This window comes from Salvelinus sp. IW2-2015, linkage group LG1, assembly GCF_002910315.2.
Source record: "Salvelinus sp. IW2-2015 linkage group LG1, ASM291031v2, whole genome shotgun sequence".
NCBI classification, from domain to species: domain Eukaryota; kingdom Metazoa; phylum Chordata; class Actinopteri; order Salmoniformes; family Salmonidae; genus Salvelinus; species Salvelinus sp. IW2-2015.
Window position 1 is genome coordinate 4,700,505 of NC_036838.1, and position 63,591 is coordinate 4,764,095.

At 42.8% G+C, this 63,591-nt stretch overlaps 3 protein-coding genes across 3 annotated transcripts; 1 reads left to right on the plus strand and 2 right to left on the minus strand.

Moving 5' to 3' along the window:
* Window positions 1-23,560: 23,560 nt before the first annotated feature.
* Window positions 23,561-25,286, plus strand: LOC111964461 (GTP-binding protein Rhes). The gene has a single exon (XM_023988382.2). It carries the CDS (start codon window positions 23,815-23,817, stop codon window positions 24,448-24,450), a length of 636 nt encoding a protein of 211 aa, XP_023844150.1. The 5' UTR covers window positions 23,561-23,814; the 3' UTR covers window positions 24,451-25,286.
* Window positions 25,287-28,605: 3,319 nt separating this feature from the next.
* Window positions 28,606-56,304, minus strand: LOC111951471 (phosphoribosyl pyrophosphate synthase-associated protein 1). Its single transcript, XM_023969627.2, has 10 exons — window positions 55,680-56,304; window positions 47,100-47,152; window positions 43,510-43,576; window positions 39,703-39,875; window positions 34,773-34,888; window positions 34,569-34,624; window positions 34,282-34,436; window positions 31,201-31,271; window positions 29,227-29,373; window positions 28,606-28,913 (listed from the first exon to the last, which is right to left on the minus strand). The coding sequence occupies exons 1-10, from the start codon at window positions 55,760-55,762 to the stop codon at window positions 28,755-28,757; spliced, it is 1,080 nt and encodes a 359-aa protein (XP_023825395.1). The 5' UTR covers window positions 55,763-56,304; the 3' UTR covers window positions 28,606-28,754.
* A 126-nt stretch (window positions 56,305-56,430) lies between these two features.
* On the minus strand, window positions 56,431-59,696 carry LOC111976595 (uncharacterized). Its single transcript, XM_024005959.2, has 4 exons — window positions 59,621-59,696; window positions 58,447-58,711; window positions 58,100-58,302; window positions 56,431-57,501 (listed from the first exon to the last, which is right to left on the minus strand). The coding sequence occupies exons 1-4, from the start codon at window positions 59,652-59,654 to the stop codon at window positions 57,284-57,286; spliced, it is 720 nt and encodes a 239-aa protein (XP_023861727.1). The 5' UTR covers window positions 59,655-59,696; the 3' UTR covers window positions 56,431-57,283.
* Between the last annotated feature and the right edge of the window lie 3,895 nt (window positions 59,697-63,591).

A 63,591-nucleotide genomic window follows, 5' to 3' on the forward strand; every position in this document is an offset into this window, starting at 1 on the left:
CGCCTGGTAACCCCAAAAAAATACCAGGTGCATGAAAAGTTTGGACTTAGAATATTTTTTGAAAACCTCCATAAATCACTCAGGCCCTTGATCGAGAAGAAAAAACATAAAATATTTTTTGAAAACTCCATAAATCCCTCAGGCCAGCACCCATTGATTTGGGGCGGTAGTATAGCGCTCCCAGAGTGGGTATGGAAGTCTGGATCCCCCCTAAAAGCATTTAAGGCTCTGTGTGTCTTTAAGCACCTACTTTTTCACTCCATCCTTGCTGTGTGTGTGTGTGTGTGTGTGTGTGTGTGTGTGTGTGTGTGTGTGTGTGTGTGTGTGTGTGTGTGTGTGTGTGTGTGTGTGTGTGTGTGTGTGTGTGTGTGTGTGTGTGTGTGTGTGTGTGTGTGTGTGTGTGTGTGTGTGGTGTGTGTGTGTGTGTGTGTGTGTGTGTGTGAGAGAGCTTTTCTTTGACATCTGTTTAGCGAAATTACTGATTTACAGTTCATGAGGGTTGCCACGATTCACACATTAAAGTTTTGGAAAGATCGACTTTTTTAAACTTCGAAACAGCACCTATGACCCCATTTTAAGGCACTTCCGGTTGGCACAGAAGCTTATAGAATACATATCTGATCGGGGTTGCTTTACAGAATCCTGGTTTTAAGTCTATAGTTAAGAACTGACTGATTTACACAGGGTTGAATGCACTATATATCACAAACTGCTGTTGGGTATGGCAAAACACTTTTAGGGTGATTTTATCACTTCCGTTGCTCCAGGAAGCTTAGCCTCACACAGGTAGACCTCATAGTGGCTTGATGGATTGTCATTGAAGACAGGTTCATAAGACATTCATAACCCACATAGGCTTCAGGTTGAATTTAGGGGTGCAGGCAATGTGTTCCTATGGGGTGAGATGTCATTGTAAACTGTTTGATGTAACACTATCTTTTAACTGTTAAGGGTTAATCCACACGGCCAATGTTAGGCTTGCACAGAGACCTTAGGAACGTTCCTGAGGTCAAATTGTGCTTCTAAACCTTAACAGTTCTCTCTCTGTCTCCCAAAAGCAGATCTTGAAATGTGGTCAAGGTCATCTTCTTGTCACTGTCGCTGCGCTCATCAGACCGAGCAAGCTACGGTCAAGCGGGCGCATCTCGTTGAACTCGGCACGGCTATGGTGATGTCATTTTTAGTGGTGATTTCAGAATGCTATTTGGTGGTTTTTCACTGTTGAAACATATTGCAAATGCACAAAAGTCAATACGCAAGTCAGTGTCCATCAGCCAATTAGATATTTTCAGACACCAAACTGATACATCTGCCTCCAAACTCACTTTTCCAACTCGTTTAGAAGCAAACTATCACATATTTCAGAGCAGGCCTAAAATTCACCAGCGCTTCCATTTAAACCATTAAAACAAATAATACGTAGTTTATGTTCTAGCTGCGGTCAGTTTTCACATTATGTTTACGCCTATGTGAGGCGACCTCGAATCCCAGTTTCGGCTCGATAGGTCATTCGGTGCCCGAGCAAAACCTTAATTGGTGCTGAATTCCACTTTTTTCCATGCCTTGCTACGGGGTCCTTGAATGAGCTATCGGACAGAAATGTCGGGGTCCGTCTCTATGGGCCGAGCCGGTTTCAATGCACCTAGTCTTGCAACTCTGGGACTTTTCTAAATGTCACCATTTTGTAATGCTCAAAATGAATTGAAGTCATGCAAATGCACCGAGGCTTTTTATCGGTCCGAGAACCTTCTAGAGCCACATAACTCACTGGCTTAATCGACCTGAGCTCTAGAACAGGTTTGTAAAGTTTCAGAACTCTAGGTCTGACGGTTCTTTAAAAGTTAAACAAAAGTAACTATTGCAGGCACTGTCTGCCTCTAAGCCCTCAGTGTGTCACTCCATCTTTTGTGTGGGTGTGTAATTTTTTTCCTTGAAATCTGATGGGATGAAATGACTGATTTACAGTTCATGATGGGTTGCCTATTCACATATATTAAGTTTTGGAAGATTTGTTTTTTAACCCTTCGAAACAGCCCTTTTGACACAATTATGGCACTTCGCGTTGGCACAGGAAGCTGAAAGTAAACATATCCTCATTGGAGTGGGCTTTTCCAGAATCCTGAGTTTTAAGTCTATACGTTAAGACTCACTGATTTACATAGGGTTGAATGCACTATTTCTTCAAACTGCAGGTTGGGTATGGCAACACTTTTTAGGGTGATTGAACCACTTCCGGTTGCTCCAGGAAGCTTAGAATCGACACAGGTAGACCTCATAGTGGCCTGATGGATTGTCATCGAGACAGGTTCATAGGCATTATTAACCCACATAGGCTTCAGGTTGAATTTAGGGGGCAGGCAATGTATTCCTATGGGGAAACATGTCATTGTAAACTGTTTGATGTAAACACCTTCTTTTAACTATTAAGGGTTAATGCCACACGGTCAATGTTAGGCTTGCACAGATCGGAGGGACCTTAGGAACGTTCCTGAGGTCAAATTGTGCTTACACCTTAACGGTTCTCTCTCTTCTCCCAAAAGCAAAAAATATGAAATTGAGGTCAAAGGGTCATTTGGGTCCTTCTTCTTGTCCTGTCGCTGCACTCAGACCGAGCTACTCTACGGTCAAGCGGGGCATCTCGTTGAACTCGGCACGGCCTGGAGATAATGCAATGCCATTGCAGGCTTTGTGTGTCTTTAAGCACCGTACTTTTTCACTCAATCCTTTTATCCCCTTTCTTCGTGGTATCCCAATCGTAGTAATCTACTATCTTGTTTCATGTACATCCCGACGGGCTCGGGAGAGACGAAGGTCGAAAGCCAGCGTCCTCGACAAGCACCCCCAACCAAGCCGCACTGCTTCTTTAACACAGCGCGCCTCCAACCCGGAAGCCAGCCGCACCAATGTGGTCGGAGGAAACACCGTGCCACATGGCCCTTGGCTAGCGCGCACTGCCCTGCCGTGCCCGCACAGGAGTCGCTGGAGGCCGATGAGACAAGGATATTACCCCCCCGCCAAACCTCCTACCGGCCGACGCTAGGCCAACGGACCTCCGGTCGGCCGGCTGCGGAGAGCCTGGGCGCGAACCAGAGACTCTGGTGGCCGCCAGCAACTGCGATGCAGTGGCAGAGCTTCGAGACCACTTAAAAATGTTCGTCTGAACACACTGCAATGGATCTGTAACTTTTTTTTTTTCTCCTTTTTGTGAACATGACGAATTTGTCAATGTATGATTTCTCTTACATTACGATAGATAAATGGCTGGTTTTTTTTTTCCTGACACGTATTGCTTATGTACTTTGACGTGAACGGTCAAATTAGCACCTACTTTACGTTTTTGACCTTTAAATCCAGAAAATGGCCATAACCAAAAGCGTTGAGCGCTCGACGCCATCTTGTTCGGGGCAACTGTCCTTACGTCTTCGAAATATTTTCCGTTTAGGAGAAAGGACATGGCATTTGCAATGTGCTCTGTGCATTTGCATATTTTTTATTTTCCCTCTGGTGGGAATTTCCTAGACTGCGGAAAAATGACCAAAATGTGTTTATTTTTATAAAACGGAAACCGAACATCCGAGAGATTTAGTTTGATGACTTCTGAAAGATCTCTCCCGCCACCGGCCCGACGCCGTCCGTGAATTTTTAGAAACATTGCAGGACGTCTAGTAAGGGACCTTACATTTGCAATGTGGCGTTTCTCACTAACCATATGGCGAGTGCTAAAATGTTCCCTTAAGGTATGGAAGGCCTTGGAAAGGCCATAAGTGTAAGCCAACATAATTCTATTTTAATTAACATGTATACATGCATTAGAAGAAAATGGTGTAATTTAGGCTCACGAACGATATATGAAATGGGTTATGAAGAAAATCGTGTATGGTTGCCTACATGCAAAAAAGGCGTTCTGATTACAAGTGCACCAGTATCCAAGTATTAGCGCATCAGCACAGAAAACAGCATTGGCATTAATAAACAATATTTCCCCACGAATTAAGTCGCAGGTAAATGTGCGTCTTTTCTCAAAAATTCTGTTCAGCAAGTCTAAAACAGTAACATATAGGCATACAACGACACATTTTAAAACATGGTTAAACAAAGACAACATTTCTGTATATTCATGACGTTGAATTGGCCATTAAGAAGAACAAAAATGAAATACAAATTATCGCGTCTACATGGTTGTTGCAACGGCTTGTGTGTCACCTACTGGTTAAATTTGTGTCTTTTCGCACGAATTAAGTAGCACAGAAATTCGTGTATTTTCAAACGAATTGAACCACCCCAAAACACCCCAAAAATGCACAAAAACGCACGAAATCTGATGAAATACATTTTGTACATATATGCGCGAATTGAATGTGAGACTGTGTTGAATCATGCCATACCCGTATCTGTCCAGGTACTGTCCACTCTTGGATTCCTCSCTACTGGGACATTCCAGAGGGAAATGAGTGACAGGTCGGGTATATTACAGCCATCATTCAGCCGCATCCTGCCATAAATGCTCGAGGCGATTCTACTTGTATTGTCCACGAGATACATTAGTTTCCCATTTACAGCCGACGAACAGACGCGTGTCAAAGCCGAGTTTGTCCGCTCATTTAATTTCCCAGGGGTCATAGGTGCAGTTGACTGCACGCATATTGCCTTACGCGCACCGTCTGTAGATGAACATGTATATGTTAACAGGAAGAATTTCCATTCATTGAATGTTCAGATCAGCTGCGATGCCCGTATGCGACTACTCAATGTATGCTCCAAGTGGCCAGGGTCTACACACCACTCATTCATTCTATGCCACAGCAGAGTAGGCCTGCGTCTAGAAGCTTCTCTGTGAGTTCTTTAAAAAAAAGTGTATAATAGCCTATTAACCATGCAAAATAATGTAACACAATGGTTTTACCCTATTAGGTGACCGGGGTTATCCACTGAAAACGTGGCTTTCACCCCCTTTGCYTGTCCCTTAACAGCAGAACAAGGTCGGTTGTGGAGCGCACCATCGGACTGCTGAAGGGCAGGTGCCGTCAGTTTAAAGTTAATTTGAGATTTATAGATGAAATGGGTTTTTTATGCTTAGTATCTTTTATGAATCGAATGTAAGCACACCGTCGGAAATAATCTTACGACTAAGTTCAAGTATAAATCTAAGAACAGTTTTATAAATGAGGCCCCTGGTTGTCTGCTTTCTACCAGACACTGGGAGACATATTCACCTTTTAGGATAATAACCTAAAACACAAGGCCAAATATACACTGGAGTTGCTTACCAAGACAACAATGAATGTTCCTGAGTGGCCTAGTTACAGTTTTGACTTAAATTGTCTTGAAAATCTATGGCAAGACTTGAAAATGGTTGTCTAGCAATGATCAACAACAAACCTGACAGAGCTTGAAGAATTGTAAAAATAATAATGTGCAAATATCGTACAATCCAGGTGTGCAAAGCTCTTAAAGACTTACCCAGAAATATTCACAGCTGTAATCGCTGCCAAAGGTGATTCCAACATGTATTGATTCAGGGGGTTGAATAATTATGTAACTAAGATACTGTATATTAGTGTTAATTTTTTTTAAATAAATGCGAATATGACATTAGACTATTTTGTGTAGATATTTGACCAAAAAAAGAACGATTAAATCCATTTTAATCCCACCTTGTAACACAACAAAATGTGGAAAAAGTCAAGGGGTGTGAATACTTTCTGAAGGCACTGTATATGAAAAGTCTGACCACACCTTGTCTAACTGACCCGTAATATAACATAACAGCAACACTGACCATATCTGACGTATCAATGCACAGTGTGCCCACACTATACAGTAGAATGCCCTAGATGCAGTTGTTTGCAGTAATGACAAAGTTAAATAGCAGTGCACCAATTTCTAACAATTCCACACACACTAGAATGATAACGGTTTAGTTCCACCACAAAGTGAACTGCGGTGAAGGTGACCCATCTGTCAAGCCCACTTAATAGGGAACATGTAATTATAATGCTGCACAGTGAGCCTGATAAGGGTTGGGTGACAAACACATTAGATGTGCGTTTCTGGGTAAGAGCCTACCTGTTCTTGTTGTTAATTGGGATCTTATTTAGGTCACTGAAACACTGGTGGAGAATGGAACAAGTTCTGTTACCTGAATCAGGGGACACGGCAGAAGAAGAGAAGGACTTCTGCCGAGGAATTGATCGTTGGGGTCTTGTGTCTGAGTTTGACTCTGAAAAATGATGTTTATTTAAGCTGGGTTACTGTAACAGTGGTTGAGATCTGCCCAAGATTCTGCTATCTGAGTCAGAGGGCACGGGCTGCAGAAATGGAGCAGCATTTTCAAGGAATTGAGTTGTTGCGTGTCTGGGTTTGAGTATGAACATATTTTGTAAAGGTAAGGCTGAACAGCAATGGTGTTCTTTTTGTTATTGGACTAGGTGGAATATGTGGGTCAGCAATGTGGGGTGAATTGCACAATATCACCTACACAGAGATGACTTACTACACTCACACCTACAAGAGGGCTCTTATGGCCATGCTGTAAGTGGGCTCTCCTACTGCTTGCATATAGATGATTTCACTGCATAATGGCCCTTACATGGATGTCCTGCTGCTTTTTAAACAAATCCTTTCCTGGTGTACAATAACACACACCGCCACATACTGTGATACTTATAGTAGCAAGTGGGGGGACTGTGTAATTATGGTTCAAACACAGACAAACAAATAATTCCGTTTATTTCAGCTAAGCACTGGCATAATGTCTGCGGTCATAGCCGGTTAACATTAAAGAGTGTGTCTATGGCATCTGCTTGCCTGGAGAGGAGAGCCCAACAACGTTTTCATTAGACTGATTTCATCTGAAACAACAAATTGAGGTCGCTCATCCTCGCTCGGTGATAAAGACGCTGTGACTAAACACAGTACCTGTGCATCGGGAGAATTTGGGCCGAGGCTGAGCAGTAGTGAGGAGGATAAACCTCTTGTTTCCGGAATGTTCTGGCTGTTTCCAAGCTAATCTCACATGGCAGCTCGTCATGCGTGCCCTTGGCAGAGATGTGACGGGCCCAATAACACAGTATGTGGCATAACGGATCTGTCCCTGTCACATACCATTAGGTCCAACGCAGACTGGCAGCCAGGCCATCTGACTACTGCTGTAGAGTCACACGCACGCATACACGCACACACACACACACACACACCACACACACACACCACACACACACACACACACACACCACACACACACACACACACACACACACAACACACACACACACACACACACACACACACACACAACACACACACACACACACACACACACATATAAGAAATAGGCACATGCATACACCAACCACTGACTCAAACACACAAACAAGAAAAAAACAGAAGTCACATGCATAGCACGCATCACCACCGACACTCACATGCAGACAAACTAAAGGCGTTCAGACACACACACGAACACTCCTGTCCTGTCTGTGGTGTAGTAGTGTGTGTGCCCAATGTCCACGCCCCACAGGCTCAGAGTGCCTTTGCCTCTGAGAGTCTTATGTCTGTAAATATCTTAGACTGTCTCCGTTCCAGAGCTAAATCGATTGTAAACAGCATACATTAATTGATCAGAACTTCATTTGAATTCCCTCCAACACCAGCATGAGTCATGAAGATTATCTGTCAGGGTGTAGAGAGTGTTGTTTTGCTTGCTGCTTATTTCCTGTTAGCACAGCGATTCACACAATCGAATGTATTTATAAAGCCCTTTTTACATCAGTAGATGGCACAAAGTGCTTATACAGAATCCCCCCCCCCAAAAAAGAATAATCTAGAATCATTGGCTTGTACGTAAGCATTTCACTCTAAGGTCTACACCTGTTGTATTCAGCACATGTGACAAATACAATTTGATTTGATCATGGTGGCCAGGAAAAACTCCCTAGAAAGGCAGGAACCTACGAAGAAACCTAGAGAGGAACCAGGCTCTGAGGGGTGGCCAGTCCTCTTCTGGCTGTGCCGGGTGGAGACTATAAGAGTACAGTCGTGGCCAAATGTTTTGAGAATGACACAAATATTAATTTTCACAAAGTCTGCTGCCTCAGTTTGTATGATGGCAATTTGCATATACTCCAGAATGTTATGAAGAGTGATCAGATGATTTGCAATTAATTGCAAAGTCCCTCTTTGCCATGCAAATTAACTGAATCCCCAAAAAACATTTCCACTGCATTTCAGCCCTGCCACAAAAGGACCAGCTGACATCATGTCAGTGGTTCGCTCGTTAACACAGGTGTGAGTGTTGACGAGGAGAAGGCTGGAGATCACTCTGTCATGCTGATTGAGTTTAAATAACAGACTGGAAGCTTCAAAAGGAGGGTGGTGCTTGGAATCATTGTTCTTCCTCTGTCAACCATGGTTACCTGCAAGGAAACACGTGCCGTCATCATTGCTTTGCACAAAAAGGGCTTCACAGGCAAGGATACTGCTGCCAGTAAGATTGCACCTAAATCAACCATTTACCGGATTGTCAAGAACTTCAAGGAGAGCGGTTCAATTGTTGTGAAGAAGGCTTCAGTGCGGCCAAGAAAGTCCAGCAAGCGCCAGGACCTTCTCCTAAAGTTGATTCAGCTGCGGGATCGGGTCACCACCAGTACAGAACTTGCTCAGGAATGGCAGCAGGCAGGTGTGAGCGCATCTGCACGCACAGTGAGGCGAAGACTTTTGGAGGATGGCCTGGTGTCAAGAAGGGCAGCAAAGAAGCCACTTCTCTCCAGGAAAAACATCAGTGACAGACTGATATTCTGCAAAAGGTACAGGGATTGGACTGCTGAGGACTGGGGTAAAGTCATTTTCTCTGATGAATCCCCTTTCCGATTGTTTTGGGGTATCCGGAAAAAAGCTTGTCCGGAGAAGACAAGGTGAGCGCTCCCATCAGTCCTGTGTCATGCCAACAGTAAAGCATCCTGAGACCATTCATGTGTGGGGTTGCTTCTCAGCCAAGGGAGTGGGCTCACTCACAATTTTGCTAAGAACACAGACATGAATAAAGAATGGTACCAACACATCTCCGAGAGCAACTTCTCCAACCATCCAGGAACAGTTTGGTGACGAACAATGCCTTTTCCAGCATGATGGAGCACCTTGCCATAAGGCAACAGTGCAGCACAACATTGCTTAGAATCAAGGGCAACGTGACTCATTGAGGACCTTTAAGGTTTGCAGTGACACATCCATAACCTGGGCGGAAACCAGGTTGCATACCAGAGAGAATACTATAGACATCAGAAAGCCAGTCAGTTGATTTTTGACAAGTTTTTCCAACGCTTTTGATAAACAGGGCAAAATAGAAATAGGCCTATAACAGTTAGGATCAGCTTGATCTCCCCTTTAAATAAAGGACGAACCGTGGCTGCCTTCCAAGCAATGGAACCTCCCCAGAAAGGAGAGACCGGTTAAAAAGGTTGGAGATAGGCTTGGTGATGATAGGGGCAGCAACCTTAAAGAAGAAAGGGTCTAAACCATCTGACCCAGATGGATTTTTGGGTCAAGTTTCAGGAGCTCCTCTACACCTGGACTCAGTGACTGCCTGCAGGGAGAAACTTTGTAGCGGGGCAGGGGAAAAAGAGGGAGAAGCATCGGGGATAGTCACATTAGAAGGGTGGAGAGAAATGTTGAACAGACAAGGAGGCATGGTGAGTCAAATAGGAATCCTGACTTAATTAATACCTTTTCTCAATACAGGGGGTGCTGTTTCCACTTTGGAAAATATCGTCTCTCCAAATTAAACTGCCCTATACTCAATTCTTGCTCGTACAATATGCATATTATTATTACTATTGGATAGAAAACAATCTCTAGTTTCTAAAACCGTTTGAATTATGTCTGTGGGTGAACCAGAACTCTTTCTACAGCGAAGATCATGACAGGACATGCGAAGGTCAGAAAAATAGTCTCTGTTCTCAGATCAGTTTAAAGCTCTGTGTGTGCCCTATGGATCGAAATGAACTGCACCCGCCTTCCCCTGGATGTCAGTAACCAATGAGAAGTGGAATGGAGTCTCTACGTATTTCTCAGAGTTTATAAACGCCATGGAGTGACATGTACGTTCTTTTGGACACTCGTCAAGGCGCAGGAGGACATCAGAATGGCATGCTCAAAAGCTCTCGTTATCGGGCTAAGATATATCCGTCTGTGATTTAATTCGATATAGGTGTTAGAAACATCATAACGAAGTTATTTTAAACCGATTTATATCAGTTTTTGCGAGTATATTGCTATTTTCGGAATTTTCGTAGTATTGCGCTTTGAGGATTTGGACATGTGTGTGCCACGTAGCTATTGTTACATTTACATTTACATTTAAGTCATTTGCAGACGCTCTTATCCAGAGCGACTTACAAATTGGTGCATTCACCTTATGATATCCAGTGGAACAACCACTTTACAATAGTGCATCTAACTCTTTTAGGGGGGGGGGGGGGTTAGAAGGATTACTTTATCCTATCCTAGGTATTCCTTAAAGAGGTGGGGTTTCAGGTGTCTCCGGAAGGTGGTGATTGACTCCGCTGACCTGGCGTCGTGAGGGAGTTTGTTCCACCATTGGGGTGCCAGAGCAGCGAACAGTTTTGACTGGGCTGAGCGGGAACTGTACTTCCTCAGAGGTAGGGAGGCGAGCAGGCCAGAGGTGGATGAACGCAGTGCCCTTGTTTGGGTGTAGGGCCTGATCAGAGCCTGAAGGTACGGAGGTGCCGTTCCCCTCACAGCTCCGTAGGCAAGCACATGGTCTTGTAGCGGATGCGAGCTTCAACTGGAAGCCAGTGGAGAGAGCGGAGGAGCGGGGTGACGTGAGAGAACTTGGGAAAGTTGAACACCAGACGGGCTGCGGCGTTCTGGATGAGTTGTAGGGGTTTAATGGCACAGGCAGGGAGCCCAGCCAACAGCGAGTTGCAGTAATCCAGACGGGAGATGACAAGTGCCTGGATTAGGACCTGCGCGCTTCCTGCGTGAGGCAGGGTCGTACTCTGCGAATGTTGTAGAGCATGAACCTACAGGAACGGGTCACCGCCTTGATGTTAGTTGAGAACGACAGGGTGTTGTCCAGGATCACGCCAAGGTTCTTAGCACTCTGGGAGGAGGACACAATGGAGTTGTCAACCGTGATGGCGAGATCATGGAACGGGCAGTCCTTCCCCGGGAGGAAGAGCAGCTCCGTCTTGCCGAGGTTCAGCTTGAGGTGGTGATCCGTCATCCACACTGATATTCTGCCAGACATGCAGAGATGCGATTCACCACCTGGTTATCAGAGGGGGGAAAGGAGAAGATTAATTGTGTGTCGTCTGCATAGCAATGATAGGAGAGACCATGTGAGGATATGACAGAGCCAAGTGACTTGGTGTATAGCGAGAATAGGAGAGGGCCTAGAACAGAGCCCTGGGGGACACCAGTGGTGAGAGCACGTGGTGCGAGACAGATTCTCGCACGCCGCACTGGTAGGAGCGACCTGTCAGGTAGGACGCAATCCAAGCGTGGGCCGCGCCGGAGATGCCCAGCTCGGAGAGGGTGGAGAGGAGGATCTGATGGTTCACAGTATCAAAGGCAGCCGATAGGTCTAGAAGGATGAAGCAGAGGAGAGAGAGTTAGCTTAGCAGTGCGGAGCGCCTCCGTGACACAGAGAAGAGCAGTCTCAGTTGAATGACTAGTCTTGAAACCTGACTGATTTGGATAAGAAGGTCATTCTGAGAGAGAGTAGCAGGAGAGCTGGCCAAGGACGGCACGTTCAAGAGTTTTGGAAGAAAAGAAAGAAGGGATACTGGTCTGTAGTTGTTGACATCGGAGGGATCGAGTGTAGGTTTTTTCAGAAGGGGTGCAACTCTCGCTCTCTTGAAGACGGAAGGGACGTAGCCAGCGGTCAAGGATGAGTTGATGAGCGAGGTGAGGTAAGGGAGAAGGTCTCCGGAAATGGTCTGGAGAAGAGAGGAGGGGATAGGGTCAAGCGGGCAGGTTGTTGGGCGGTCGGCCGTCACAAGACGCGAGATTTCATCTGGAGAGAGAGGGAGAAAGAGGTCAAAGCACATTGTTAGCTGCTAGTTCCGAAGTTGAAGAGGAGTTTTACAACAAAGCAACGATTATTTTGGACAAAGGACACCTTGCCCAAGATACTGATGGAAGCTCGTCCAAAAGTAAGAGCTATTTATGATTTATTTCGTATTTATGTGGAAAAAATGTAAACGCATTTGTCGGCCATTGTTGCGGCACTAGTCTGGCTGTAACGCACACTGTATGTCTAGTAACGTTAATTTTAAAAATCTAACTCAGCGGTTGCATTAATAACTAATGCATCTTTCATTAGCTGTCCAACCTATATTTTTTTTGTCAATCTAATCGATAAATAATCGTAAACTTAGGTGCCTTCCAGGGATGGCGCCGGCCAGAATGCATGCCATGTTTTGACAGATTACATTGCATAACCACGATTTGTGATGCTAAATATGCACATTTTCGAACAAACTCTATATGCATTGTGTAATATGATGTTACAGGACTGTCATCTGAAGAATTCTGAGAAGGTTAGTGAAAAATTAATATATTTTGGTGGTGATAACGTTATCGCGCTTTTTGCCTTGAATCAATGCTGGGGTGATGTTAGCTCATGTGGTATGCTAATATAACGATATATTGTGTTTTCGCTGTAAAACCCTTAGAAAATCTGAAATATTGTCTGGATTCACAAGATCTGTGTGTTTCAATTGCTGTACGCTGTGTATTTTTAAGAAATGTTTTATGATGATTAATTAGGTATACACGTTGCCTCTTGTAGTTATTCTAGTCGCTTTGGTGAGTTTTGTGATAGTGGCTGCAATGGTAAAACTATGATTTATACCTGAAAAATGCACATTTTTCTAAAAAAACATATGCTATACATAATATGTTATCAGACTGTCATCTTATGAAGTTGTTTCTTGGTTAGTGGCTATATATATCTTTATTTAGTCGAATTAGTGATAGCTACTGATGGATGAAAAAACTGGTGGAGTAAAATAAGTGGTGTCTTTTGCTAACGTGGTTAGCTAATAGATTTACATATTGTGTCTTCCCTGTAAAACATTTTAAAAATCAGAAATGATGGCTGGATTCACAAGATGTTGGTCTTTCATTTGCTGTATGCTGTGTATTTTCAGAAATGTTTTAGGATGAGTATTTTGGTAATTGACGTCGGTCTCTGTAATTATTCCGGCTGCTTCCAACGCTATTTCAGATTGCAGCTGCAATGTAGAACTGTGATTTATACCTGAAATATGCACATTTTTCTAAAAAAACATATGCTATACCATAAATATGTTATCAGACTGTCATCTTAATAGTTGTTTCTTGGTTAGTGGCTATATATATCTTTATTTAGTCGAATTGTGATAGCTGCCCATGCAGGAAAAAAATGGTGGAGAAAAAAAAGTTGTGTCTTTTGCTATCGTGGTTAGCTATAGATTTAATATATTGTGTCTTCCCTGTAAAACATTTTAAAAATCAGAAATGATGGCTGGATTCACAAGATCTGTATCTTTCATCTGGTGTCTTGGACTTGGTATTTAAATGATATTTAGATGCTAGTATTTACTTGTGACGCTATGCTAGGCTATGCTAGTCAGCTTTTTTACTGTGGGGGGTGCTCCCGGATCCGGGATTGGGAGGAACTAGAAGTTAAGTGATGATTAAAGAGCTCAGCCATACGCTCCTTGTCAGTAACAACCACATTATCCACATTAAGGGACATGGGCAGCTGTAAGGAGGAAGGTCTCCAGGTCTTTCACCATTTTCCAGAACTTCTTTGGGGTTAGACCCACAGAGAGAGAACCGCTCCTTAAAGTAACTAACTTTGGCCTTCCGGATAGCCTGAGTGCACTTATTTCTCATTTGCCTGAACGAGAGCCAGTCAGCCTGAGTATGCGTGTGSGGAGCCCTTCGCCAAATGCAATTCTTGAGGTGGAGTGACTCTGCAAGATCACAGTCGAACCAGGGGCTGAACCTGTTTTTATTCTCATATTCTTTATGGAGGCATGTTTGTTCACAATACCACTGAAAATATCAAAAAAGTAGGTCCAAGCTTCTTCCACAGACGATCACGTCAGTGACTCARCCCACTGAACTCGAGTATAGAGAAAAAAGCCTGAGACTCAGCCCACATAATAGGAGCATGTTTAAATAGTGATGGTGCCGCTGCAGCCCTGTTGTAGTTTTTCCTGATCTGGTAACCTAACCAGGTAAAACTCCAGGCCGTATACGGTATGACGTGATTAATCTGTTGTAAAAAGGTTTAATATGAGCTATGATGGGACCAGAGTTTTTGTAGGTCACAGGTCACATAAAAAAAATGTAAACTCCTGGAAAAACTCCTGGCCTTGGGGAGGATGAAAACCCCGTGAAACTGCAGCAACCTTGTACTTGTTCACATGAATTATATTTTAAAGAAGGGGGTCTCCTATACACAGACACAGGAAACAAAGCAACACGATTTCACAATAAAACATTTATTCACAGTCTACGTCAGCTATTGTGTTTATTGATTCATTCCAGTTAATAATTTGGGTTTGAAAAAGTCTAGTTAGCCCAAGTTTGAATATAAACCAAATTTGATCCCATTCATATTTTCTCACAAACAAATGGGCTATAAATACACAACATTACGGCTTTGTTTACCCTTGCCAGAGGGACAGGGCGCATAGTAGGCTAGACTACGCAGCTGCAGCTGCTGTTGTTAGTAGCCTACACTTGATCAGACTGAAAAAATTGTCTTGTTTCCATGCAAAGAGTTTTTGGAAGAGTTTTTGCTTGTGTCTGTCGGGAGTAAAGTGATGTGTTCTCACACATAAATAAAGGAGGAAAGTGTTAGAGCGCGTGTTGAGCGTAATGCACTGTACTTTGTGCCCGGCCTGTGAGACCTGCAATTTCCGTGAATCTGATTGGTCAAGACATGTAAGTGTCTGCAGCAGCACTCCGATGTGTAGGACAGAGAAATTGTGCACGTTTTGACAAATCATGATTCAAATTGGTCTAAAAAACAGCACATTGACCCTCTTTTGAAAGCTTTTCGTCAATTGATTTTATTCAATTAAATCAAAAGTGTTTGAAAGGTGCTGTGTAAAATCAGCCCTGATAAAGACATCTCATGCAGTGGGCAACCCGTCATTCAGGGCAGGTGGGGTAGCGACAAATAAAAAAGTACAAATATATATATAATATTTTTTTCATGTTTTTCATGTCATTTTGGCATAAATACTTGTCACATATCAGTTTGCAAACAATGTAAAAAAATATATAATAGTGCCGCATACAAACATGGTCTCTTTTTTGCTTTCTTGAGTAAGGCACCTCCAAAATGCGGGTATTTCAGCCTAGCTCAGTGCTGTCTGTGGTAGTAGGGAAGCCAGCGGAAAATACGGAGCGTAAAGGTTGGTAATGTCAAATCAAATCACATTTTATTGGTCATCTGATGTTATTGCGAGTGTAGCGAAATGCTTGTGCTTCCAGTTCCGACAGTGTTCTCTAGTTGCGCCGTGATTGGCTCAGTGTTCTGTCACTCATGGGGACACTACGTCGCCGCAAAATATACGGGGAGAGCTCAAAAATTCAAGCCCCTTGGGTGCTACCATAGAGTTACATTGGGAGTAAATGAGAAGGCTCAAGGTTATTGGCCACAGATAAAATTACGTCAAATCACGTTATATCTACCATAGCATTGATTGGACTGATCAAGTCAACATCATACTTTCAAAATATTAGCTAGCAAGCTAGAAGTCTACCTAATGAATCAAAATCAACTATCTTCTTTTCAACCCTTGTCATATGAAGAGAAATTATGAAGAGAAATTATAGATAAAACGTATCGGTGCACATTGGCCATTGGACATACACATTACACAACAAGTTAGAAATCACAATTTCAGCAGTGAGTGGTTTGGAAGGAATCAGTGGCTAACTGCAAGCATTGCAAAGCAATCACTAGCCTGCTATTCAGTGGTGGGTGTGTGGTCCAAGTCTGGGTTTAAGGGTCTCTTTTCCAAGCTTAAAAGGATAAACATTCAGCATTGGCCATGCTGTCAATCCAGCATGACTTCTGCCACATTCAAAACAATTGGAAACTCGGAACGGGGAAATATCAGACTTCATTGAGTTCAAGACAACTTGGAACTCTGAAAACGAAATTGCCCAACTGGGAAAATACGTTTTGAACGGTCATCCAACTCAGAGTTCCAAGTCGGGAACTCGGGCCTCTATCTAGAGCTCCGACTTGAAGATGACTGACATCATGATTCAAACTACTTTTTTTCAGAGTTCCCAGTTGTCTTGAAAGCACCACAAATCCAGAGAATGCCAGGCTTTGATGACAACATTTGCCAACGAAGGACCGCCGCGCCACCTTCCTGTTCAAGTGAGAACAGCACCACAAGGTGAGTCCAGACATGTCTTGCATGCTGCTGCATAAGTGATGTGATATGCCAGGGAGATATGTATACTGTAGCTAAGAAAGTAATACTAAGTGTATGTTGTGTAGTAAGCTGTTAGTAGCCCATGTGCCTCACCCTAATAATTTGGTCCCTTTTCCCCTCATAACTTAGCCTACTGTTCTGACTTGGTGGTGCACATGTAGCCTATAGCCTGTTTTAGAGAAATATCATAATCAAATATTGTAACAACTTTCATTGTCTGTTCATATGCCCCTTTATTTTGCCTACGGTTCTGACTTGGTGCGGAGGGAGAATACTGTAAGAACGACCCATTTTTTTTTTAAGCAGTAAATGAGTCTGAAAGAGCTGTTTCGCTGCCAGACAAGGCTCCACCAGGTGTAGCAGTGGTAAGATGTTGGCGTCACTCCTATCAAATCCCATTGAGAGCATACGTCATTGACAAAAAAACTTGAATTGTTGCATCTCATTGTGTTGTTGTCCTCCGGTGGGAAATTAGTCCTTTCCTAAATTAGCCATGAATGGAGATAGGGATTTGGACATGTGGTTTTACTTAATTCTCTGTACTGGCCAATGACTATAATGGCGATTCTGATCCAACTATTAATTCATACATTGTTGTGGCCCTGGCCTGAGAGGATGGAAGTTCAATATGTAGCTAGATGTAGAAGGCTAATGTTAACTAGCTAAAGTTGCCCATGTATGGAAGTTGGGCTACCAAGCAAGCATTTTAGCCAGGTAGCCTAGGACAACAAAAAATAAAAGTGTGTACTGTATGACAGTGACAGACCGTTTCGTCAACATGAAAGAGAGGAGGATGGCATTGGTTTTTCTACAAGTAGGATGAGTCAACATGTTTTCCTACTTGCACGAACGCACACACGCCACGCACACCACACACACACACACACCACACACACACACACACACAACACACACACACACACACACACACACACACACACACACACACACACCACACACACACACACAGAATCATGGACAGCCACATCATTTTAGCATACGTTGATTGGACTAAATTGTTTTTGGTATCTTTTCGTTTTCACTGTATTAGACTAACACAGGTGATTTGATGATGTTGTTGAAGTTGAAATGGTGCTGGAATAGTGGAGGCAGCTCCTGTTATCCTTGCGACTAAGCGGTAACTCTCCGTGGTTCTAAATCAATAGTTGTTTAGTGGTCCAAAAATGTCGGAAACATTAACTTGCTTGACCATGCTGTAGGTCATGTAACTGTCAGTTACTGTTGGCTTCCCCAGTGATTTTACCCATGCGCCGCTGCTGGTTGCTTGTTGAGTATGCACAACAGTGTCTCCCTCGCTGCTTTCTATTACAGCTGCCTTGGCCTGCACTGCCCTCCATGCATTTCTCTCTGTCACCTCGCAGGGGGTATTGGCCAAATAAGCCTGTGCATTAAACAGCACTTCAGCACGGCTTCTCACCTGCCTTGGTTGTGTTAGGAGAGGGGAAATGTTGTGCTGACATAACCTCTGGTTAACTAGTCTATTTACAACATGGGCCCATGAAAGACCCGACAGTGTGTCAATGCCAGGAGTCTGTCATTGTTTTACACCAATAAGACCTATTCRCCACACGCTGATAAAGGCTCTTTAGCCGAAACATTGGTCAAATAAATCCACAGCAAGGAGAGGAGCGTGGGACTTTGTTTGACCCTAAGACATCCATTGGACCAAACGCAAATACGAAAGGATGTGGGCTCAGGAGMAACTAYTTTAGCACAATGCTATTTCGACARGMSTAAATATGGAACMGAGAAAGTAGAGGGGACCTGGGTCCGGCAGCCTTCCRGACAAAACCTAATCCGTTTTAGAGAGCATCTTGGAAGAGGACAGGGACAGTCAACCCATATCACAAATCAAACACGAGTGACACTCGTGTTGAAGCCCAAAGAAAGGAGAAGTGGCTCAACCCAAACCAACCCCGCAGGACATGGATAAGATTTAGAAAATGCCCTTGTTTCTCTGTCTTGAGTCAGCCAAGGTCAAGAAGCTGCAGAGGATAACAAAGGGAAAGAATGCCATCAACACTGGCGTGTTGGTGTGGAACGAGCCAAAAGAGACCTACAGTGTTTATGGCGGAAGGCAACATTAGGTACAGTAGGATAGATAGGTGAACCCCTATGACTTACTGTACTACCCATCCTTGCAAACATCCGATGAGCCATGATAAGAATGCCATAATGTTGAGAAGATATGGGCCTGGCTAGAGTTGGATTACCGGATCAAATGATAGTGTTTGTTTTCTCAGGTAATTGTGCATTTGGTGCTGCTTTCTGGAATTCTAACATACGAGGAGGGGGAAAACTAAGACTGTACTTAGGGAAGTCATATGGTGTAAATGACAGGACTTTGGTCAACAACAGCACATGTGACACAAAAGACCAAAACATTGGTTTAATGACATTTCCATATCAACAGTTACCACTATACTACGATGAGGGAAGAGTGGAAACCACGGCGAGTACAAGTGAATACAATATAATAACAATTTGGAATCAGTCCAAAGCACTAAACCTAAAATGAAGCCCATAGAGAATGGATTCTTCCACCAATCTAGGTAGAATTGTCACACCCATCATAGCAGATGCGTGACTGATGAGTTGAAAAACTGGAAAGATGTTCACTGGAAGATGATGCTGTCTATCTGATCATGTTCCACTCCATGCATGCCTGGATCTTTGATTACAAAATCCTTTTTCATTGAGAATTAGAGTTATTTCCTGATCAGAAACATCGGGAAGATTGCGCAGTCAAGAGAATGTACTATTTTTTTAAAGGAGGGAATCCTTCATTGGTGGAACCACCGCATCCGTTTGATATATTACAACGACAAGTTACTGCAAACAACCAACACTTTTTCCCCTCAAACATCATTGCATGTGCGAAAGAACAGCAGAATATGTWAAAAAAAAAAWAAWAATAATAATAATTACCACGCTCATCCCATGGTCTGCATTTCATCAACAAAAACAATAACAAAAACGATGGCGTGAACATGGCGCTGTTTCCCCAAATGCGGATTCAATCTTTAACGGGTGCAGGCTAATTCAGTGCCTCACATACACAATATAATACAGGTCTATATATTTTCGGCCAAATATCACTGTTGTCATCTCCACCGTCTTCTTGCAGGGTTATGTTGTGTTCAGTGGAGGCTGCTGAGGGGAGGACGGCTCATAATAATGGCTGGAATGGAGCGAATGGAATAGCATCAAACACATGGAAACCGGGATGTATCTGATACCATTCCACTTATTCCGCTCTAGCCGTTATCACGAGCCCGTCCTCCCCAATTAAGGTGCCACCAACCTCCTGTGGTTGTGTTCCTCTCAGGGCTACAGACATAGACAGGGTCTTAGGGAATCATGGCACTGAACACGTCCACAGTACACAAGGGCTTTGAGCCAAGCGCCTGTCTATTTCTGATGCTGATAGTCAGCACTTTAATAATAGCACGCTAGTATTTCCCTGTATCAACCAAGCCGGGTGCTAGGATCAGTTTCAATTATACTGTTTCAGATAAACAAGGACAGCCCAAAATTTGCCCACAAAGTATTAACCAATTACATTGAAATGCATGTTCTTGTAATGATTGGAAAATGAAGGGTTTTTGTAATGCATGTTCCTGTAATGATTGAAGGGAATTTAAATGTTTTTTTTTGTGATGTTTCTAGCTAAGCAATAAGGCCCGAGGGGGTGTGGTATATGGCCAATATACCACGGCTTAGGGCTGTTTGTTACCATGGCGCAATGCGGAGTGCCTGGATACAGCACTTGGCCATATACCACAAACCCTCGAGGTGCTTTAGTGCTATTATAAACTGTTTACCAATGAAATTAGAACAGTAAACAAGTAATTTTGCATCATACCCGTGGTATATTGTGTGATTTACCACAGCTTTCAGCCAATCAGCATCCAGGAGTCAAACTACCCAGATTATAATGATTGTTAATTAATGTCCAAGTAATGCCTCTGGTGATTAAAAATTATTAGAAAGTCTGTCGAAGGTTTTGGGTGATTGCAAATGAATGTTGCTGTGATCTTGAAAATGATTGTAAATGAATGCTTGTGTAATTACCGTAGTAAATGGATGTCTGTCCGGCACTCGCACATGTAATGTTCGAGCTGAAGGAGTGATAGAGCTTGGCACACCTGGGTGCACGTGCACCCTAATTGGGGGTTACCCACAATGGTGGAGGGGATTTGTATTGGRAACATTAAATAGTCAAGGAGAAGAAGGACACGGGCAATTAGAGAAGAAGTGGACTGCATGAGTGCACATGATCGCCCCCCCTTCGCCCAAACATCTCCATCACTGCCGCCATGACAGCACAAAGACACCTGTTGTCATGCCTGCTCCCGCTCTTCCCCCCTGGAGCTCGAGGGTGCCAGGCTCCCCAACATTACGCACTCCTGCCACCATCATTACGCACACCTGCATTCCCCCGTCACGCGCATCAGCGATTATTGGACTCACCTGCACTCAATCACCTCTGTCATTACCTCCACTATATCTGTCTGTTCCCCCGCTCTGTTCCCCGCTTCAGCATTGATTGTCTTATGTCCTTGTATACCCGTGAGCTGACACTGTTCCTGTCTTGTTTCATGTCTGTTCCTGATTAAATGTTTGACTCCCTGTACCTGCTTCTCTACTCCGGCGTCGGTCCTTACACCTGTGGGTCCGGTCACGAAAGTCCAAATGGTTTGAGGTGGATGAGGGCTGAGGCACAATCAGAGGACTCATCTGTGATGGAGAGGAGCACAGGGATAGAACGTTCCCTGAGATTAACAGCAGGACAGGGAGAACCAGTGTCTTGCCTGGTGATGGGACATTGGCAGCTTTTGGACAGACTGTACTATAATATACTATCTACAGCACTACGAGGATTCCCCCCATTAGGCCCACGTCACATGGGAAGGAGGTGGTCCACTAATAAACGCAGTTGAAGATAGGCCTATTTACTGGGAATTGGTTGTTCTGGACACTTGACATGCTCCCCAATAAGCCCACTAATGTCTCAGGTCATGTCAGAGTGGACAGAACATCGTGAATGAATAAGAACGCTAGAACACTGATTAAAATTCCAGAGTCGTGAGTGCATACAGCCTTGCAGTATACCAGTGCATACAGCCTTGCAGTATACCAGTGCATGGCAGTCTTGGAACATAGATTGTATAGATGATATTTCCCAGGCTGCTCTGCTGCCTATCACACAGCCAGTGGTCCAGAGAAGATAACTGAGATCGGGTACACACCGTGGTGGGGAGGGAGTCCCTCCGTGGAGCTCCCGATGGTTCCACGCTGTCACTAGCCTGACGAGGCAGGGACAGGGACAGTCACAGTCCGTCAAACGCTGCAGATCTAGGGGAATTTTTAAGAAGGAAATGGCTCCCCTTTTTTAAAGATCTGGCTCTACACAGGAGCGACGTGATTCAGTCATATCACTCAAAAGCTATGAAATGCTTTAACTACACCTAATTGGACGCCGAGGAAAGAGAATGTATTAAAGATTCAGGCAATAAGGCCAAATGTGCCTCAAGACACGTTTAATTTGTGGAAGCATTAACACGAGTCGAAACCCAGATGTTCAACAAACAACACCTTTCTTTTTCTCAGTGAATTAAGATTGTGAGGACGATAATTGGATTTTTGCAGGATTTCTTAAAGAGGTGCCACTAATACATCATTTCATTGAGTCAGCGTGTTACAGCTGAATAACAATAACCACCTACTCCAATGTCTACCTGGCTGCACTCCTCGCGGAACACAAACACCACTTTTGTTGCCAACGATGGAGCCTCCTCATCAGGTACACGTTCCCTCCTGGTAATAACACAGTGGTGGCATCCTCCCTCAAGAATGCATTGAGGGCTTTTGAAATGTTGTCAAATGTCATCAGAGCGGACCCTAATGGCCATAGAGTTGTTTCACTGCATGCAGCAACACAGACACCTGGTGTGGAAAGGTCAACAGGAATTTAGTTCCTGTGAACACACACCTGTACATGTCATTTACACTGACTGTCCATAAAAATACATGAATAGGTGTTGTGATTAAGTTATCTGATATAATTGGGATTAGTTCATTGATATAATATTCAGGTGTTGTGATTAAGTTCATTTGAATAATATTCAGAGTGTTGTAATAAATTCATCTGATATAATATTCAGCGTGTTGTGATTAAGTTAATCTGATATAATATTCAGCGTGTTGTGATTAAATTCATCTGATATAATATTCAGCGTGTTGTGATTAAGTTAATCTGATATAATATTCAGCTCACTATTTGGCTTCTTAAATAATCAGACCAACACTGCCAAAGGGTATATTTATGTCACGCTAATCATCTATGTCATACATTATTAGCGTGACCTATATACATTACCATGACGGTCATGTGAGGTGAACGGTTTATTTAACCAGGAGGACCATAGCAAACCAGACAGGCTGTCCTTGCACTGGCAAAGAGTTGTTCAGGTAGAAGAAAATGACAAGCATGAGTCATAAAGTGGGACGTCATCATTTGATTCAAAATGTATTATCAATCAATTTAGATGTGGGCTGAGAGACTTTAACCATGAGGAAATACAGAACAAGCAGCAAGCAATAGTCTCCTTGATGGAATCTTTCGTTGTTGTAATCACTCTCAAACACATTCTATTGCATTGAAGTCCATACTGTAATCACTACTCAAGGTGGATTTACTATATTTCTAAAATATAGGTCGTTTTTATTGTGCATATAAACACAAAATAGGATATCAAGATGATCAGGCTGCTCTTTCATCTGTGAGCTAATGTTACGTGAGTCGGCGTTGAATGATAATCAGACTTCTGCTCCTACCAGTAGCTCGTTATACACTTTCAGATATCACTTAGTTTTCCCCTCTCCAATCTGTCTAGTACTCCCATTTGCATGCAGACCAGTGATTGGCCACTCATATCTTATGCCTCAATAGACAGCCGTGAACTGATTGGCTCCTGCCAGAAGAGGGCATGGAATCCCTGCGACCAAAAACACACATAAAAGGGAGCGTGGAAAACCACAGAGGCAGACAAGCACCTACCTACTACAAGAGAACTTTGAGCACTATCAGAGACCTTATGCTAGAATCTTTGGACAGAAATCTCTGACAATCTACACTCAGTGTGCAATTGCGCAGCTGTTTCTACCGACAGCAACTTCACCAGAATACAGAAGAGTTTGACTGGTCTTACGTTCTACTATTCTACCTGTCTACTGACAGAGACTGTCAGTGACGGAGCGGCCAGTTTAAAGACACTTTTAGAAGCACATCGTCATCCAAACAAAAAGCAGTATCATGTCTCTAGAGGTGAAGGAGAAGACGCAGGTGAGGTTGGTGTTCCTGGGGGCGGCCGGCGTGGGCAAGACGGCCCTGATCCGCCGCTTCCTCCAGGACACCTTCGAGCCCAAGCACCGGCGCACCGTGGAGGAGATGCACAGCAAGGAGTACGACATCGGTGGCTCTAAGGTCACCGTGGAGATCCTGGACACCAGCGGCAGCTACTCCTTCCCTGCCATGCGCAAGCTCTCCATCCAGAACAGCGACGCCTTYGCCCTGGTCTACGCGGTCGACGACGCAGAGTCGCTGGAGGCCGTCAAGAGCCTCCGMRACGAGATCCTGGAGGTCAAGGAGGACAAGTACACCCCGATCGTGGTGGTGGGYAACAAGKCAGAYCGAGCGGGAAGCGACCGGCAGGTGGCAGCTGACGACGTACTGTCAACAGTGGAGCTGGACTGGAACAACAGCTACGTGGAGACGTCGGCCAAGGAGAACAACAACGTGATGGAGGTGTTCAGGGAGCTGCTGCAGCAGACCAACCTGCCCTGCCGGCTGAGCCCTGCTCTGAGGCGCCGCAGGGAGACCTTCCCCAAAGGAGACCCCAAGGCCTCCCGGCCGCCCATGAACAAGACCAACTCCTGCATCATCTCYTAATAGGGCAGGTTGAAGGAGAAAGAGAGGGAAAGGGCGTRGGCTAGTACACCTGTTAAAGTGCTACTGGACAAGAGGGAGAGGGAAACTTTACTATGTATGGGCTGAAAAGGTTGAGGTGAGGGACTGCCAGTGTGCTGAAACAGAACTGAACTCCCAAACACTCTTGATTCCACGTCTGCTTCCCTTGTCCAAGCGATGTGGTTGATATGGGAAGAGAATGGGCGACAATGAATGGTTATGAAAGAGGACTTGGTCCAACTAATGTAAACATTGTAAGGTGGGGAGATAAGGGTGAAAAGGTGACAAAGATGTTCAACTGCTCAGTTGTTTACTTAATGTAATGTGATGCTGCTTATTTGGTTAACAGGCTTCTGCTGTTTCCGTTTAGATCAATGTATAGCTTTTGTATTCAATTKATGCTAATTTTGCAACGTGTGTTTGACATTCACTTGTAATAAGACATTTGACTATTGCAACCATACAAGAAGAGTATTTATTGACTCAAAGGAAAGATTTATATGCTGGGGTTTGTGCAAAGTTAATGGTTTGATGTAAAACACCATCTATTCAGTTGGAAATTCACGTGTAGCACAGCATTATTGTTTACAAAAGACTCGCTTGTATTCAAGTTTTTTTAATTGATTTGCTATTAAGCATGACTTGATTAATGTGTGTAAAAAGTGGTGACGTGCAAATGTCTACTACATGCAATTTTTATTTTAAACATGTTTTTATATTCTTGTGAATTCTTTTTTATTCATGATTTATACATGAAACCGCTTTACCAGTGTTCATTTTACAATGGAATGTTTACCCCATAAAGCTAAATAAATAGTACACAAAAAAAAAAGAAGCTATGATCTACTGTAACAACTAACTGCATTATGAATATGAGAGACACATGTTCATTCTCTATTGAGAATGCARAACGCAGACACAAACTGGAGGAGTGAAACGGATGTCACACACATCAGACATCGCACACGTCAATCAAATAGCAACGGTCTATCTATCATCATGGCCCCAATAGATGTGCAGGTGCATCATGACGTGGACACCATCTACTACCTGTAGTCTGGTTCAGGTATCAACAAATTTCCACAAACAAACTACAAAAACATACTATCAAATCCCACTACTAGTGAAAGTTTGCACTGTAGGATAAGGCTTAGGCCAGGGATGGGCAACTTTGATGGGGGTAGGGACTCATGAGGGGCCACTGTGGCTCACGGGTCTGCATACCCACATCCATACMYRSASWYRSAGYMRGMSCWRGCCTTTTGAGGGCCCTAAGCTAAAAAAMWAAWTKGGGGGTGGGGGAAATTGATYMGCGGGCCTACAAAAGAGCTGCCAGTTGCCCATCCCTGGCCTAGGGTATAACTTACAATTACACAAGGCACTTTCTGATAAAATGTTTAAAGATGACTATGCTGGCGTTATCAGGCTACCAGGAATACAATTGAATAACATTAAGCGTAAACCGTCATTTCTAACTGTAAAGAACAAGATAGGCTTATAAAAAWTGCAGATATAGCTTACTGTGATTCAGTTCACACAGCCCCACTTCTTGGTCCAGAAAAGGCGTCGAACTGAATTGTGCAGGCTGTATTACAGTCCAACGTCGCCCTCTAACCACAGTTGTCTTTCACTGCGCCCCCCTTCATAAAATATTGATCAACKTTATAAGCATAAATCTTTGTATTTCTTTAGAATTACTGTATTTAAATCAGTCTTCCTTTGAGACATTGACCGTTGCTCTCACAAACAAAATTTGGCTAAATTAGTTACACCTGCTGTGAGCAGTCTAGGCATGCGCCACAAGCCTCRGTGCTGTATGCAAATTAGCATCATTATGAGACAATAGGCAACCTTCCTCAACTGATATAAGGTATTTAGCACAATATACTGCACTTGAGTGAGCCCATCTTGGGACCTTTGTACTTTACAAGGCATATCCCGTACAAAGTATTGTATTTCTGTCTTGTTTCGATAGCCTTGCACCATAAATCAAATAGAAGCTCATTGTAATTGTGCATATTAGGAATGTTAAAAACACTGAAAGAAATATGTGTGCGGATTTTCCCTGAATGTCATTGACACAGACAACACGGTCACAGCTTCCAACATAGAAGTAAAGTACAAMACACTCTGTCTCCACCAATAGCTGTGGTTGGTCCATGTGCTTCCCCCTGTCCTCATCAGATGCATTGTTTCCCTTCTCATATGGGGAAGTGGCCTGTTGAACGTTAGGCCTGTAGTTCCTCTTTCTGTCCAGTTAAAACATTCTTCCGTACTCTCCCCCTATTCATTCACAGAATGGACGACTGGAGAAGAGATCTCTATATACACACACTGACGAACAGGTACGTAAAGGCCTTTGAGACACAATAGTGTTATTCAATGACATGACTGATGCGCTTTAATTGTTTTGCCTAAAATTGGTTCTCATATGCAATAATTGTCTGTGATGAGTGTTTACTGAATGTAGTACTACAGCCTACTGTATTGAAATGACTTAACTTATTTCGATTCTCTACAAAAATAAACCAAAAGGTACATATCGTGTCCCCAGTTCAGATGGATTGTCCAGTGTCTATGGTTGTCTCTGCCCCTAGACTTGGTCAAAGCTCCTCAGCAGTTGTTTCAGAGAATCCTGAGGCGTTTAGAACAAGTTCAGGGTCCTGGACTCTTTTTGACGACTACAATGCATCTCAAGTTCAAACATTTGCTATGAAATGTGATGTGTTCTGTGAAGACAGATCAACAAGTTGGTTGAGACAATATACAAATTCTCTTAATATGCTGCTTGCACGACATAGGTGCCATTTGACTCCACATTCTATCCCATAATGAACTGTGGTCTTTCTACTTTTAGCGATATACCGTAGTTGCTATTAATGCTGTATCCTCAGACAAGCAGAAGTGAAATKATGTGATATCACTTGCACACGTGGGAAAAAATTAATAAAACTACAAAATATACATGTCCTCACTTCTTTAACAGACTCGTTGCCTAGTCCATCCATGCACTTGCCTCATTCTTTTAAGCCAGTGCCACTTGCTTTCATGACACGGTTCACATGGAAATCAGACAGGCTTCATTTGAATTTATAGAGGAACCCAGATGTTACACACGCAACCGAAACCACCGTCAACATTGAGAGACAATGTTTCCATTGAGTCATTGARTGTGTGGTAGATCAGAAAAGATGAGAGAAGTAGGCGTATTGAATAAGCTSGCAGAAAGAGACAACTGACAGAGCTATTCAGCTTGACCCTTCAACATCAGCGCAACAGGTTTATTCAGTCCACTGATGGTAAACACTTAGCTGTGTGAGGGAGACGAGAGGCACGCAATATCTAGAAACAGAAAAGGCCAACTCAATGCACCTCTGCAGAACAGAGCCAGTGTTTCACCATTCAGACTGTTGTTTGCTCATGACAGACTTCAACAGAACACAAAGCTTCAAGGGAACGAGAGAGAAGAGATTATCGCTACACATGAAAGTATGTAAGAGCAGATTTAGGCATTTGTTCTCTTCAAAGGCTTAGCCTTGTCTACTTCCGTGTGGTTAATGGGTTCAGTAAATACCTTGATATGCATATTCCCTGTTTAAATCTATGAGCAAATGGAGATCAAATCCCCATGAAAACAGAGTAGCTGATAGACTGAGGTCCTCGTGATTTGTCTATCATAATTTGAAAAGTGACAGATGAAATAACCTAGTCATGATGTTTTTTGTGTGCAGAAAACAGACTGTGCAAGTGTCTATTCTTGTCCGATATCAGTTAGAGAGGTATCAGTGACTAAAATAGGCATTGACACTTGTTACAATACTGTGCTCTAGCTCAATGGCTGCGAAGGGCTTTGGGCMATGGGCATGTAACTACAAGCTAATTCAGTAACCCTTCGAAAAGACTAACCATGTACCAGTCTTGCTAAAATATTGGAGTTCAATTGATCGCAAATACATATTAATCAAAAAGGCTTAATTAACCAAATGCTATGCTGTAMAAGTTGCATACAACACACACAACATGGGATTAAATGAAATGAATCCAAGATATCAGTGCACTTTGTGCTTCATGAGAGTCTGCATGGGTGATGTATTTACCATGCGCATAGTATAGCAGAGTACAGTAAAGGACTATTGGTATGCATGAACAGTAGACATTTATTGAGAATGCAAGATATTTTGTTTTACATAGGAAGTCAATTAGAATGAAAAGAAACAAGTTCCTATGTAACGGAATTGAAAATCCTTGGTCTCACAGTGTGAACACAACGTGTTYGTGCGTGTAGCTCAGTCATCTACTGTGATGTTACGGAACAGGTAAGCCATGGACTCTCCATTGTGGATGCGTCGGATGGCCTCGGCCAGGATCATACTGACGTCCACCGTCTTGATCTTGGGACACTGGAGCTTCTGGACCTCATGAGGGACTGTATTGGTCACCACCACCTGGGGAGGGGGGGGGACAAGAACACAAAATGGAGAGCTAGGTTACAGCAGTGACTATGTTAAAGAAGGCAAAGTTTTTTTTTTTGTGTATGCATTGCATATTACTGTATTTGGGTATCGGTTTGTGTACTTGTCTTTTTAAGAAAGCATAGATTAGTTTGATTTATCCAGCAAAGAGACATAATTCCGACCTTGAGCAGCTTCAAGTATGGGAGCAGCACAGACTACGTACAATAATTGTCAGCTGTGTGGATGTTAGAAAAAAACAGCCATTTCAGGCTTAATAAAAGCCTGCCCGTGTCCTTCGTCTTACCTCGTCGATGGCGGATTCCTCTATGAGTCGCGGGGCCTCTGCTGAGAGCAGGCCGTGTGTCGCCATGATATAGATCTTATAGGCCCCCCTCTCTTTCAGAATCTCAGCCGCCGCCACAAAGTCCTCCACGTCATCTATGATGTCATCCTGAGAGAGGGAAACAGTTATTAGCGTCTACATGACACACGAGCTCTGTCATACAGTATGTCCAAATATATCTTACATGAGGACTTCCTCAGAACAGTGAGTGTTAAACATAAATAGTTTATATACAGTTGAAGGCAGAAGTATGCATACATTTAGGTTGGAGTCATTGAAACTCGTTTTTCAACCACTCCACAAATTTCTTGTTAACAAACTATAGTTTTGGCAAGTCGGTTAGGACATCTACTTTGTGCATGACACAAGTCATTTTTCCAACAATTGTTTACAGACAGATTATTTCACTGTATCACAATTCCAGTGGGTCAGAATTTTACATACACTAAGTTGCCTGTGCCTTTAAACAGCTTGGAAAATTCCAGAAAATGATGTCATGGCTTTAGAAGCCTCTGATAGGCTAATTTAAATCATTTGAGTCAATTGGAGGTGTACCTGTGGATGTATTTCAAGGCCTACCTTCAAACTCAGTGCCTCTTTGCTTGACATCATGATAAAATCAAAAGAAATCAGCCAAGACCTCAGAAACAAAATTGTAGACCTCCACAAATCTGGTTTATCCTTGGAAGCAATTTCCAAACGCCTGAAGGCATCACGTTCATCTGTACAAACAATAGCACGCAAGTATAAACACCATGGGACCACGCAGCCGTCATACCGCTCAGGAAGGAGACGCATTCGGTCTCCTAGAGATGAACGTACTTTGGTGCGAAAAGTGCAAATCAATCCCAGAACAGGAGCAAAGGACATTGTGAAGATGATGGAGGAAACAGGTACAAAAGTATCTTTATCCACAGTAAAACGAGTCCTGTATATCGACATAACCTGAAAGGCCGCACAGCAAGCACTGCTCCAAAACCCCCATAAAAAGCCAGACTACGGTTTGCAACTGCACATGGGGACAAAGATCATACTTTTTGGAGAAATGTCCTCTGGTCTGATGAAACAAAAATAGAACTGTTTGGCCATAATGACTATCGTTACGTTTGGAGGAAAAAGAGGGAGGCTCGCAAGCCGAAGAACACCATCCCAACCGTGAAGCACGGGGGTGGCAGCATCATGTTGGAGTGCTTGGGGTGCTTTGCTGCAGGAGGGACTGGTGCACTTCACAAAATAGATGGCATCATGAGGAGGAAAATTATGTGGATATATTGAAGCAACATCAAGACATCAGTCAGGAAGTCAAAGCTTGGTCACAAATGGGTCTTCCAAATGGACAATGACCACAAGCATATTTCCAAAGTTGTGGCAAAATGACTTAAGGGCAACAAAGTCAAGGTATTAGAGTGGCCATCACAAAGCCCTGACCTCAATCCCATAGAAAATTTGTTGGCAGAACTGAAAAAGCATGTGCGAGCATGGAGGCCTATAAACCTGACTCAGTTACACCAGCTCTGTCAGGAGGAATGGGCCAAAATTCACCCAATTTATTGTGGGAAGCTCGTGGAAGGCTACCCGACACATTTGACCCAAGTTAAACAATTTAAAGGCAATGCTACCAAATACTAATTGAGTGTATGTAAACTTCTGACCCACTGGGAATGTGATCAAAGAAATAAAAGCTGAAATAAATCACTATTATTCTGACATTTCTCATTTCTCATAAAGTGGTGATCCTAACTGACCTAAAACAGGGATTAAATGTCAGGAATTGTGAAAAACTGAGTTTAAATGTATTTGGCTAAGGTGCATGTAAACTTCCGACTTCAACTGTAACACTTTAACTCTTGCTTATTAGCAATAGCTTGGACAATGCAGTTTTTTTTGTCCCATAGGGATCAAAGTTAAACAGAAGAGAGACGATATAATTCTTACAACAATGATAGCGATGCGACCTCCCACATCTCCCACTACAGTGATAGGCGGTTTCTCCTTGGCCATCATTACTGTAAGAGAAAAGGAGAGAGATTGATCATTACTTTCAAACCAGTGGTGCAGAGGAAATGAGGGGGGAAAAAATGACATTCAAATGATTGGGTTGAGGAGAATGAGTAAGAAGGGATCAAGTTCAACACCTGCAAAGACCATCCATGCACGACAGCTCTACCTCAACGTCCACAGACAGCTACAACCCGCTACAGAATAATCCTGAAAACGCTCATTTTGACAGACGGGACAACAACTAGGTGAAATGATTTTGGCCACTGTAAGTATAGGGCAGCTTCAGACATATTGTGATGGTAGCAACACATGGCTCATGAGTATAGAGCTGTCTTCCTTCCCACAAATAAAACATCCGGTTTGGGATTTAGGGATCCACACAGCAACCCCATGCCATGCCAAATCACAACCGACTTCAAAGCAGTGTCCTCATCGTCAGCCCGGAGGCGTCCAACCAGATGTCTGCGTATTTAAAAACTCTCAGGGTTGAATCATGAGGCTCTACTTGGAACTCTGAGGTGTTGACATTAGCAACAAAATAATTTTGTTAAAATATTTTTTTTTAAGGCTTCAGGGAGAGGGGTGAGTTTTTAAATAAACAAGAATCATACCGTTGCTGAAACAGCAAGTYAGCTCGAAAAATTCTAAACTAGGAATTGATCAAGAGAAAGGATGCAGGGGAACAACCAAGCTTGCCATCATGCCTCATTCGGCCTCTGAGGTGCTTGCAATGTTTCCTTCATCTCCATTTGGAGTTATAGACGTAGTTAAATTGCCCAAATGGCATAATGTTTATGGGGAAATGATTGGCTCCATAAAATGTATGCCAATCACCAACCTGGCAGTGGAATACAGTAGGTGCCCTCTGGTAAGCCATATGCATTAGCAGCCCTTTTGTTGGTTGCTTTGAAGGGGTCAAAGGTCAGATAAATGCTACATTTGAGRATGAGAGGCATGTTGAAGGGAATGTTGACAAGCCACACGGTTTCAAACGGGTATTAATTGTAGTGCAACTCCAAAGTATACATGGGAAGAGCCATGTATTTTTCTAATGATGCTTGCATGAATGCATCCATCAGATCCGTATTGCTATCGGTAGGGTTGAATGTGATGATTTTATTCGAATTTTGGAAGTTCACAGTTAATTGTGTATTAGACAAAAGGCATGTAAAATGTCAAAAATGCATCAAGTGAGGAATACCGTACCCTGTAAACTTGGGATGATCTCAAAGACCTTGACACCAATTTGGAGGTGACGAAATCTGCTGTTTTACAGATATCTTGTTTCAATAATCATACCAGATTTGGTGACAGCCAACAGTCGAAACCAGGGGGGGGGGGTCTTCACTGAGGTCCGGGGGCCGCACTTAAAATTGACTACATCTCCTCACCGTCCAATTTAAAAAAAAATTGTCCTCTATCCATCGCTTTTGGAATTTCCAATGCTCCCACGACTGTCTGGCTTTCGTTTCGATGACTGCTAGCAGGCTGAGTAAAAAATGAAAAGACTATAATTGTAGGACCATTATCATTTCTACACAGTTCAGATGTGGTTTTAGTCATTTCAATGTCGACTGAGCTTATCCCCTGAATGTTTATTTATTTTTTACTCAAACACCCAGGTATGTTTGAACCCCTGCCCCCGGTCTAAACACTTAACTGAACTGAGATCTTCACAAAGGGGAATTTAGAAGGTCAGTGCTGCTAGTAATGGAAACTCCCTCGGTAGACATCAACATTACATGCAGGCAGGTATAAGCGATCACAAATAGTATTACAGGATGGGGGTCAGAGGAAGAGAGAGTTGAGCATTACGGTCGTACTTGGGAGCTCTATGCCTGGGAATGAAGCCTGGTGCCTCCCTGTGTCTTCAAAAGATAAACGGTATATGTTAACACTATCATATACAGAGAATATATTTAAAGAAACATACAGACAAACAACTCCGGAACTGAAGACAGGCCTTCTGGTCCTATTTATCCAAGGAACGCAATAAAATAAAGTTTAATAGAAAGAATAACACAGGGGGGAAAAATTTTCTTATTTTCTCAAAGATTAAACGTGTCACTTCGCTCCGTATCTGAATTTAGCTGCTGTTTTGATCATGTCCGTACCCTGTTCCTGTATAAAGGAGGGAGGAAATGGAGAGAAGTACGAGAGAAAATAAATACAGTCGCCGTATAAAAAGGAGGAGAAAAAAGAAAAAGAGGGAGAGAAGAGAAATCCAGAGGCTGTGTGGAGGAGAGGAACGAGGAGGGTAGAGGGGAACGGACGCCTGTTATTGCCTGCAGTATCTCACAGGCATCTGCAGTAGTGTCAGGCTGCTGAGAAGGAGTGCTTTGTTGCTGAACCAACACATACTACAGCCCTGACTGGCTGAACACTCCAGTTGTACACTGTCAGCATGAGGACAATGTGTGGAGGTCCTCTTTGCTACTGGTGCCTTAGGKAATTCAGGGCTAGATATTTTTACAGCATTTCTGTGACAATTGGATTTGTAAAAAATAACTTTCTCTGGGCTATGGGTTGTTATTCGGGCAGATTACCACTTTCCCAGTCCATAAATGTAAAATAGTTTGTTCTCTTTTCTGTAAATACTGTTCCATTCGATCTCTGTAAAGCCGCACTTTGACCCAAATGCCATGTTTTACAGTGGCTCTACAATGGATAGGATCAGAGTCTGGGTGTACGTCCGTTCACAAGTGTATGCATGCTACATGGGAGGCCCATCCCAGTGCCGTCTACTCCCCATAAGCAGTGGGGGTTTAACCCTGCTGTTCAGACTCATTACCTCTCTATGGATTCCTCAGATAGACAGCAGTCAGGGCTCAACTCATCCTGTCCTGACACTAGTGGTTACATAAACCAGCACTGTCTGCTGATTAGGCAGATTATATACATGAGAACAACGCAACAGTGATTTTTGTGTGTTAGGATCAAAGGCAGGAGTATTTTCTAGTGTGTGTGKGTGTGCACACGCAKGKGSGKGKSGGGGGGGGGGGGGGGGTATCTTACATGGCAGCTCCAGACCAGGGTGACCAGAGGTGGTGCGTCCTGAAGACATTGGAGGGGGAGAGTGTCTTCCGTCGGCCATATCAGACTCTGAACACTGGGCCTCCCCGTGCATCACCGCCAGGCCCAGCCGCAGCCTCTCAGCATAGGATTGAGCTCTGGAACACACACACACAAAGGATTTAAATACATACAGAGCAAACACAATCAGCCACAAATCTGCAGCCACAAAACACACTTCACATCATTCACTATCCATCTTGCTGGAAAACTCCCAACCTTTATGTTACCTCTTGGCCGCCGAAGGAGACTTTGCAACGATAATGGCATTTCTGTAGTCTGGAATCTAGAAACAAATAAACAGTAACAAATAAACATTATCCAACATGATTTCACAGTTCAACGCCAGATTAAAACTAAACTTTAGTCAACAAATACATGATATAATGATTGAAATGATACAAGTGACTGGAGAGGATTCTGGGTCGTCTTACTTCCTCCTGGATGTACTGTAGCAGGAAGGGCGAGGCACGCAGGTTATCAACAGGGAAACTGAAGAAGCCCTGGATCTCCTTCTGGTGTAGGTCCATGGTGATGATATGAGTCAGCCCTGTGATAACACCAGAGGGTCAAGCCAGTGGTGTAAAATACTACTTAAGTAGTTTTACTTCACTACATTCCTAAATAAAATGATGTATATTTTACTTCATACATTTCCCTGACACTCAAAAGTACTCGTTACATTTTGAATGCTTAGCAGGACAGGAAAATGGTCCAATTCACGCAAATTTCAAGATAACATCCCTACTGCCTCTGATCTGGCAGACTGACTAAACATAAATGCTTCGCTTGTAAATTATGCCTGCATGTTGTAGTGTGACCCTGGTTATCCTTACATTAAAAAAAAAGAATTGTGCCGTCTGGTTTGCTTAATAAGCAATTTGAAACGATTTATAATTTTACTTTTGATACATAAGTATATTTTTGAAATTACATTTACTTTTGATAGCTAAGTATATTTATAACCAAATACTTTAAAACTTTTACTCAAGTAGTATTTTACTGGGTGTCTTTCACTTGAGTAATTTCCTATTAAGGTATCTTAACCTTTACTCAAGTATGACAATTGGGTACTTTATCCACCACTGGGTCAAGCAACACCCCGGCTAGACTGGCTTGCGCATGTTATAATTTTGTCCATTACCACCAGACACGTGTGTGAAAACCAAGTGTGAATCAATTCTATTAATTTCGGGGCAGATCGAAACAAAAACATTCACAGGCATTTTTCGGTTTGCCTGGGAGATGAACATTGGATTGTAATTTAACCTGACATGCATATGGTCCTCTTTTTAGATGTTAGACCCCGGTAATACAAAATGGTGTTTCTCTACTCTGACGATTAATCCACAGATCAAAGATAACTGTTTCCCTTTTATTATTCTCTCCTCGTTAGACTTTCAAGCACCCACGTGGGTTTGTATCCTTGCGAAAACCAAAACAAGTTCTATTTTAGCGTTCGGCAACACAGACGCTCGTTAACGCACAAGAGCAATGTGGATAAAATGATTGAATAACATTCGTGTACATTTTTTTTGTACACATGCTTGCGCATGCAATGTGCCCGGTCTAGTCAGGGTGTTAGCTTTTACAGGGTGATGCAATAAGTGTTTCCCTACTAAAATACCATAATATGACCGTTAGCTTTTCTGCTAGCTGTATGTGGTGACAGAGTTTACTTGCTATGGTGTAACGTTACCCGGTCTCAGAGCATTTCGTATTATTCTGTTCGTAAATCCAAGACACTCCATCTAATATGTTATGTTTCGTATGGTATTTATTAATTTGTGGTATTTATTAATTTGTGGATGTACATCACCCATTTCATATGATATGGTATGAATTACAATTTGTATTATAAATTCAGGGGGAAAAATAAACATCCCTTTTTCAGGACACTGTCTTCCAAAGTTATTTGGATTTTTACGAATTAACTTCACAGATTTTCATTGTAAAGGGTTTAAACAATGTTTCCCATGCTGGTTCAATGAACCACAAACAATTAATGAACATGCACCTAATGAACGGTCGTTAAGACAATAACAGCTTACAGACGGTAGGCAATTAAGTTCACAGATATGAAAACTTAGGACACTAAAGAGGCCTTTCTACTGACTCTGAAAAACACCAAAAGAAAGATGCCCAGGGTCCCTGCTCATCTATGTGAACGTGCCTAAGACGCCTAAGACAGCGCTACAGGGAGACAGGACGGACAGCTGATCGTCCTCGCAGTGGGAGACCACGTGTAACAACACCTGCACAGGATCGGTACATTCGAACATTACACCTGCAGGACAGGTACAGGATGGCAACAACAACTGCMCGATGCACTGCAGTACTTAGTGTAGCTGGTGGCCACACCAGATACTGACTGTTACTTTTGATTTGATTTTGACCCCCCCTTTGTTCAGGGACACATTATTCCATTTCTGTTAGTTACATGTCTGTGGAACTTGTTCAGTTTATGTCTGTTGTTGATTCTTATGTTCATACAAATATTTACACGTTAGTTGGCAGTGAGAGGACGTTTCTTTTTTTGCTGAGTTTATATGTCAACATAGCTCAAGCAACAGGAAGCGCTCTCATCCATTTATATGCAGACAATACAGTCTTATTCTCAGCTGGCCCTTCCCCGGATTGTGTGTTAAATGCTCTACAACAAAGCTTTCTTAGTGTCCAACAAGCTTTCACCGCCCTTAACCTTGTTCTGAACACCTCCAAAACAAAACGTAATGTGGTTTCGTAATAAGAATGCCCCGCTCCCCACACAGTGTGATTGCTACCTCATACAAGTACTTAGGAGTATAGGTAGATGGTACACATCAAAGCTGCAGGCTAAGGTTAAATCTAGACTTGGTTTCCTCTATCGCAATCACTCCTCTTTCACCCCAGCTGCCAAACTAACCCTGATTCAGATGACCATTCTACCCATGCTAGACTACGGAGATGTAATTTATAGATCGGCAGGTAAGGGTGCTCTCGAGCGGCTAGATGTTCTTTACCATTCGGCCATCAGATTTGCCACCAATGTTCCTTATAGGACACATCACTGCACTCTATACTCCTCTATAAACTGGCCATCTCTGTATACCCGTCACAAGACCCACTGGTTGAGGYTTATTTCTAAAACCCTCTTAGGCTTCACTSCCCCCTATCTGAGATGYCTACTGCAGCCCTCATCCTCCACATACAACACCCGTTCTGCCAGTCACATTCTGCTAAAGGCCCCCATGCAAACACATCCCTGGGTCGCTCCTCTTTTCAGTTCGCTGCAGCTGGCGACTGGAACGAGCTGCAAAAAACACTCAAACTGGACCGTTTTCTCTCCAGCTCTTCATTCAAAGACTCAATCATGGACACTCTTACTGACAGTTGTGGCTGCTTCGTGTGATGTATTGTTGTCTCTACCTTCTTGCCCTCTGTGCCCAATAATGTTTGTACTGTTTTGTGCTGCTACCATGTTGCTTTGCTGCTATGTTGTTGTCATGATGTGTTGCTGCCATGCTGTGTTTTGTCCTACATTTTATTTTACAATCCCAGCCCCCGTAGGAGGCCTTTTGGTAGGCCGTCATAGTAAATAAGAATTTGTTCTTAAGTGACTTGCCTAGTTAAATTAAAGGTTGAATAAAAATAAACTACGAATTTTCAAAACGTACAATATGTTCAGAATTTCCAAAACGTACTATAAAGTTACAAAACGTATGATGCGGTTAAGGTTAGCTAAAAGGGTTAGGGTTAGCTAACATGCTAGTAGTTGAGTAGTTGAAAAGTAGCTTAAATGCTGAAGTTATCCGTGATGAAATTCGAACTCGCAACCTTTGGGTTGCTAGACATTCGCCTTATAACATGCTGACCCGACCGGAAACGTTGTGTGCACGAGCCTCGCAAAATAAATGTAGAAATCCATGTTATACAATTATTGCACCCACACTGCTCACGCGTGCCAACGAGCGTCTGCGACGCCAAGGGCTAAAATAGAAGTAATTCCTATTTCTGACGCAGATCGCGCTGAAAGTCCTGCCTCTCCCATCTCCTCATTGGTTTATAGAAGCAGCTACCCACGTGCCATCTTCTCATTGGTTATACCCACGTGGGTGATTGAAAGACAAACTTTGTTGCCGGTTGTCGTGGTAATACAATGAAAGTTTAGATGCGATCACCATATAAGTTCAAAGATGAAAAAGCCTGGAAGGAGGAGAGATGACTAGAAACGATTCAGTTGGCCATTTTATGTGTGGATTCATTGTCGGAGTAGAGGTCCTTGTGCATTTCAGGTAAAATAACAACTCAATGTTAATACCCAGGACAAATTAGCTAGCAACAGCAAGCTAGCTAAATAGGACAAATTAACGTAAGCTAGCAAGTGCAAGCTAACTAGCTAAATTGCCATACATGTTTAATGCTTTTCGACCTGTCCCCAAATTAATGTCATTGGTTCAGAGTTTGTTTTGATATTTTAACCTGCGTGTCGTGATCGCGTTTGGTGTGGGGGGGGGCAAAATACATTTATGCACGATGGCGCACGCGCGCAGCCGGTTTGGGTTCCGTGTAAGCCCGCCCACCCACCCAACTTCAAATTTTTGCCTTAGACCATCTGTCTTATGTAACCATACGTAACATATCATACAACTTCTGTGTCCGGGATTTACATTTCCTATGTTACGTCTAGTAGATCATCAAGGACAACAACCACCCGAGCCACTGCCTGTTCACCCCGCTATCATCCAGAAGGCGAGGTCAGTACAGGTGCATCAAAGCTGGGACCGAGAGACTGAAAAACAGCTTCTATCTCAAGGCCATCAGACTGTTAAATAGCCATCACTAGCACATTAGAGACTGCTGCCTAAATACATATACTTGAAATCATTGGGCACTAGTAATTGGAACATTAGTTACTTTAATAATGTTTACATATTTTGCATTACTCTTCTCATATGTATATACTGTATCTTAAGTCTATGCCACTGACATTGTTCGTCCATATATTTATATATTCTTAATTCCATTCCTTTACTTATTTGTGTGTATTGTGAAATTGTTAATATTTACGTGTTAGATATTACTGCACTGCTGGAGCTAGAAACACAAGTATTTTGCTACACCCGCAAATAACATCTGCTAAACACGTGTATGTGACTAATAAAAGTTGATTTGAGACCAGGCTGCGTTACCTCACAGTACGTGGTAAAGCATTTTTTTTCATAATAACTACGTGTATAACTCCTACCAAATGATTCATTTGTGTACAACTTATCTTAGCAGTGTTTTAACCATCTTCCTAAAACATTGTAACCATTTATGCAACCATTTTTTTTTATATTGGTATCACAACAAGAAAACCACAGTAGCCATATAGTATCATACCGGCTTTGGCGAGCATGGAGGCCAGCAGCTTGCAGACAATGGAGCCCCTCTTCCTCATCTTGCACTGCTTGCTGTAAGGGAAGTAGGGGATGACCCCAATGATGTTCTTGGCACAGTTAGTCTTGAGAGCGTAGGCCATGACCAGCAGCTCCATGATGGCCGTGTTCACATCTCTGGGCAGGACAAAAGAACCGTTCAAAAGGCAATGGAGACAGACGGACAGAGATAAGATAATGTAATAAGATAAGAAAGAGTGAGATAAAGAGTAGTATGTGTAGATATTTGGATAGAGATAAGATAAGTAAGATAGAGTCAAGAGTAGTTATTGTAGATATTTCAGTAAACTGTTGAATAAAACTGGCTGCTGTGTTATGGTTTTAAAATTTGCATGTCGTAGTAACTGACGTGGTATAGAATTCAAGATGTCGGCGCGTCTCAAGACCACATTGGCCCCACAGAATGTTCATGCTCACAGAGTGAACACTCGTCTTTGTTGAAACACATCCACTACGCATTTGAGTGAGTCTATGACGCTAGTCAGTATCCTACAATGTTAACTTACTTGAGCGCCACACTAATAGTCGTTCCCTAAACCCTGAAGTATAACCTTGAAAGCTTTTGGGGCATTTCTAAATAATTAAACCTCTCAAGATCGTATCGAAGAACGACTCCATTGTTGTAGGGGACTCAGCCAGTTCATGAGAGAACCAGAGGCAAACTTTGTTGGGGACTTGATGCACTCTTACAAACACTATAATTAGTAGCTTAACTCATACAAAGAGTGCAATGAGGTAGTGCCAGAGTAGATTTGGCCTAGGCAGCATCCTGAAACAGCAGAGCCAACCACAATCATTAAAGAGTAACTCAACCCCAATTTCACCCTTTGCCCAACCCTTCATATGTTCTAAAAATGCATTCAGGCGAGAAGTTGTGGTTGGGGGGAATTACTCATAAATATTCATTTCGGGGGTGGGTAAACAGTTATACCTGCTCCCAACACTTTCTCACTAAAGCATCATCTAATAAAGTGATGTGCATTGTGAGCAAATACATCTCTGGACAGTCAGCTCACAGTGGTTAGTCACCAAGTTCCTGACATCTATTGCCACTTGCGGTTTAAGATCGAATCCCCCTTGGGATGCAAACAAATATATATTTTAAATGTGGACACACATTTATTGCAGTATGGCGTTGGGGGAAAAATGCAATCGTCACCTTGAAAATGAAGATTAGGGGCTGAATTCAATCCAACCTGTATTACATTATTTACACAGTAGCTCTTTTTCCAATTGTCAAATTAACTCACAGATTAGTCTTGGGCACCAGGGCCGGCCCGCTCATTAGGTAGGATTAGGTGACCACCTATGGTGTCAGATTGGCGCTATTTTCTGAGCTAAATTGACCAAGATTCACCTCCAACAATACATCACAGAATTCTGCCCAAAAACAATGACAACTTCTCTCAACCTGTGGCATATGGGCTTTTAAAGTGAGCGCTGATGCTGCCCTATGATAAGCAGTGCAAACTTTGTCAAAGGCAGGGACGCAAAATATTTATCTTGTCCATTCCAAGCGCACCTCTCCAGGGCGCTGTTGGAGAGAGACAGCGCTGCGGCGTTCCACCAACATACCATCAAAAGAAATGACATAAATCATGTAGCATATGGTAGAAAGAGTATGTGGCCTTTTCTGTAGCCTACAGGCTGGAGATAAAATGTATGACAATGTAATGAGACGGACACTTTTTACATCATACAGGTTTTTCCCAAATCAAATAGCCTAACCTAAACAGCATTCCAATCAAATAAAGAATGCACTGACATTAACAAACATATCCTAAAAACAGGACAGGTCAAAATAAAATAGACAAATAGGCTACTCAGAATTGCTGTCCAGGACATTCATCCCATGGGCTAAATTTCATGATCAGTGGTTTCAAAGTTTGTATGCGTACATTTTTTACAAGCTGATATTAGTGAAAAATAAAATTCTGTATTTCTCGCTGTGTAAACACATTGCAAATAGGCTCAGGATAACTCCTACTGATAAAATTGGATAGGTGATACAGCTTAAATTGCAAAATGTATAAGTCACAGGAATCAGGACTAATAACGCCAATGCAACGGCCTGTTTCACAAATGATGGGCCTACACCATTGTGGGCTGACATGGTAGGCTACACCCCAGCAAGCACGGACCGACACCGTCTTTTGGACGTCTTTTTTTGGTCCGGTCGTCTTTTTTTGTGTTTTACCAATGGTAGGCCTACCACACAGATGGGCATTCATAAAATTACATTTTAGACAACACTGTAGGCCAGGGATGATTCGTGTCACACTTTTGCCCTAGATAACACATCTGACACCAATAATCAACTAATCATTATCTTCAGTTTAGAATGGAATTAGTTTCAGCAGCTGTGTTGACTAGGGATGTGGAAAAAGTTTGACTCCCCTCCCACCCCCAAGGACTGGAGTTCCCCATCCCTGCGTAGGCTATACCTCAGTAAGCACAGACCGATGCTGACGCCTTTTGGACTTATTTTTTTGTCCGGTCTGGACCAGCCTTTATTTGGAACAAACAGACATCTATGAATTACATCTTGTCAACTTTCATTCAGAACCGAAAACGAACATTATTTCAACGTCCGGAATAGATGTCTTTTTACCTTTCATTCAGTCTGGAAAAATTTATTTTAGACGTCTTTCCAACATTTTTGCTTACTTGGGACTATTCTTGAAGGGGCAGCTATTTTTTTGTCTCGCCTAGGGGTGCAGAACAGGCGAGTAAAACCCTACAACTACTACCAGGGATAAATAAAAATGTATATCTTGCTCATGTGGGATTAGAACTCCCAACCATTGAACTATGAGCCACCAATTAGTCATAGCAGTTGGGAGAAAATATGAGTTGACATGGCCACCATTGTCACCCATTTCTCGTTATGATGGATATACCTACGAATATAAAACGTAAAATCCTCATAGCCCACGTTTTTATTCTTCGTAAAAGCACATAAATGTATGAAACGGTAATCAAAAACATTGAATTTGGTCATATGTGGAAATGTGCCTTACTGCCTTTTGAGTTGTGTACCGTCAGTAGTTTAGTCAAGGAAGCCTCATGCAAAATATATTGGCACACTCCACTTACCAAGACCATTGCAAATAAGGCGTGCTGTCACTTGCTTTAAGTGAGCCTTGAGGTGGTACCAGCCAGCCCATCTAGAAGGGAGTGGATTTCATACCAAACCCCACCCTTGAGATGCTGAAGAGGCACTATATTAAGGTGCCTCCTTTACATTATGATTTCAAATGGTTGAATTTAACCGCTAGATACAAAAAGAGCTAGATTTACTACTAAAATACCTAAATATATCACTTTTGCAATGAACTGTCAAAATGAAGACCGGAATTGATGCGTTTCATTATAAATAAGCCAAAAACATCTGGTTTTCGATTAAAATACATAAGAAATTCAGGAAAGTTACTCTTCACAGGTCAGTGCCCCCTAGCTGGCTGTTAATATTGCTCTCTCACTTCACCAGGCAGCTCCTGCCAACCAATGAATGACATAACCACTGGATGAAAAGATGTTGGTGGAGACAGAGACCCACGGGGGTCAATTCTGACTGATCAGCGATGGATCAACAACGTCTGCCTAATTTCACAAGGGAATACATTTACTTTCCTCTCACCTAGTTTCTAATGATCCATTTGGTGCTGTGGCGATACGGCATATCCAACCAACTAGAATAGACACACTCATTTCAGATGGTGTAGAAGAAAAGACACCCGGATCCTCTCACCTTGGAATGGTCTGGATGATAAAGATGTCTTGACCACGAACAGACTCCTTCACGTCCACCCTGGTTTCTGTAAATAAAAAAAAAGAAGCAAATCAGTTTCAGGAGCAAGTAACCCAACATACAGTATGCCGACCATCATCTACGGTGCATTCGGAAGGTATTCAGACCCCTTGATTTTCTTCATGTTAAAGCCTTATTCTAAAATGTATTAAATGAAGCCTTTATGGTAGAGTGGCCAGATGGAAGCCACTCCTCAGTAAAATGCACGTTGACAGCCTGCTTGGAGTTTGCCAAAAGGCACCTAAAGACGTTCAGACTATGTGAAAGAAGAGTCTTTGGTGTGATGAAACCAAGATTGATCTTTGGYCAGAATGCCAAGCATCTCGTCTGGAGGAAACCTGGCACCATACCTACAGTGAAGCATGGTGGTGGCAGTATCATGCTGTGGGGATGTTTTTCAGCGGCAGGGACAGGATTGAGGGAAAGCTGAACTGACCAAAGTAGAGAAAAATCATTGATGAAAACCTGCTCCAGAGTGCTCAGGACATCAACCCTAAGCACACAGCCAAGACAACGCAAGAGTGGCTTTGGGACAAGCCTCTGAATATCATTGAGTGGCCCAGCCAGAGCCCGGACTTAAACCTGATTGAACTTCTCTGGAGACCTGAAAATAACTGTGCAGCGACGCTCCCCATCCAATCTGACAGAGCTATAGCCGATCTGCAGAGAAAAATGGAAGAAACTCCCCAAATACTGGTGTGCCAAGCTTGTAGCGTCATACCTAAGAATACTTGAGGCTGTAATCGCTGCCAAAGGTGCTTCAAACTACTGAGTAAAGGGTCTGAATACTTATGTAAATGTAATACATTTGCAAAAATGTCTAAACCTGTTTTTGCTTTGTCATTGTGGTATTGTGTATTGATTGATGAAAGAAAACKATTTAATCAATTTTAGAATAGGGCTGTAATGTAACAAAAAGTGGAAAAAGTCAAAGGGTCTGAATACTTTCCGAATGCACTGTATACCAGGGACATTTAACTCTTACACTACGAGGTCCAGAGCCTGCTGGTTTTCTGTTCTACCTGATAATTACTTGCACACCTGGTGTCCCAGGTCTAAATCAGTCCCTGATTAATGGGGAACAATGAAAAGATGCAGTGGAACTGGCTTCAAGGTCCAGATTTGAGTTTAAGGGATCTATACTATAGTTCTATAGTAAGCCTGTAGACTTTATATACACTGAGTGTACAAAACATTAAAGGACATCTGCTCTTTCCATGACAGACTGACCAGATGAAAACTATGATCCCTTATTGATGTCAGTTGTTAAAYCCACTTCAAAATCAGTGTAGATGAAGGGGAAGAGACAAGGCTTAAAAACCCTTCTTTACCTAAGACAATTGAGACATGGATTGTGTATGTGCGCCATTCAGAGGGTGAATGAGCAAAACAAAATATTTAAGTGCCTTTGAACGAGGTATGGTAGCAGGTGCCAGGTGCACTGGTTTGTGTCAAGAACTACAACGTTGCTGGGTTTTTCACACTCAAGAGTTTCCCTGTGTGTGTCAAGAATGGTCCACCACCCAAAGAACATCCAGCCAACTTGACATCTCTGGGAAGCATTGGAATCAACATGGGCCAGCATCCCTGTGGAACGCTTTCGACCCCTTGTAGAGTCCATGCCCCACGAATTGAAGCTGTTCTGAGGGCAAAAGTGTGGGGGGGGTGCAACTCAATATGTGACTCGTTTCCAGAAAAATCCTGTCGCGTCACTACTTCACATGAGGTATTTGAATGTAAAGATTTTTCAAAATGCTTATTTCTGTAATGTGAACTCTCAAGTGCCTTAATAACAAAATTGTATGCCATCTGTAAATACAAATAAAATAGTTAAATTACGAGCCTTGTTGGTTAAGCTATGGAAAAAGACAGGAACCTTTCTGCTAGCCATGATTAGCTGAGATAATGGATGGGCTGGACACGCTTGTTTCTATAACATGAGCTGCTCRGTATGTGTAGGTAATCCTTTCAAACGCTCCTTTTTTGAAAGACTGCAAAGGTGTTGCTAATGTTTTCCACTTTCGTGGGGACAGTTTTGAAATCGGTGGAATGCCCGGTGGAAGCAGWGTATGATAGCTAAGGAAATGGAGAAAATTCTGTCGTTTGATTGCAAATATGCAGAGGGAGTCAAAAAGAGAACGCACAGAAGGCTGTTGTACAAAACACCTGTCTCCGGATTACATCTTCAAAATAAGGTGAACCATGGCATCCGTGAGGGAGAAATGTTAATCTATGAATATGGGTAAGAGAGCCTAGCTAGCTACCTTTTCCAATATTATCMGTTTCTAATTGGCAGAAAATAATTTTCATTGGAAGTTAAAGCGTACTGTTAGCTAGCTAGCTAACGTTAGCTGGCTGGCTGTCTCGCTAGCTAACATTACGTGTATGATCTGTGTAGTAATATTATTCACATCTCAGAGCCATTCGCATTGCTAGCTATAGCCTAATGTTAGCTAGCTAAGTAACATTGAAACTAGTTGGTTAGCTTTAGCTACCTGTAGATTCATAAAGGACAGTAACGTTATGAGTTGGGATTATGGTTCGTTGTCTAAAAAACAATTAAAAGAATTTAAAAAAGGACTCCACTTTGCAAGTAACCTTTCACTGTCGTGTTGACACCTTTGTATCCTATGCATGTGACAAATAAACATTTATTATTTGATATAGTGCGTGGATACCAGAGACAGTAATGTGAACATGACCTGCACCAAAGACAAATTAGGATATAACATTAGRCCAACGAGACAGTGTCCAAGTTATAAAACTATAACCATAAGATATTCTCTAATTAGCTTGCCATTAACTTGTAAATATAGAAACGTTTCTAACAAGCTAGAAACGACCAAAAACATTGTTTAGAAATTTGCTTTTAGTTGCCTGGTTTGCATGAACTAAATTCATTTTTAAACGGATGGGATTATTGGTGTTAAAATACACCAGTTATGCTATTTTGAACCACCAGGGTGCTGATGTCATACAGCCTGTCGTTTTTGTGTTTATACTTTTTCATAACGACAACGATAAGTTTGATGTTGGACGACAATAGAATGTTCATGGTGTCACTGCGACAACTGTATACAGACATGTCAATAGACATAGTATAAACCTTTAGTCTTAATCTTTGTTTAGTACACTACTGTACTCACTCGGTTTAGCACATGGCCTCACGTGAATCCGTAAAGAGATGGGTGGGGCTAAGGCTTAAGAGGGTGTGAACGATAATGAACGGGTGTAGACAAAGAGCTCTCCAATAGGTGTAACAAAACATTTAAGGGCCATTTTATCAAAAGTGGGGTTACATGTTTATCAACTTTCAAAGAAGAAGTACTTTCCCAATTGTTCCTCAACTGTAGTGTATGATACCATTTTCTAGCTCCAAGTTTACTTTTATCCAATGTAAAAAAATATTTTTAAAAATAAAATTTTGCCACATAAGACCGAATCGAGCTGGTCGTTCACATAAGGTGTCCTTAATGTTTTGAACACTGTGTATACTGTATGAAGCTGAAAMGGATAACCTGGCATCTCACCTCTGTTGGACTCTTGGTAAACAACTGACTTTCCCAAGTCTACGCCAAGCCGTCTGCAAGGAGAAGGAAGATGTTAGACAGTAAAAGAACAGGAGGAATGCCCACCTTGTAAGCAACATGCCCAACTGTCATCAATTAYTATTATTAATAAGAATAATGATTATTATTGTGGGTGCTTATATTTGTCCTATTTCATAGAAGTACAATTGTATTATGCACGTGTGAATTGAAAATGTTTTTTTTTTTTGCATATTCAAACTCAACGAGAGAGACAATCAGAGAGTGGGGTCACACCCAGGGTCTGCCATTATCAACGGTGACCCTGGAGCATTTAGGGTTAAGGGTCTTGCTCATGGGCACACCGGCAGATTTTTCACCTCGTCGGCTTGGGGATTCGAACTAGCGACATGTGTTACTGGCCCAACACTAACTGATAGGCTACTTAACTAGTCCACTCATTTCTCATATGCCCTGACCGTACAAAAACATTGAGTGAGAACAGTGAGAATGGCAAAGTGAGTTGTTTATGACATGGCTACTCGCCATCCGCTGAAGTGAAAGCACTGATGTTGGGCGACGAGGCCTGGCTCGCAGTCGGCGTTCCAATTCATCCCAAAGGTGTTCGATTGGGTTGAGGTAAAGGGTTCTGTGCAGGCCAGTCAAGTTCTTCCACACCGATCTCAACAAACCATTTCTGTATGGACCTTGATTTGTGCATGGGGGCATTGTCATGCTGAAACAGGAAAGCTGTAGCGTTAAGATTATCCTTCATTGGAACTAAGGGGCCGAGCCCAAACCATGACAAACAGCCCCAGACCATTATTCCTCCACCAAACATTAAAGTTTGCACTATGCAGTAGGGCAGGTAGTGTTCTCCTGGCATCAGCCAAACCCAGATTCGTCTGTCGKACTGCCAGATGGTGAAACATGATTCATCACTGCAGAGACCGCGATTCCACTGCTCCAGAGTCCAAAGGCGGTGAGCTTCACACCACCCCAGTCGATGCTTGGCATTGCGCATGGTGATCTTAGGCTTGTGAGGGGTTGGGTTAAATGCAGAAGACACATTTCAGTTGTAGAACTGACTAGATATCCCCCTTTTCCTTGTGATACAGCCTGGATTCGAAACAGGGTGTCTKTGGTGACACCTCTAGAACTGAGATGCAGTGCCTTAGATGGGGCTCCCGAGTGGTGCAGCGGTCTRTGTGCTGTTGAAAATATTTTTACCGGAATAAAAGTAATCTACCAGAGACAACTCATTTTTAATTTTATCKAACTAGGCAAGTCAGATAAGAACAAATTCTTATTTACAATGACTGCCTGCCCCGGCCAAACCCTCCCCTAACCCGGACGACGCTGGGCCAACTGTGCGCCGTTATTGGGACTCCCGATCACGGCTGGTTGTGATACACCCCGGGATCGAACCTGGGTCTGAAGTGACGCCTCTAGCACTGCCTTAGACCGCTGCGCCACTCAGGATCCCAAACGGACTCATCTGGCTATAACTGCTGAACATGCCTTACAATAGATATTATTTTGATTGTTTAGGTTCACGATCAGCAACAGTTTTGGTCATTTTGCATTAAACAATTAGTGTATATGCTCATTTTTAGATATACAGGGTAAAGTTGATAATTTCATAATAAGGACAGCAATCACTTGTGAGGCRCACTACATGGCCAAAGCGAGAAGAGAAGATCTCTCTGGTAGAAACCATTCGACTTTGAGATGGGTGGAATCCAGTTGTGCCATACACGAAGTGTACAAAACATTATGAACACCTGCTCTTTCCATGACAGACTGACCAGGTGAATCCAGGTGAAGCTTATTGATGTCACTTGTTAAATATACTTTAATCAGTGTTGATAAAGTGGAGGAGACTGGTTAAAGAATGATTTTTAAGCCTCGAGACAATTGAGACATGGATTGTGTGTGTGCCATTTAGAGGGTGAATGGGAAAGACAAATATTAACAAACCATTGCTCTTAATGTTTTGTACATTCAGTATATATTCATTGACTCATAATTTGTAAACAATAAATATTGAAACATTCCTAGCCCGGACACTTAATCTGCAAAAATGACAAGTTTAATTAGTGGGTGATGGTGATTTCAGAACCAAAGTGGGGGGGGGGGACAAATAGACTACAATGTCCCCCCTAATCTGATAGGTAATGCCTAGTCTCCCTTATGGGTCAGATCAGGTGCCTACATAGTACATACATCATAGACATACATCATTTACACACACAGTCAGCTCATATAGATAGTTACACTTAACTACACAATTTCCCCAAGAGATTGCCCTTCCTTTTAACKTACATTCTGACATCAGAAGCCCTCAAAGATAAGATGCAGTCTTTGTGAGCCAGCAGTGTCTGCCTTCACGGCCCATTCYTCCTTGCTACACTTGCTGACTATTGACCCGTTGCTAAGCCCAGACCCCCTTGGTTACTGTTGTGGACAACATTTTCCCGGGAAGCCCAATTTCCCCCTTCTAACCACTGGCGAAATCTCACAATTATCTCACTGTGTTTTTAATACGCAATGAAATTAAACACACACCGCCCCTTGCTAATCGAGAAACTCTTGGGTATGTTTTGGTGGCYTGTTATTATAATTGCTTCTTGGGAACCTGGTAAAAGTATGTTTGTAGTGTGGCTARCCACTGAATGGCTCTGAATTCATTGTCAACATGCTGTCAAAGCTACAACCACTTGGCGCAAACCAGWTCTCTCAAATTGTATCCTATTGTCGACAGCAGATGCGAGTTGTATTAATAACATGGCGAACTTACCTAGTTAATAAACATCGCAAGAACAAGTTAAGTGGCTAGCGTTAGCAACGTTTGGTGGTCAATGAGACAGAGCTAGCTAACCAGCTGAGCTAGCAAACAATAATAATAATAAGTATAATTTCGTATTCAAAAAAATACTCCCAACAGGCTCTGCATTTGAGGAATCACAGTAGCAAGTACCCCTGGTACACTGTTAAATGATTTAGCCATTCTARCAATTCATTTTTTGAAGAAAGCAAAAATTTTCCCCAATGCCCTGACTGGCTTTCATTGGTTTCAAACAGACTCGACAACGTACAACAAACTTTTGCATATATCGTTTTGGTACGTTTCATTGAAAGTGGCTAATATCGCATTGATTTGATCACAATTGCCACAGTGAAGGGAAACGTTGATTGTGTTAACTAATGGATATATATGCGCTAAACTACAGTCATGTTTGACAAATATGATGTAGGATAATTAATATTAACGTCTAAAGGCTTGATTCTGTCATACTCGAGGCACTGTTCGCAAAGGCCAATGCCTGTTGCCCATTCCAACATCACCCACCTTGCAATCTGAGCAGAGGCAGTGAACCTTTTAAAATTATTTTATTTCTTTAGAAATTATTTTAATTATTCAAAATGTTATCCCCAATTTCATGATATCCAATTTGCGATCTCGTCTCATCGCTGCAACTCCCCAACATGCTCGATAGAGATGGTTGAGTCATGCATCCTCCAAAASATGACCCGCCAAACCGCGCTTCTTAACACCCGTCCGCTTAACCCAGAAGCCAGCTGCAGCAACGTGTAGGAGGAAACACAGCTCAACTGACGACCGAAGTCAGCCTGCAGGCGCCCGGCCCGCAACAAGGAGTCACTAGAGCGCAATGAGCCAAGTAAAGCCCCCCGCTGGCTAAACCCTCCCCTAACCACGCTGGACGCTGCCTTATGGGACTCCCGGTAACGGCCGGTTGTGACACAGCCTGGGATCGAACACAGGTCTGTAGTGACGCCGCAACAACTGTGATGAGGTATCTTAGACCGCTGCGCCACTCGGGAGGCCATGGCAGTGTACATTTAACTCTAAAACCTGGACTTTTTGACATTTTATGAGGCATGTCTTCCCGCGTTCTGACCATAAGAATGTTAAGGGGATTCTTTCATAAACACTTCCTCATATGCCATTGAAACCAGTATTTCTTTCATGTTCTCAACACAATCCTAGTCAGAGTAACAACCCATGCAGTGTGCTTTGGAGAGCGGGGTTTYCCCGCTAATTGCATTTTTGGAACATTCATGCTTATAGCATACTGCCCTGTGTGCATTGCTGCGCTTATAATGTGAAGAAATGGACGAATAGTTTATCAACATTTTAAGCTAAACGTTCTGATCTGTTGCATCAGCCTCATTGCTTTTWAAAGTATTTTTTAACGTACACTGGCTGTATTAACTTGAGATCCTTTGTCCAACAACTGTCCCAGAGTCTCTCCTTGGAATATTTATTTATAGCACCGAATGACAAGCCGTCCAATGGAATAARTAAACCTTTGTAATGTGGGGATAGTAGATTGACATAGGTTAGTGCTTTTGCTGTTTTACTCATCTTGGCTGACGAAAAGTAAATGTGGACGGTTCTTCTAACATCTTCAATATGCACCTCGGAATTTGATAAGAAAGACGTTCACCGTTGCATCCCCGATGTGTCWGTCTTCACTAGTAGCCTACTTCAGAGCTGCGATGCCTGTGAGGACACGATCACGTGACGGGCATTTGGCTAATAAGAATTGAGATATCTGAGAGAACCGTGTGAGTGAGAGGTGYTTCGGAGCACTTTGGCTGCMRGGCATGGATTTTTTTTAAGGGGCATTACGGCCACACAAGGGCCGTCAATGCCGCYGGGAAATTTTAGGCCTGGTCAGCAGGGCTCTAAATTAACATTTTGCTGTTAGGAGCACTACGAAAAGTAAGGCCCACCACATTCAATTTTAAGAGCACTAGAWTAAAAATAAAATAAATCTTGATTGAGATACAGGTTATATTGGGCCTATAGGTACTTTTGAACACTAAAGTGGTGGTGTAAAGACATTTCTTTATTATAAAAGCTCAAATGTTTATATGAATACCTGTTATTTGTGGAATATTAGGCATCTACATTGTGTAAACACAATTGTGCTATTGAGATGCATTACATTGAAAATTGTCCACCATCTCTAAAAATGTCAGGTGCAAGAGATGTCATTCATTCTTTGCTATGATCATTGATATCCTGAAGAAGCTATCCCTTCTCTCTCTTTGCCCCAAAATGTTTGGATATACTGGTAAAGTTACATTATTAGCTAGCTAGTCAATGATGTAACATGACTGAAAAAAGTGTAAACAAACGGTGAGTAGTTTTATAAGGCCCACAACATGGTTAATGAATGATCCACAATGGGAAGATAACGTTGCACCGGTGTGGTGAGAGAATTCGAGCCGATGGAATACGACTATACGAGTGCTTATTTCAAAGAGCGCTCCGTAGTGCAGAGCAGGCATGTTGGACTTGGATATTTTTAATATGGGAAGAACAGCCTCTCATTTTACAATGGGTCAGTGTGGTTCTGTGGTTGCCTAGTTATTGCGAATATACTTTTGTGTATACAGTTGAAGTCAGAAGTTTACATACACTTAGGTTGGAGTCATTAAAACTTGTTTTTTCAACCACTCCACAAATTTCTTGTTAACAAACTATAGTTTTGGCAAGTCGGTTAGGACATCTACTTTGTGCATGACACAAGAATTTTTCCAACATTTGTTTACAGACAGATTATTTCACTTATAATTCAGTGTATCACAATTCCGGTGGTTTAGAAGTTTACATACACAAAGTTGACTGCCTTTAAACAGCTTGGAAAATTCCAGAAAATGTCATGGCTTTAGAAGCTTCTGATAGGCTAATTACATCATTTGAGTCAATTGGAGGTGTACCTGTGGATGTATTTCAAGGCCTACCTTCAAACTCAGTGCCTCTTTGCTTGACATCATGGGAAAATCAAAAGAAGTTAGCCAAGACCTCAGAAAAAAATGTGAGACCTCCACAAGCTGGTTCATCATTGGGAGCAATTTCCAAACGCCTGAAGGTACCACATTCATCTGTACAAACAATAGTACGCAAGTATAAACACCATGGGACCAAGCAGCCATCATACTCTCAGGAAGGAGACACGTTCTGTCGCCTAGAGATGAACGTACTTTGGTGCAAAAGTGCAAATCAATCCCAGAACAACAAAGGACATTGTGAAGATGCTGGAGGAAACAGGTACAAAAGTATCTATATCCACAGAAAAAGGAGTCCTATATCGACATAACCTGAAAGGCCACTCAGCAAGGAAGAAGCAACTGCTCCAAAACCGCCATAAAAAGGCAGACTACAGTTTGGAACTCCACATGGGGACAAAGATCGTACTTTTTGGAGAAATGTCTTCTGGTCTGATGAAACAAAAATAGAACTGTTTGGCCATAATGACCATCATTATGTTTGAGGAAAAAGGGGGAAGCTTGCAAGCCAAAGAACACCATCCCAACCGTGAAGCACGGGGGTGGCAGCAACATGTTGTGGTGGTGCTTTGCTGCAGGAGGGACTGGTGCACTTAGCAAGGAAAATTATGTAGATATATTTGAAAGCATATATTGAAGCAACATCTCAAGACATCAGTCAGGAAGTTAAAGCTTGGTCGCAAATGGGTCTTCCAAACGGACAATGACCGCAAGCATACTTCCATAGTTGTGGCAAAATGGCTTAAGGAGAACAAAGTCAAGGTATTGGARTGGCCATCACAAAGCCCTGACCTCAATCGGATAGAAAATGTGTGGGCAGAACTGAAAAAGCATGTGCGAGCATGGACACCTACAAACCTGACTCAGTTACACCAGCTCTGTCAGAAGGAATGGGCCACAATTCACCCAATTTATTGTGGGAATCTTGTGGAAGGCTACCTGAAACGTTTGACCCAAGTTAAACAATTTAAAGGCAATGTTACCAAATACTAATTGAGTATATGTAAACTTCTGACCCACTGGGAATGTGATGAAAGAAATAAAAGCTTAAATAAATCATTCCCTCTACTATTATTCTGACATTTTACATTCTTAAAATAAAGTGGTGATCTAACTGACCTAAGACAAGGAATTTTTACTTGGATTAAATGTCAGGAATTGTGAAAAACTGAGTTCAAATGTATTTGGCTAAGGTGTATGTAAACTTACTAAAAGCTAAAAGAAAGGAACATGGTGGATAGATAAATGTGTCATTGTTGCAAAGTATTTCTAATCTAAAAATCAGATCTCTTAAAAGTTTTGTTCACTGTTGTTCTATTATCTATACAGTAGGCCATAATTGATTTTGGCCCAATATGCCAGGCATATTCCCACTTTCAAGGAGCTTTCCATTTTGATTGGATTATTTTGCTTAAACTTTTAGGCCAACCTATAGAAAAATAAAACAACTACGCATCTCTGCCCAGCCAGGCAAGAGTGGCCAAATGGGTGTTTAGCATCCCCAGTGGCTCGCTGCAAGCCTGCTTTACAGGTACCTTCGCAATGGCCAAACTCCTGTTTCTAAAAATGATGTAGCCTTTTTTGAAATGATGAGTGCTAACATTCACCTTTTTTTTTTACCCCTTTTTCGTGGTATCCAATTGGTACTTACAGTCTTGTCTCATCGCTGCAACTCCTGGTATGGACTCGGGAGAGGCGAAGGTCGAGAGCCGTGCGTCCTCCGAAACACGACTCAACCAAGCCGCTCTGCTTCTTGACACAATGTTCCCTTAAACCGGAAGCCAGCCACACCAATGTGTCGGAGGAAACACCGTACACCTGGCGACCTTGTCAGTGTGCATGCGCCCAGCCTGCCACAGGAGTCRCAAGAGCGCTATGGGACAAAGACATCCTTGCCAGCCAAACCCTCCCCTAACCCGGACGACACTGGGCCAATTGTGCGGCGCCCCATGGGTCTCCCGGTCGCGACTGGCTGCGACAGAGCCTGGACTTTAAACCAGTATCTCTAGTGAATGAATTTTCTGACCAATGCATGTTACATTTGGATCGGTTTGGAGTCCGCGGACCGATGCACTTGTATCTTAAACATGTGAATCGGAAAAACGGAGCAGTCTGGGGCCAGGGCAGCAGCTGTAACTGCTCCTATGTTTGAAATACTGTTTGCCGAGAATGGGATCTGTTTGTTAGCCCAGTTTGCTTGAAGTCTCTTAAAGTTATGTGAGACATCATCCTCGCTCTCATCCTTGCAATTTTGAGTGGCAGATCCTCTGGAGTCTAGCGACCTGAAAGTAGACTTAATAGGCTGCTTTTACACAGACAGCCCAATTCTGATATTTTCACACTACTTTTTTTTTTAAGGAGGGGGGCAGTCCTGTCCCTTACTTATTTTATTGTTTATTGGATATAAGAGGAACGTTTTTGCTGAAAGAGCACTGGGCCCGATTCAAACCCACACTGGCAGCTGTGCATGTTCTCTAGAAGCAGCGGCCTATACCACTAGACCAGTGGTTCCCAGGGGTACTTGGCCTATCCACAGGGGGTACTTAAGAAGACTCATGAGACCATAGGCCTACTGCTAAAATGCACGAGGGGGTACTTCAAGGGTACTCCGGCAGAGCAAAACTCAGTTGGTTGTACAGTAACAGCAAAAGTTTGGGAACCACTGCGCTAGGACATCACKAATTTGTCTTAACTACGTTCAAAATCCAGTTGAAGAGAAAAACATGGAATGAGGGAGTTGCAAGAGATTCATTTACTTACTCTGTGATCTTCTTGGCGAGCTCTGTGCATGCGGTGGTCGAGTTGGCAGAAAATACACGGTACCCACTTTTTGAGATATTCATTTTTGAGTGACTATAGGAAAACTTTGAAGTGTGAGAATGACAGACGAGAGTTGAAGCTCAATAAAAGTCAATAACCACGTATTTTGCCTACTCACATGGACAATATCGACTATAAATTCAGGATTTAAGAACACGGAAATACGTCGAATGAGTGCGGAATGTTACAAAATCTCAAAGCATAAACCCTGGCCTACATGTAGCTAACCTACATAACTGGCGTAAGTAAACAAGTCTATTTATCGATCGCAGTCTGACTGGTCTAACAAACTAGAAAACGGATAAACTGAGTTGTTCCACATCCGCACATAGATCTGAAAGCTACTCTATGAAAAACGCGCTCCACCTAATTCTTCAATTTGAAAAATATTTTTGCAATAGAAATACACTATATCAGACTCGTATAATCTCAAAACGTGTATACAATGTTGCTTCTATCGTAGCTAATGTAAACTTTGTAGCAATGAGGTTGCATCAAAGAAAAGAAAACGAGTAATTTCATTGGGTAGCCCAAGATTAACATATTGGCAGTAGAATAATCCAATGCAAGTGCTGCTTTGGAACAGAGGAGGGTGGTTTGTTCGAATTTTCAACCACTCAGAGCACTTCAATCATGCGCGAGGTCAAAGAGTAACCTTACGTAGCAGGCGTCAAAAGACGTAAAGAGTCGCTAAAGTAATGGGTTATATTGAAGAAACRTGTAGGTAACATATTCTGTTTTAAATGCTTAAAAAGTGGTATTTCAGGGGGAACGGTAGGTCATATGTAATTCAATACAATACAAATAAGTAAAAAATTGTTACACAACTTTGTCATATTTCCTAGAAATCTAATTAGCCTACATACTGTAATTAAACTTTTCTTCACTCTTTCCTCAATTGACAAATACAGTTTCTAAATTGCTTGCAGCCATCCATATCATTAGTAGGTTATGCAAGTACTTTCTTGGAATTTTCAGCGGGAACAGCTTCATAATAATGACCATAAAGTCAGAATTGACTAAAGAGTTAATTGACATTGGGAGAATTGTTGGCAATTTGTCTTTTCACTATAAAACATACTTTTGTTGAACAGCTTGTTATTCTATCACCAAAGGGTTTGTTTAATAAGATAATGTATGGGTATGTACAGTGTGAGGATGTGCTACCTATTTTTAGTCACAGTGTCCTTGTGGAACGCGGTCATCCAGCTTAGCTCAATGCTAGGCATGGATCTCCACACTTGGATATGGGTGTCACAGCTGATTCCTTCACTAAGGCCATTGGCGTAGAGCAAAGTGCAGAGGGTGCGATCCAGAGGTAGTACCACCCTCCCAATGTCTTAATRTTATGTCCACACCATACACCTAGGGTTACTTCAGCACCTGCCCCCCCGCCACCACCACCCCACCACCAATCCTCTCATCCTTTGAGCACCTTCTCCTTTAGCAGGTCCAATATGACCTGTCTTTCCTGGCTCTCCAGCTCGAACCTCCTCTCCCTCTCCTTCCTCTCCGCCCCCAGCCTCTCTCTCTCCAGAGTGATCTTACTCCTCTGGATCTCTAGCTCCTCCCTCCTCAGCAATAGCTCCTCCTCCCGCAGTCGTTGTTCCGCCTCCGAGCGCTTCTCCAGGAAGCTGAGGATCTCTGAGTAGGTCTGGCAGCAGCATTGGCAAGGCTGCTTGGCCATGGGCGCCGCCGCAAGGAACTAGCGAGAGCTCCGCCAGGTCCTCCTGCTCTCCTCGGCGCTCTGGGGTCATGGGGACTGAAGGGGGCAGGGAGGGAGAGAATAGAGAGGGACATAGTTGAGATGGGGAGATAACGTCTCAAAAGGTCAACGTTTTTTTGGTTATCATTTCTTTGGTCTGTAGTCACTCAAACATTTTTGCTGAGGAGCAAACATGTCACTGTGTGAGTCTCTTGAGTACCGACACACATCGAGGTGGGGCAAGGGCAGGCCACCTAAAACAGTATTCTCAGTATTCTGTAGTATTCTGCAAGGGCAGGGCATTCTAAAACAGGAAGAATACTGTTTTAGGTGGGGCAAGGGCAGGGCATTCTAAAACAGGAGAATACTGTTTTAGGTGGGGCAAGGGCAGGGCATTCTAAAACAGGAGAATACTGTTTTAGGTGGGGCAAGGGCAGGACATTCTAAAACAGGAGAATACTGTTTTAGGTGGGGCAAGGGCAGGGCATTCTAAAACAGGAGAATACTGTTTTAGGTGGGGCAAGGGCAAATAGTGTTTAGGTGGGGCAAGGCAGTGCCATTGTAAGCAATTACCTTTACCCAAATATCCCTTGGATATGATCACAGATCTAAAAGTTATTCCACAGATCTAAACAGACTTGGATGGGGTTCTTACCTTTGGGTTGTCCTGTTTGTGTGGAGATAATGATGGGTTTGTCCTGCTCTGGTAGACTAGCCAGCTCTTCCAGGGCTCGTTTCCTGAGTTCCTCATCCTGGTACTTACTCTCCCCGCTGGCCAGAAGACCCTTCTCTGCCTCCAGCTCCAACACCTCGTGGAGTAGGTCTTCTTTCTGGGCATACAGCCTCTCTGTCCCAAACCTGAACACATACAGGCACATAAGCATGAACAGACACAGACACACAGGGTTGGGTATCAGCTTCTAATACATTCCTCCTATTAAGCCTTGTGTAGACTCTTGTGTATGTATGTCTAATGTCAACTTCTGGCCAGTCTTGACCAACCTGCGTAGGCTGGGGAAGTCCTGCTTCTTGTAGTAGTCCAGCAGCAGCATGGTCCTCTCCCTGCAACGCCGGGCGTCCACCTCGAAGCTCTCGTCCTGCAGGGCAGCAGTGATGATCTCCCCGACACGGGCCCAGATACGACCCGACTCCTTGGAGCAGAATGGGTTCTGAGCAATGACCTCACGGAGCAGCAGGATGTCGTGGCGGGCGGAGAATCGCACCTGTCGCTTGCGGGGAGTGGTGGAAGGACCGGCGAGAGAGAAACCTGGGGAGAGGAAGGGGTACGGAAAAAGTGAGAGGCGATATCTAAGTCGTAGACTATTGGTATAGAATCCTCATATGACCTTTGCCAAGAGGTCTGGGCCTTAGTACACTTATCCTGTAACACTGGTTCAAGCTTCACTGACTGTTCCTCCTCAATTGCTACTTCAGAAAGTAGATAGACAATCCAGATGGTAAGGAAATAACCACTGGTAGGCCGCCTAGTTTATACAATCGTGATGCATAGGTTAAGAAGTTAAACATTATGTTTTATAGGGAGCTGCAAGATAAACTACTGGGCTGAATATAATGGGTTCACATTGGTGAATGTTAGGGAAACATACCTGGGTTGTATACATTTTGGAAACCGTTTCCGTTTAAGAAGGAAACGTAAAGAAAACGGGTGGGGCTCTATTTTAATTTGTCCAAGAGAAGCTCTCGTTTGCGTTTTCCGTTTGGAGTAAACGGTTTTGCAACAGGGCGAAACGATTTGTAACAGAATAGGCTATAATGAATACAACCCTGGCAAAGTATTTAATCATTAACGTAATTTAACTGTGAACGACCTGTAGGCTATTTGTTGGCGATTGGGGATCAGCTGTCATACAAAACAAAGCCGATATTATCACTTTCACTGACAAAGCAAAAGCCGAAGCCCCCTATTTGCCTGGTGAATTAGGATAGTTGCTAAAACGCTTTGCCATTCCAGGCACAAGTGCAAGCAGCACGGCACGTCTACCCATGCAGAGGCAACACAGTTAGAATATTAAAGTATACATGTTGCATTGTTTATTATGGGCCAGCGCGCGCACAGGAAAATCACACGAGCCGCATAAAAATGACAAATGCTGGTTATGGATTTATGAACAATAAAATATGTAATGTCAGACGTAGCAGTTTATGTCGGGCTCACCACCGTTATTTGCCATCTCCACCACACGTTCCATATCTGCATATATCCGGGATCAGCTGATACACACAAAATGTTGAGGTCACAGTACACGTCCACTCACCAGTACAGGTTCCATTCTGACGTGTAACTCAACTTCTCTGGAAATCTGGCAAAACTGGCGAGTCGAAATTTGTGCAGGACCGCGGAGTGTCCACAAGATGGGGTCAAAGTACCGCGCGTAAAGTTTCCGGTATGTTCTGATGTTTCTGGTATGTTCTGAAGTCAATTCCATCATCACAGAGAAAAGGGTCTGGATGCTCTGTGCAGTCCATAATACAAAACATATTCACTTGTGGCTTTGACTTGGCATGGTAACAGGCAATCTGGAATACATGGTTTATTGACATTAAACAGAATGAGTGTCACTTCAAATGTTATACCCTCCAGGTCAAGAGCTACTGAAATTATGTGTTGAATAATTACATTTGAATATCATCAGTATTCAGGTGGTCTCTTACCTCCCACCTTTTGACCTCATCCACCTCGCTTACTTACACACACACATCACTCTGCCCCCCTGCAACTCTCTCACATTTTAGTCATTTGACAGGCGCTCTTAACCAGAGCGACTTACAGGAGCAATTAGGGGCACATTGACTGATTTTTCATCTAGTTTGCCTGGAGATTCGAACAAGCGACCTTTCAGTTACTGRCCAAACGCAAGGCACTTATCTTGTCACAGTGACTTGGAGCTAATGAAATCTACTGAGGTATTGGACAGGCTTAATGTGCTGTGTATAACACATCACCATAATAGTTATACAATAATCATTATAATGGTCTCTCCCCCATCAGACCAGAGTAGGCGCACTCCTAAAAACACACATCTAGCCTGTATCCTAAATGGCACCCTATTCCCTATATATAGTGCACTACTTTTGACCGCACTACTTTTGACCAGTACCCATAGGGCTCTGGTCAAAAGTAGTGCAAAAGTAAGGAATAGGGTGCATTCGGGACACTCTTAGAGATGACCTACTTGACCAGTGTCTCATTGAAGACAAACGTACATCTACACTGAGTGTACAAAATATTAGGAACACCTAATATTAAGTTGCACCCCTTTTGCCGTCAGAACAGCCTCAATTCGTCAGGGAATGGAATGGACTACAAGGTGTCAAAAGCGTTCCACAGGAATGTTGGCCCATTTTGACTCCAATGCTTCCCACAGTTGTGTCAAGTTGGCTGGATGTCCTTTCGGTGGTGGACCATTCTTAATACACACGTAAAACTGTTGAGCGTGAAAAACCCAGCAGCTCTGCAGTTCTTGACACTCTCAAACTGGTGCGCCTGGTACCTACTACAATAACCGTTCAAAGGCAGTTAAATCTTTTGTTTTACCCATTTACCCTCAGAATGGAACACGTACACAATCCATGTCTCAGTTGTCTCAAGGCTTAAAAATCGTTCTTTAACCCGTCTCCTCTTCATTTAAACCAGGGATTTCCAACAGGTCGATCATAGCCTGTAAGCTACTAGTAGCTCGTAAGCTACCAGTAGCTCGTAAGCTACTCGTAAGCTACCAGTAGCTCGTAAGCTACTCGTAAGCTACCAGTAGCTCGTAAGCTACCAGTAGCTCGTAGCCCGTAAGCTACCAGTAGCTCGTAGCCCGTAAGCTACCAGTTGCTCGTAGTCCGGAAGCTACCAGTAGCTTGTAGCCCGTAAGCTACCAGTAGCTCGTAGCCCACCTATGAGTAGCTCGCCAAACAATTCTGAAAGTACATGCAATTTTCACGTGTTCCACCGCAAACTGTCATAAACAAATCTCACAAGTATCAGACCCCTCAAGCTCCCAGCTACTATTTAATCAACGCAACTTGACATTATCCCACCCCTGGTTAGCCACTATTGGCTTAAAAAGCCAAACCTAACACAATATCTTCCAATTAATTTCCAACAATATTGCCCCTGTCTGTCTGTGTGGTGCGCACGTGTGTCTATCACTCTGTGTGTAGCCAGTTAATGTGATAACCATCTTGTAGGTTGACAGAAATAATTTCCCCCAAAACCTTTTCAATTAATTAAGAATCTGGCCCTTTAAAAAAAAAATAGCCTAAAATGACATACCCAAATCTGACTGCCTGTAGCTCAGGACCTGAAACAAGGCTCTCATGCTAGAAAAGGTTGGAGACCCCTGATCTACACTGATTGAAGTGGATTTAACAGGTGACATCAATAAGGGATCATAGCTTTCACCTGGATTCACCTGGTCAGTCTATGTCATGGGAAGAGCATGCCTTCCTAATGTTTTTTTACACTCACGCTTCGATCACACCGACAGCGTCATTGCGTCATTGCAGAATTTCCAATGAAACGCTGCGTTTGCCTTGCAGCGTTGCGTTGCAGAGCGTTCTGTGTGGTGCATACATCGAACGTATGCGTCAAACTGCATGTGTAGACGGCTTGACAGAAATGGTAGCAGAAGGTGAATGTTGAACTTTTGTTGTACACATATCCCGGATGATGCTGCGTACTGTTTTGCCCAATGACGCTGTCGGTGTGTTCGAAGCGTCAGTGTTGCTTACTTCCTGCAAGGTCTGAGATGGAGAGGCGATAATATGAATACTATCATACACTATCATCATAGACGCTAACTTGGCCCAAGCTACATTTACACAGTACAAATGCTTTATACGGTACATGTATGAGTAGTCTGTGACTTGGTCTTCATAATCTAGTGAGATTTTGAACAAACCTTTGCCAATTGGCAATATGCTTTGTGTTACAGTAGATGTTAGTGTCCAATAACTTTATATTCCCAAAGTAGAAAATTCTTTATACTCATACTATGCTATGGACAGTGTATTCTGTATGTATATGAGACGGTGGTAATTTAATTATGTCCCTATAGGTTTTGGCAAAGCCCTATATCACAGACTTAGTATTTGCTCAGCCTAAGGCTGCATTTACACAGGTAGCCTACTTCTGATCTTTGTGACCAATCAGATCAGAGCTTTTGCTAATAATTGGGCAAAAGATCAGAATTGGGCTGTCTGTGTAAACGCAGCCTAAGTGGCACGTGGAAAGTCTGACAGACATTAGTGTGCCATTCAGTTTAATGTTGACGGGTGCCACACTTGGCTTTGTGCATAAATCTGTCATCTTTCAAATGCTGTGACAGCTCTATCTCAACGGCAGGCAGGCTTTTTCTATAGACTCCATGGCACAATACAACTGTCACCGTAGCCCACCCCCCTTTTTGTCTAGCCAGCATTTTATTAACCGTCTCCTCTGGCTGTGGCGAGCCACTGAGCGAATGTCAAATGTGGCATTTTCAATATCTTCAACACAGATTGACCCCTTCCATGCACGCACATTGAACACACCACAGATCCTAGATTATCTCTATTCTAACCCCTCTTTTCTCTCCACCCCCTCTCTCCCACTCCTCCGTCATTCCATCAGGTCCTCACAAACACAGAAGTTCAGAGAGAAGACAGCTCCCCTACCAGAGAAGGAAAGAAACAAAGAAACGGAGAAAGAGAGAAAGAGTGTGTGTGTGTGTGTGCTCGTGGTGGGGTTCTGTGTCGTCTCATGAGAGAGCCTGTATAAACTGTGACATAAAAAGCTATAGGAAGCCTCTGTCTCTCCACAGACTCTCACAGGACATTGTGCCTGACCGTTGACAGTAAAGCAGATAGAAGAGAGAGAGTAAAAAAGAGAAGTTACCATTTGCATTCAGGCTATTGAGAAAGTTTAAAATAAATAATGGAGGTCAAGAAAAGGTTAAACTTAATTACATGATCTGTCATAGAGTATTTACTTCTCACTGATTCAATTGTACCGGACGTATGATTCATAAAAAGAACTTGATGAAACCATTCAAAAGTAAATTCACAACAAAAGTCTTGGATCGTCTGGTTTGAAATGACACTTTGATTTTGTGCAGTGCAGACAGAACCAACACAAAGATTGAAGAAACCTGCTACAAG

Coding starts and splice junctions, on each gene's coding strand:
- LOC111951471 (XM_023969627.2), bottom strand. CDS start 55,762: ATGAATATCTCAAAAAGTGGGTACCGTGTATTTTCTGCCAACTCGACC. Junction 47,153..55,679: donor CTCGCCAAGAAGATCACAGA/GTAAGTAAATGA, acceptor TTCTCCTTGCAG/ACGGCTTGGCGTAGACTTGG. Junction 31,272..34,281: donor CCCTGGTCTGGAGCTGCCAT/GTAAGATACCCC, acceptor TTTCTCTTACAG/TAATGATGGCCAAGGAGAAA.
- LOC111976595 (XM_024005959.2), bottom strand. CDS start 59,654: ATGGAACGTGTGGTGGAGATGGCAAATAACGGTG. Junction 58,712..59,620: donor GGAGATGGCAAATAACGGTG/GTGAGCCCGACA, acceptor TCCTCTCCCCAG/GTTTCTCTCTCGCCGGTCCT. Junction 58,303..58,446: donor GACTTCCCCAGCCTACGCAG/GTTGGTCAAGAC, acceptor GTATGTGTTCAG/GTTTGGGACAGAGAGGCTGT.